Source organism: Eschscholzia californica, unplaced genomic scaffold (assembly GCF_041429995.1).
Source record: "Eschscholzia californica isolate CP2 unplaced genomic scaffold, dmEscCali1.0.p SCAF_2, whole genome shotgun sequence".
NCBI lineage: Eukaryota > Viridiplantae > Streptophyta > Magnoliopsida > Ranunculales > Papaveraceae > Eschscholzia > Eschscholzia californica.
Window position 1 is genome coordinate 37,066,699 of NW_028238309.1, and position 72,089 is coordinate 37,138,787.

General features: G+C 36.8%; 3 protein-coding genes and 1 pseudogene across 4 annotated transcripts; 2 read left to right on the top strand and 2 right to left on the bottom strand.

The window, feature by feature from the left end:
* Positions 1-7,989: 7,989 nt before the first annotated feature.
* On the bottom strand, positions 7,990-13,613 carry ECT8 (evolutionarily conserved C-terminal region 8). Its single transcript, XM_086658872.1, has 9 exons — positions 12,826-13,613; positions 11,850-11,908; positions 11,527-11,689; positions 11,364-11,440; positions 10,415-10,858; positions 9,777-10,316; positions 9,467-9,679; positions 9,058-9,213; positions 7,990-8,709 (listed from the first exon to the last, which is right to left on the bottom strand). Exons 1-9 carry the CDS (start codon positions 12,851-12,853, stop codon positions 8,608-8,610), a joined length of 1,782 nt encoding a protein of 593 aa, XP_086514998.1. The 5' UTR covers positions 12,854-13,613; the 3' UTR covers positions 7,990-8,607.
* A 13,074-nt stretch (positions 13,614-26,687) lies between these two features.
* On the top strand, positions 26,688-32,894 carry MCM6 (minichromosome maintenance (MCM2/3/5) family protein). 2 transcript variants are annotated; one of them, XM_086658977.1, is made up of 18 exons: positions 26,688-27,047; positions 27,133-27,285; positions 27,363-27,488; positions 27,582-27,744; positions 27,836-28,029; positions 28,134-28,323; positions 28,420-28,497; positions 29,139-29,368; positions 29,463-29,577; positions 30,141-30,215; positions 30,296-30,436; positions 30,610-30,813; positions 30,898-31,059; positions 31,142-31,197; positions 31,279-31,427; positions 31,503-31,628; positions 32,215-32,345; positions 32,451-32,894. In XM_086658977.1, the coding sequence occupies exons 1-18, from the start codon at positions 26,968-26,970 to the stop codon at positions 32,577-32,579; spliced, it is 2,502 nt and encodes an 833-aa protein (XP_086515103.1). In that variant the 5' UTR covers positions 26,688-26,967; the 3' UTR covers positions 32,580-32,894. The 2 variants fall into 2 exon arrangements, with proteins under 2 accessions (XP_086515103.1, XP_086515104.1); XM_086658978.1 differs by having other exon boundaries at positions 26,768-27,047; positions 31,506-31,628.
* A 16,063-nt stretch (positions 32,895-48,957) lies between these two features.
* MAP18 (microtubule-associated protein 18) lies at positions 48,958-49,836 on the top strand. Its single transcript, XM_086658901.1, has 2 exons — positions 48,958-49,117; positions 49,220-49,836. Exon 2 carries the CDS (start codon positions 49,244-49,246, stop codon positions 49,592-49,594), a length of 351 nt encoding a protein of 116 aa, XP_086515027.1. The 5' UTR covers positions 48,958-49,117; positions 49,220-49,243; the 3' UTR covers positions 49,595-49,836.
* A 318-nt stretch (positions 49,837-50,154) lies between these two features.
* LOC147557673 (putative CCR4-associated factor 1 homolog 7 pseudogene) lies at positions 50,155-58,207 on the bottom strand (annotated as a pseudogene).
* Positions 58,208-72,089: the final 13,882 nt, after the last annotated feature.

Genomic DNA, 72,089 nt, shown 5'->3' on the forward strand with positions numbered 1-72,089 from the left:
CACTTTTAATAACATCTCAATTTAAAATATAAAGTTCTTTATTGATTCTCCATAATACTTAGTACAGAGATGATGTTAAAAACTAGAAAAACGCTTAATCTAGATTAGTGTCTAAATAGACTTCGATCCCTTTCAGCATCCTTAGCAGTCGAGGCTTCTGCTTCCTATTGGATCTTGTCTTCCTTAGTCAAATACTCAGTTCCCAGCTGCACTTGTACATTCACAATGATAGGGAAATTTTAGGTATCATATACCAAAGTTTGGGAATTTCACAGTATTTGATAAGTTAACTGTTTATACCTGAATTGGAAGCCACTGTTCCATTCTTCTTGTCCTCCAAGAATTTGGGGCAGTTTCTTTTCCAGTGGCCCTTGCCATCACAGTAGAAACATTTGGTGTCAGGAGGAGGACCTTTGTCTTTAGGTTTGGGAACTCGTTTGCCTTTACCTTTTGACACGGTTTTCTTCTTCTGTTTTCCACCTTTCTTGAACCCTTTGTCCTTTTGTACCATAAGAACGTCCTTCTTAGTCTCCACTATAGCGACGTCCTTTTCGGCTGTTAGAAGCATAGAATGAAGTTCCTCTAACGTTTTATCCCATCCATTCATGTTGTAGTTCATCTTAAACTGATTAAAACCACTATGGAGGGAGTGAAGGATAGTGTCGGTAGCCTTCTGTTGGCTATAATGGAAACCTAGTTTAGCCAGCTTGCCCATGAGCCTGATCATTTGACGAACATGAGGCCCAATTGGTTTTCCCTTTTCAAGGCGCATGTCCATAATTGCTTTAAAGGTTTCAAACCTCTCCAATCTCGACTGTTTCTGGAACATTTCCCGAAGTTGTCGTATCATGGAGTAAGCATCCATGTCTATGAACTGCTCTTGCAGAGTCGGTTCCATGGTTGCTAGCATTAAGCAAGGTACAGGCTCTGCCTTTTTTCGCACACTCCTTTCTTCATCTATCTCTTCTTTAGTCGAATTATCATCCAATACAGGAATTGGAGTTTCAAGTACATGTTGCTTTCCTTCCATCCTGAGAACTATTCACAGGTTCCTCTCCCAGTCAAGGAAGTTGTGCTCATTCAGCTTCTCCTTGTCGAGAAGTGAGTGGAAGTTGAAAATATCTTTTGTCATCTTTGAACTACATAAAAGAAATGGCAAAGTTTTAAAACTCGTTATCATTTTGAAAAACTTAGTTTTCCCACATTATTCAATAAAAATCGTCCCCGATTGAATAAGTCATTCCAAGAGCCCAGTTCTTGGGAGTAAAGCGGATGAAGGCCCTACCCTTTGACTCCGTCGTTCCGGATGAGTGAACTACTTCACTGATCATACCTTATGACTCTTGGTTGATAGATTTCATTAATGAATGACTAATCTATCCTTTTGCCTCGAGTATCCAAGACTTTCTTGCTGATCTCGTTGAGTAGAACCATTTAGACGTGTAGGCCTCTTCTATAGACCTACCCGCATTGTCCCAAGGTAGAGGTACTCTGCGAAGGCCGACCCACCTTCCTCGAACAGGGGCGCAACGAGTGTCTTAATCTGGATAGGCCGACTCAAGATTACGTTTTGGGGACTTTTACGCTAGTCTAGCATTTGTTATAGTGAACTATTTAGCCTAACTAACATCCATGACATAAAGCGTAAATAAGTAAGTAATTGCGCGCGAGAAAGTAAATCAAGCAGACATGGATCCTAGTATGGCCCTAACCTAGAAGATGTAATCTCCTTGGTTTTCTTCTGGTTTCGCCTTTTGGTTCATCTTAGATCGCCATCTTTAAACTTCCATTGATTTCTCCCACTCGCCTTTGGATTTCATCCTCGAGTTTCTTCAATGGACTCGAGGATGAAATCCAAAGGCGAGTGGGAGAAATCAATAGAGGTTCAAAGATGGCGATCTAAGACGAACCAAAAGGCGAAACAAGAAGAAAACCAAGGAGATTAGATCTTCAAGGTTAGGGGCCATACTAGGATCCATGTCTGCTTGATTTACTTTCTCGCACGCATTTACTTACTTATTTACGCTTTATGTCATGGATGTTAGTTAGGCTAAATAGTTCACTATAACAGACGCCAAACTAGCGTAAAAGTCCCCAAAACGTAATCTCGAGTAATCGCCTATCCAGATTAAGACACTCGTTGCGCCCTTGTTCGAGGAAGGTGGGTCGGCCTTCGCAGAGTACCTCCTCTACCTTGGGACAATGCGGGTAGGTCTATAGAAGAGGCCTACACGTCTAAATGGTTCTACTCAACGAGATCAGCAAGAAAGTCTTGGATACTCGAGGCAAAAGGATAGATTAGTCATTCATTAATGAAATCTATCAACCAAGAGTCATAAGGTATGATCAGTGAAGTAGTTCACTCACCCGGAACGACGGAGTCAAAGGGTAGGGCCTTCGTCCGCTTTACTCCGAAGAACTGGGCTCTTGGAATGACTTATTCAATCGAGGACGATTTTTATTGAATAATGTGGGAAAACTAAGTTTTTCAAAATGATAACGTGTTTTAAAACTTTGCCATTTCTTTTATGTAGTTCAAAGATGACAAAAGATATTTTCAACTTCCACTCACTTCTCGACAAGGAGAAGCTGAATGAGCACAACTTCCTTGACTGGGAGAGGAACCTGTGAATAGTTCTCAGGATGGAAGGAAAGCAACATGTACTTGAAACTCCAATTCCTGTATTGGATGATAATTCGACTAAAGAAGAGATAGATGAAGAAAGGAGTGTGCGAAAAAAGGCAGAGCCTGTACCTTGCTTAATGCTAGCAACCATGGAACCGACTCTGCAAGAGCAGTTCATAGACATGGATGCTTACTCCATGATACGACAACTTCGGGAAATGTTCCAGAAACAGTCGAGATTGGAGAGGTTTGAAACCTTTAAAGCAATTATGGACATGCGCCTTGAAAAGGGAAAACCAGTTGGGCCTCATGTTCGTCAAATGATCAGGCTCATGGGCAAGCTGGCTAAACTAGGTTTCCATTATAGCCAACAGAAGGCTACCGACACTATCCTTCACTCCCTCCATAGTGGTTTTAATCAGTTTAAGATGAACTACAACATGAATGGATGGGATAAAACGTTAGAGGAACTTCATTCTATGCTTCTAACAGCCGAAAAGGACGTCGCTATAGTGGAGACTAAAAAGGACGTTCTTATGGTACAAAAGGACAAAGGGTTCAAAAAAGGTAGAAAACAGAAGAAGAAAACTGCGTCAAAAGGTAAAGGCAAACGAGTTGCCAAACCTAAAGACAAAGGTCCTTCTCCTGACACCAAATGTTTCTACTGTGATGGCAAGGGTCACTGGAACAGAAACTGCCCTAAATTCTTGGAAGACAAGAAGAATGGAACAGTGGCTTCTAATTCAGGTATAAACAGTTAACTTATCAAAGACTGTAAAATTCCCAAACTTTGGTATATGATACCTAAAATTGCCCTATCATTGTGAATGTACAGGTGCAGCTGGGAACTGAGTATTTGCCTAAGGAAGACAAGATCCAAGAGGAAGCAGAAGCCTCGACTGCTAAGGATGCTGAAAGGGATCGAAGTCTACTTTAGGCACTAATCTAGATTAAGCATTTTTCTAGTTTTTTAACATCATCTCTGTACCAAGTATTATGGAGAATCAATAAAGAACTTTATTTCTAAATTGTAAGGTTTAAGAAAGAAGAACAAGGAGACAAAAAAATTGATATATTTTTTTTTACCATTTTTAAATTTAATTTTGAATCCCTATAAATATTTATTTATTTATTTTAATCTTTAAAAGCAATGTCCCTTTACCAAATTAGAAAAGGGACCTAAAATATGAAAAAGTTGATTTTTGAGAAGGTCCCAATACTATTTAACCATGTCCCTTTACCAAAGACCAAAAGATAATAAACTAGTCTAGAGTGATAAAGTAATCTAGAGAGATGAAGTGAATGTATAGATAATGATTACCTCACCTCCCTCCCTCTTTCTCCATGTAAAATAGTAGTTTTTTTTTGTTAAACTAAAACAGTAGGTTATATTGTTTACAACTACATCAAGTCTTGTTCCCTTCATCTTAGCAAAAAAAGAAGTCATGTTTCCTTCAGTGCCATGCGGCTTTCCCAGCCAGTGTTTTAGAAGTCCGATACTTAACTATAGCAATCAAAACATAATGAGACCAAAATTAGGAGTAATTAATAAGAAAGGGAAGGGTCTTAGGGGGGTTGAAACACAAACTCTAATATGTTATGTTAATATTGGAAGAATAAAGTCTATGAAAATCAACATAAGTTAGGTATTTAATTACCATTGTAAAAGAGAGGTTATATTATATTCGAATTGATTGCTTATTTGTTTCTTACTTATTTAGTATGAGAATACTGTTATGATCAATGTGGATATAAATGTTGTCCACTTTCAATTTGTTTTGATTAGATGAATTCAGAGAAAAAAAATTTATATGAAATGGAATTCAACTGAGAATGAGTTTCTACTTCAACTTGTTGTTGAAGCCGTGAATAACGGTAAAGATGGTTTGCTTTCAAAAAACTACTATGAACAAGGTTTTATTACAACTCTAAATCAAAAATGCAACGAGAATAAAACATGGGAACATGTAAATAGTAAAATTAAGAAATAAAAAAGCAAGTATAAACAAATTAGAGAATTAATGGCTTCCTGCTCCGGGTTTGGTTGGGATGAGAGTACCGGTAAGATCCCCTTTCCACAAGAAGTTTGGGATGAATACTTTAAGTTAAATAACAAATTTACTTCATAAATAGAATAATAGTTACTCTGTAACAAGGGAAAGATTTGATAGATTCAAATTTTGTACAAGCATGAACTTCAATAAAGTGTTGAAGGCATTGACTTTATTAGCTCCAAAGTTAACGGCGAAAACTCAAACAATCACCTCATTGAAGATCCTAACAGATGATTGCTTTAATCCTTACTTTCTAGTAATAAATTTTTTTTTATTTATAACTAAAATCAATTTATTTTTTATTTGTATTCAACTACATTAATCATTTTATGTATGAAAAACAGAATTGTTTTGGAGCAATTGACGGTACATATATTCCAGCTATGGTACCAATAAGAAATTCAATTGCATATCGTAATAGAAAAGGAATTGTATCACAAAATGTTTTGACAGCGTGCACCTTTGATTTGCAATTTATATATGTTCGTAGTGGGTGGGAAGATTCAGCAAATGATGCACGAGTACTAAAAGATGCTTTAGAGGGTAACGTTGGATTTGAAATTCCCCGAGGTAAAGTAGTTATATTCTTATCAAGTTTTTTTGATATATTTAACTGGTATATGGAAATATAAATTACATCTCGATAATTTATGTTGTAGCTAAATTTTACTTGGCAGATGCCGGATATCCTAATCGTCCTCAATTTTTAACACCATATCGAGGTGTTAGATACCATTTAAGAGAGTTTGGGAGTACTCGACGTCCAGAAACTAAGAAGAATTATTTAATCATTGTCATTCTTCGTTAAGAATTGCGATTGAAAGAATATTCGGTATATTTAAAGCTAGATTCAAAATTTTCAAAACTGCTCCGCCATTTCCATTTAAATCACAAGCACAGTTAGTTTTAGCATGTGCAGGATTGTACAACTTTATTCGAAGAGAATGTAGTTCAGACGAATTTGCTCCAAAGGAAGAAGAAATCGATGAGTGTGTCCTGGATGAAGATTATGATGAAGAATTACAAACTCAAAAGCAACAAAGACAACAAGCTGGTGATTGGAGAGATAGTATTGCTGAAAGAATGTGGAACGACAGAGTCGTCTAGTTATGTCGAATATATGACTATTTTTCTTTCTTTTGTCGAATTTTAGTAGTTGTTATCGTATTTTACGGACTCAAAACGCAGAATTGATTTTATCTTCTATTGCATCTCGTATTTACTTTAGAATAATGTGATATATATAAGTAGATCTGATTTTTTTTTCTATGTCTCATTTTTACATTGGATATATATATATAGAGAGAGGAGAGGAAAAAAAACTACACTTCCACTTTTTCTATCTTTTCGTTTACATAACAGTAAGCAACTACTAATATTTAAAATAATACATTTTCGTTTTAATCCCAACTATTTATTTGGACGGCCAAGATTTAATACGAAACCTTTAAAAATCTAACAAGAAGATCTAGATCTTCAAGTTTTATTAAAAAGATTCTGAAACTTTAATAGTCTAGGACTTTAATAGTCTAGGACTTTAATGTCCCAGGCTTTTAAAGTTTTAAACATTAAATAAGGGCCGGAACTCTTAAAGGTTTTGAGATCTTTGGGGGTCCGGAACAAAAAAAAGTCTTAACGAATCACAAGCCCTAAAAGACCATCATAAGGATCCTCGAAGTCAATCTATAATACATTTATTTTATTTATTATCCTATAAATTAATTATATTGAGATTAAAGGGGTACAAGCCACTAGACCAAAAGCTCATTACTATTGATCTTTCAACAGTGATAAAATTGATTATTAATCCAGTCACACAGAAACGCATCCCCCATGTTTAAGCAGAATTTCATTGTGCTTCACTTATTTATCCGTTGGCTCACATTTAACTCAGACAGATGTAAAATAATTATTTTCCTCTTTTTCTTTTTTTTTTTTTAATCGAGAGGTATTTTTTCCTTAACTAACACAAAGTTCAAATCGAATTTAAAACGATCCAAATTCATATAAAAACTGTTGTTTAAAAGCCCAAAATAACTCTTTATATTAATAGGCGGGACCTGGGAGTTCAAAGCCAAAAAAAAATGTGTAGGTCGGAGTGTCAGATTAAGGGAAGCCAAAATAACATCACAGCCATATCTACTTCACAAGAATTAGAGGGTGTTTGATTTTTTTTTTAGCACGTATGAGTGATATCACTTAGTAAGTAAATATCACTTACTGAGTGGTACCATTTTTTTTTTCTTTTTTTTTTTTTTTTTGAGTAATATCATACTTTCATATAAGTGAACAATCAAGAAGTTACATGGTAGATAATGTTATTTCTCTCCTCAACTTCATGAGAGTGACATAAGATAAGCTCCTAAAAACTTTCTAATGTAAAGTGCCTACATGAAGAGACAGAAATTGACAAGACAGACACAAACAAAAGAGCCTAAAGGCTGAGAATGAAAAGAACCTAAAGACCGAGAATGAAAAGACCCTAAAAGTCCACAATAACATAACTAAGACTGAAGTACCCCAGCCGAGAGAGCCGCCTCCGCCATTACTAGGAAGTCGCCGCCACCACTGAGGGACCGCCATTATTGTCCAAAGTGGATAGAAATACTAAATAATTTCTCTCTTGTACTTGTCTCCGTACCACCACTACCGCCATGGACCACAAGACCAAAAACACCACCTGTGCTAGCCACCGCAGACCACACCTCCACCACAAACCGCCAAAATCTCACCACCACCACCTTTAACCACAACCCTCTTCGTCACCACCACACCACCACCACCACCCACCGCCGTCATTAAACATCACCACGGAACCCTCCACCACACCACCATCAAGAAACCCTAAAATCTTGTTGCACCACCGCATCAACACCACCACCATCATACCATCACCGTCACCAACACCACCACAGAACCTATACCACCATAACGAAACCCACCACCAGATCCTACCGTAAGCCCCAATCGCACCACCACCACCACCAGCACTTGTTTAGGTATTAGTAATTGTAAAACTTGTTTAGGTCTTTTATGTCATTTTAGCACTTAGAAAAGTAGGTGCAAATAAATAAACTTCACGTTGGAACTTACTTTTTTGCACTTACTTTTTATTTTTTTTTTTTTTTTTTTTGAGATACTTTTTTGCACTTACTTTGATACCACTTATAAGTGATTTTCACTTATTAAGTGAAAAATCAAACGGCCCAAAATTGACGGTCCACACTTTACTTAATAAGTGCAAAAATCAAACACCCTATTAGACTTCACATAAAAGTAGAACAATCTAATACAACAATACATTGTCAATGAAGAGAGAAAATCAGATCCATCTTCTTTTACACTATAATGCTTTGTTATACAATTTTCTTAACTGAACCCCACTTCCAATATTCCCACCCACATTTCCCCATTCTTACAAAACACATTCAACAATTTTGGTCACAACAGGACAGACTCCCACCACTAACACCACAAAACAAACACAATTACAACAAGACCCACACTAAACCCAGTCATTAAAACTATGCACAACTTACAATCTCTCCAACAAAATACTGAAATTCAAAACAAAATAAAGTGAAGAAAAAGAACAGGGACGAAAAAAACAGTGTTATAGAATTTGGCATCGTCAATGATGGTCACTTTTGCTGCTGCTATTTCCAAATAAGCAGCTTCCCTTTTTCCTAATAATACACAACTTTGTAGGATCTAATCGATTATCGTCTTCTTCTATCTATCAAACAGGATAAATCTTAGTTGCAACATACCCATTGCCAGCCGGTAGATGGAACTTTTTCAACCAGTTTATGTTTTTTTTCACTTTTTTTTTCATTCTGGCAGCATCAGGTCACACGCATAAAATGTATGAAATTCCTCGTGCCGTTCATCTGGGCTATGTGCTCTGTTCTTCTCAAGCTCTGCCTTTCAGCTTTTTGTGTTGTCTCCCTTGTCAATTTCTTCGGTTTTGGAAGCAGACAACTTAACCGACTGGAGACTAGTTGTTACTTGCTCAACTTCATTTGGTTTCTGCAGATGAACAACACTTAGTTATAACTCGACAAGATAGCAGATAAATATTGACTTTTTCATGTTACAAGAAAAAACTTGAAACAACATCATCATCATTGGATAAGAATATTTGACGAGAAGTAATTGTACATGAATGCCCTAATTTGTAACTTATATTGTTCGTCTCAAACTTTAAGTAAGGTCATCAGATACGTATCCAGGAAACAAATTCACCAAACATAAGCTAATACTGGAAATCAACTAATATATCTTGTAATGGTTCTTTTTTCTAGCTACAATTTGGGGAAGCACTTAGGTGGACATTTGAACATTGAAATAGAAACAGTACAAGTAGGGGAGCCGAACCTGTACATGAACTAGATGTGGTGTAGAGGGTTTTATCCTTTTCTCTTGCATTGCCTTTTGACGGCTTTCATAGAATGCAAAATCATCCAATATAGATGTCTTCGATAAGTAGTTCTTAAAGATATTCAACATTTCAATACCTTGAGAAAACTTCACCTGAATAAGAAAGAAAACACAATTTCAACAAATAGAAAAGCTAATTGTGCAATGGTACTCCTATGATCATTAGAGTTTTATTCATAGTCTTACTAAATGCCAGAATAGCACTTTTGTACATTTAATTGTATCATTAAGATTTCCTCATTTTATAATACGTGGTCAGGAAGATACCACGTCAGCTTCTGGTCAAACTCTGAGTAAGACTCCAAGGGAGAGAATCATTTCTATTGTGCAATTTGGTGGCACATACCTCTTGTGTATCCCTGCTGTTTGTAACAGGTTTGTTGTCGTTATTCTCAAGAATTATATGGCGAAAATGAGGATTTGGAACATCCTTGATGATATGCCACTTTACAGGGAAAAAACCGTTCCACTTGTCCTGTTGCCAAAAGTCCATACTCTTATTGAAATCTACTCGGCCGATCATCTCCGCTACTCCACAGAACTGACCACTTGCATTTACCTAAACCAAACAGAACATAATCGATCAATAAACTATAAGTACTCTATCAGCTTGCTATTTCTTGCAAAACCAAACTAATTTTGACTCTCAGACTTACTGAAAAGAAAAGGAACACTGGGCAGGTGCTATCTTTCTGAGACGTTCTATTATGTGCATCTTGATATGCACTATCGAGCCTTTTATTCCCGTTTGGAGTACTTGCCCAGACATTATACTTTATACTCTTATGAATGTCATCTTCACTGTACGATTTTATAACAAAAAATAATGCGTCATCATATTTGGTTGGGAAATCGGGAAGATTATATTGATCCCTCCTGGTTACAGAGGTTGAACTTTCATTATTATCATTAACCACGGACAGAGGTCCTGCTGAATCAACTGCAGATGGTGTTGTTCTTGGACCACGGTTCTGTTCATTAAGCAAATCAAAATCAGTAATCCCATTTGCTTTACCCTTCGTTTTAACCTTTTCTAAACCACTCCATCCTCGTGAATTGGCTTTGTAATTAACAGTACTGCTGTTTGGATAGAGCAAACCACTTTTACTCTGATTAGAGCTGGGAAGTTTTGTATTGGGGAGGACACCGTTGGCAAGAACAGCAGTTGATTGATAATCAGCACCATGCTGGGAAAGCTGGAGATAGACACAGAAATCAGTAAGCCAGTCTTGGTCACAATCTCGATGTGGGCCTTTGATTTCAAAAATATATTTTACAGTTTTTAAACATATACCTTATTAACATGCTTCAATTCATTAACATAGCCTGGGACTGATGAGACATCCAAAGCCGGCAAAGATCCTTTAGTTCCAACTTTACTAGACTTCGCGGATTGGACGGGTTTTACAGATGCAAGGGTATGATTTGGTACGGTGTAATTAGATCTGGATCCAGGGATTGTTACAGCTCCACCATACCCATCTCCATGAACCCCTTCTGCAACGGAAAGAGATGGATCCCAAAGGTATGATGGCATCATATCTGGTCCATAAGGAAGCTGGGATGAGAAATATCCAGGTGAAGCAACAGAATGTGGAGACATAGGGCTTAGTAAGAATTGCTGCTGCCCCATATATTGTCCATCTATGCCAAATGTAGCTGCAGGCAAGTATGGGTTGTAAGGAACATAACCAGATGGCATATAATACATAAGTGATCCATTATCCGCTTGCATGGCCTGCAAAGAAATAAAAATTGTCATTGTACCTTTCCCAATTCTGAAACTGCCTTTTCTTTCAGAAAATAGAATTTTAGGTTCACTTTAGGATTTCTTCTCCCTTATCTGCTGCTAAGTGGGTAAAAGTTAATTTGATCCTGTTAACCCTAAATTCAATGAAAGCCCACTATTTATGTGATTTCAGTGGGTCAACTTAAAAGACAAATTGAAACCCAATTAATATTTTTCTAAGTAGGTCAAGCCAACTTTAAGTAAAGACCAGAAATTTGTTTAACTTGCTACTTTCGTAACACGAGAACCAACTAATACTGGGAACCCAAATAGTAAATTGTACAAAAGGTATCCTTGGTTTTGCCATTATTAGGCTTCACTCTAATATGGTACCCGGTATGGTCAATTATACTGTTGTTAACATTACACAAATGTCAAGAAATTAATCTGACGGACATATACGGTCAATAGATCTTAATTAGCTGAATTCATGAGATTTGATTAATCAACTTACGGGATACTGAATGTCTACACCATCAGTACTGAGGTAGTATGCCTGATCATCCCATTCTCCAACAGAACCTTCATAACCTGAAAGCAAGATTTCTTCAGATAAATAATGACCAAGAGTAAAAAATTAAGAAGCAGAATAATTGAATATCTTAATCAAACCTAACCTGGATAACAGTATCCGTAATAGCTGCAGGCTGGAGAATACATGCCTTGTTCCACCATTGAAGACTCTTGATCAACATCGCTTTCCTTCAGACTAGTAGTTGCATCTCCCGAAGACGAAATACATGATGTTGCATCAGACAAACTTGTATCTTTCGAGGCAGCCTACAAAACAACATTGAATTTCATATTTAGTTTATTATCTTTGAATACACCCACATACAACATAAATTATTACCTTATGTACATATATATATTCAGAAAAACAAGATTGAAGAGGAAACCATACAGAAACAGTCAGATGACTCTTATCAAGTTATAATACCTTGGAACCCCCATGCTTGGCAGAAGGAACAACTTTCTGATTCATCTTTTCTTCTACAGCTGGAATTCACGATTAAGTCAAGGATTCAAACCCAAAATCCTAGCAGCCAATCTATTTTAGTCCATTAATCAGTTTAAACAAAATCATATATTAAAATTCATTCATAATTTCATATATCAAAACTACTAAAAGATCTATCGAGCAGGCTAGATTTGAGAAGCCATAACAAGATTTCTTCAAGGAAAAAATATTGAAAACAAAAAAGAAAAAGAACTCTTGCTAGCAGATTATATTTACAAAATTTCCGGAGAAGAAAAACAGATCGGGTGCGAAGAATAGAATCTAATTGTTATTCACATGATGTATATATACATATACATACATAGATATAAATTAATCCCATATCATAAAATGGATTTATTTCGTCAAAGTTCAATCATCGAAAAAAAACTATTAAGCACTAGCAATAAATGATTGGTACTAACATTTCATAATCACATCATTAAGTTTTGAGTTATATATAGTAAAATCTAGAATTACCCGTGAAGATATTTGCTTTGACTACCCTATTTGAATGAATTCACAAACAGATCTGGAAAATTCATAGCTTTTAAGTTTCAAAACCCTTTTCAACAGAAAGATGTAACAATCAATTCGACAATAAAAACTACAAATTTGTATCCATGAAATATGGAACCGATTTCAAAACTCAGTCTTGAACCGGAGTTAATTCATTTGAAGTCAAATCCGATAAACCGAAGAAAAACAAACATGAATTTCAATCAAAAATTGATGAATCGGTTGGAAACAATCAATCCTGAACCAGAATCGGTCCATCAAATTGAACCAAACTGAAGTCAAATCAAATAATCGAAGGTGAAAAAACATGAGTTTAGATCAAAATCGAACCATGATTAAAAAATATGTATAAAAAAACAACTAAATAATATTATCAATCTCGGACAATAAAGGATACGTTTCTCAAGCTGTGGTTTTCCGGCCATAGGATCACACCAGAAATCACCACAAAAAAACCCTTGATTTCCTCGCTCCAGTTCGATCGACGATTAAGTATAGATCTCTCGAGATTCCAAAAACAACAAACAAACACTTTCTAGGCAAAAACAGCCTTCAATAAATCAAAACAAAATTAGATTCAGAAAAATTATGAACAGATCTGCCGATGAACAGGTAAAGATGAACGGAATAAGCTGTTTCCGATGATCAGAATAACAACCGGAAAACAGCTCCGATAACCGGGAAAAGAACGGAGAGAATTAGTTACGGAAACGATTTTTCAGAGCGTAAAAAACGGATCAGAGAAAACGTAAAGGAGGAAAAAAAAAAAGAATGGATTGAGGATGATGATGATGATGGTGATTGAGGAGAGAAGAAAAATAGGAGGGCCGGCGAGAAAAATAGGGAGAAAAGAAAAGGAGAAGAAGGAAACACGTTGTAAAACCATAAACTATAAAAGTCAAGCAAAAAAGGGACGGTTGTGACTCTTCCACGTCATTTTATAAGCTAAAGATTCTACGGCCTTTAAAGTTCCTCTTTTTTTTTTTTTTTTTTTGCTAATTCAAACACTATCTCATAGTTCAATTTTCTTTTTCTAAATTCCCTAAGCACTTCACAAATTGTTGTAGCAAATCTATTGGTGGCTACGTAGGGCGATTACTCTCGCTCAACGATCCCAATCGCAAAACTACTAGTGTCCACTAGTCCGACTACTCTGCCACGTCAAGTCTCGCCCCATCAAAAGTGGAATAGGCATGCTTGAGCTCCATGTCAGTCCTCATTAGGTTGTCGTCTGACTGGACCGAAAGTAACATGTTAATGGCTTGGCAAGACAAAGACCTGTGCAAAAGTTGTTTGGGCCTCTACAAAGGTTGAAATGAGGGAGTCGAAATGGCTCAATTTTTTTTTAGTTAAAGGATCGAAATGGCTTTAGCTGATGGCTAAATCACGATGCATATAGCTGATGGCTAAATCACGATTCATATATTTATGTTGTAATGAGAGTTAATAACCACAACATTTTGGACCCAATCTTAGGTTTCATTTAAGTATTCTTTAGATAAATTACGAACTCCGGATTTGTGGATGTTTACTTTGGCATATATGAATATACACGGAAAAGAACAATTTGATTTGGTTGACAATTGCCGGTAGGTCTCAAGAAAATGTTTGAAGTTAAAAAAAAATTAAAGGAAAGATGGTTATGGATTTGAGAAAACCTTAGGATAGTTTCTAACTCCTAATTGAACTTTCCCTATGAGTATTTACTCTATTTGTTTTATTGATTTCTACTTGTTATATAAGTGTAAGATAAAAAGTATCTTATGGTGGTTTTTTTTGTTCATAATGATTAGGAATTAGAAATAAATAGAAAAAGAATTTACTTTATTTCCCATATATAGAGGGTTGGTTGAATGGTTGAACTGTATAGAATTATAGAAGTATAAACAATCTAACTTATGTATTTCTAAAATAAGATTATCTTCTAAAGTTGTACTAATAAAGGTAAGTTGTTTAATGGAAACCTTATATACTTCAAGTGTTAATCGTTACTTAAAGTTTTAGTCGTATATCAAACTGTAAACCCCCTTATCTAGTTACGTGATTACATCATATGGTGATATAAACAATCATTTTTAATGCCCATCACCACGTACCATCTATATCAGAAAACACACAGGTTGTGATTATGATAAAATTTAGTTGATTAGGGTAAACTAAATGTCCTTCATGCTTACTAAGAAAAATAAAACTCTTTTTCGTCTTCCTCTCACATGAAGGTGTCATAGACAAAACAAAAATATTCGGAATAAGAAGTATGTCTCAATATTAATTTGAATTTATTTTATGTAGAATAGAGAATGATAAGAAGAATATAGTACTTTTACTTTTTCTTACCAAACGACACCTAATTTTATGGTGTCTATATTACAAACCGGAAGTGCTACGCATGTTGATTTGTTACTAAAATCGAGAATATATGATAATTGATTCATTACCATATATTCTGAATATCCTTGCTCACAAAACACCAATATATTATCACATTATATGTTACTAGATTTATTTTTCTCAATTAAGGATATCACTAACCTATAAAAGAATTGTAATTTCTCAATAGAAACATAATACAAAAACCAAACTTTTCTTCTTCCTTTTTTCTCCTCCTCCTTTCATTTGTGTTTAAACATGGTATCCGAGTCAAGTTTACTATGAGAAAAAAGAACAGAAAAAAATCCTCTAAAACATAGATCCATGGTGTTATTCAAAGAGAAAAAAATAATCTCAAATCCTAACTCTTTCCTATATCAAAACCAAACTAGATTGTGCTCTTTTTTTCCAAGACCATAATATCAATCAAATGCCTTGCAAAGAAATATTCAAGAAAAAAAAAGGGGAGACATAAAGAAGATATTGTTCAACTTGTTGCAGAGTTATCCCTTACCATCTTCAGAGTTCAACCAAGAGTTTGTTTGTGTTTCTTTTTTCTTTCTCCATTGTACTTCCTTTAGTAATTTTTCTTTCTATTCTTCATTTAATTGTATATCCATCATATATAAGAAAAAAAAAGGAGGAAAAAAATGGAGGCAAAAAAAAGGGGAAAAAAAGTCGAAAATGAGTGACTCTCATATTCCAGTTGTTATTAAGCCAGAAGGTGTTTTTAATATTGGTATTCTACTTACTGAAACAAATTATGATATCTAGTCACAACGGATGGAAATGCATATTGCTGAACGAGAAAATTTGACTTAAATCATGGGTACCACTACACAACCTACCCAATCTGATAAAGGTTATGATAAGTGGTATGTTGAAAATCAAAAAGTGAAATGTTGACTTTAGATGTCAATGTCTCTTGATGTCATGAAACGTTATCTTCGTATACCTACTGCACGAGAAATTTGGAAAACCCTCTCTACTGATTTTTTTATGGTAATGATGAAATGCAGGTTTATTTACTTCATCAACAACCATTCTCTGCTAAACAAGGTCTAGATCCCTCTCTGTCTATTATGGCAAACTCACAGAAATCTTTAGAGAACTGGATCATCGTGATAAAGTGGTCATGAAAGATCTAGACGATGTAACAACATACCACAAATCCATTGAACGGGTTCGGGTTCATATTCGGAATATGATATTGTGCAATTATGTTTCTTGTTCAATGCAGGTAAGATTCTAGTCTCCACCAACTTTTTACTAAACGATCCACTTTTATCCCTCTAATTGTATCCTACCGCATCTACCAAGAGTTTCAACAAAAAGTTGGACTCTTTCCGCAGTCAAAACTCTATATGTTGTTTTTCCTTTCTTTTCACCATCTTCATTCGAAGGATCCGATGTTGTTTTTCTTTTCTTTGCACCCTCTTTATTCGAAGTATCCAATGTTGTCATAGTCACGGTCTCACCAACTCACTAAAATTGTAATGATATTCAGACATACAAGAATAGACACAGAAGATAATGAAAAACAATTAAACGTGAATGATAATACATGAATAAACACAAAGATTTCATATTAAGACTATGTATAAGAAACCGACATTCATTACAATAGAGCATGAAAAGAAGAGGAGGCTGCTCCAGGAAACTCATAAGATATTTTGGTGGTAAATGCCGATAAGATCTAAGCATGGTTTAGATTTTGATATATTTCAGCTGAAATTGTCTAAATATTTTGGTTTCAATGGGTCACCAAAACTAATTTCAACCTAGTTTCATTTGGTGATTATCAAAGTGGAATAACTATCCTTAGGGCGTTGCAGTCTATGGAATTTAGGATTTGTTTACCATCAAAACTCATATAAGGCTAAAACGATGGTGCCATTACCCTACCATAACAACATAAACAACCACGAGATTGGTTGTATGAGAAAGAAGTACTACAATCACTCGCACCTTACTCAAAAAGCATTATGACATGATCTATGCACCAAACTCTGCATCTTAAGAGAAGCATTTCACAATCTGATTATGAAGGGTTAGGCAGAGAGCACCAAAAATAATATTAAACAAAGTAATACTCTTAAGTTAACCATCAAAGCAATTGGTTTCTTCATAACAAAATTATACAAGAGAGATGGTACAATCCAAACAAGAAATGTGTGTGAACCCAAAGATTTTCTCTTTCTAGAACATAGTAAATTCAAACAAAAAATAAACAAAATCACAATAAACAATCCAACTTCACGTCAACATAAACCCAAAATTCATGGTAGAACAAGAAAGATTACAACCTAAATTTGAAGAACTAACCTCACGGCGACACCTCTAGGTTTGGACGGGATGAGCTGATCATTTCCTCCTTCCTTGTTAACCCTAGAAGATGGAGCAACAAATGTCAAGTGAAAATGTCTCTTGTTTTTGTAAAGAAGAGAGAAATTTGGAGCAACAAATGTCAGGAAAGACATATTTGGCTCCAAATTTGTTCCAAATCCTTTATAAAATCCACCAAACTATGAAGTCTACCAAAGTTCGCGAACATTTTGTCTATAATAGAATGGCACTAACATTCGGGGATTTGTAAATGTCTAGATTTGAATGTCTCAGACATTCATAGACTCTCAAATGTCTGGATTTGAATGCCTTGGATTTTCGGAAACTCTCAAATGTGTGGGTTTGAATGTCGAAGACAATTATAGACTTCCAAATGTCAACGGAAGTCACAATCCTAGGGGTGTTCGTTGGTTCGGTATCCGGTATTTTGGTGTCATCCGTTACCAAACCACTCATGGTTTGGTTAGTGATTTTTCAAACCGTTACCAAACCGGTCAGAGTTTGGTTCGGTTACTAACCAAACCATCATAAACGGTTTGGATATTAATGGATACCAAACCATCCATAAAACGCAATTTGTTCTCTATGAAAATCGGCGAATCGAGTTACTTTCTTCATACATTGACGTATAAAATCAAGACAACACTCTTGAAAAACCTGGAGAAACAATCAAACTAACATAATGCATCGAGAAAACATTTGAAATATGAAAGACATGTGCAGGTCCCTCGCCGAAATATTATATAGTAGCTAGTAACATTGATGATACATGAATTGTTTTAATCTAATACTAGCTAGTAACATTATATTGTAGTAGTGTTGTTGTTTTGTATGGGTAGTAGTTATTCTTATTTATAGCAACTAGATGAAAGATATGTATTCGTATGAAGTTATAGAGATATGATAGATGTATTTTAACAAAAATTATGTAAATATATAATTATATATATTAATTGAACTTGACTGGTTCGGTTTGGTTTTAATGGTTCCTAAAAAGTGCATCCACTTACCGAACCAAACAAGTTGGTTTTTGGAAATCTACAACCGTACCAAACCACTCGTTGTTTGGTTTGGTTTGAAAACCGACTGGACCGGTTTGGATTGGTTTGGTTTGATTGGTTCGGTCTATTTTTGCACACCCCTACACAATCCATTATCACCCCCCTTTATATCATTTACATAAGGGTTATTTCCCTAATGGCCCCCTACTTTGTGATCAGCTTCCTGCCTAGCCCCCTACTTTACGAGAAATGCCCATATGGCCCCCTCCCGTTATAACACCGTTACTCTCTCTCTTCCATTTCTTTTCTCTCTCCTCCAACATGTTTTCTCTCTCTGCCACCTCGTTAAAACCTGCCAACTCATCATCTTCTCCGGGAAGGTCGCCGGCCGACCAATTTTTCGGCCGGCGACCTTTAAACCTAAAAAAAAAAAAAAATTCATCTCTCCTCTCTCTCTCTCTCTAAAAAAAAATATTTTTTTTTTCACCTCCCTCTCTCTCTCTAAACTCCGGCTAAGGGGGTTACCCTTCGCCGGAGGACCTTTAAGGTCTGCCGGAACAGACCATGAAGGTCTGTTCCGGCAGACCTTGATCTGCTCGGGCAGACCTTGATCTGCTCGGGCAGACCTTGATCTGCTCGGGCAGACCTTAAAGGTCCTCCGGCGAAGGGTAACCCCCTTCGCCGGAGTTTAGAGAGAGAGAGGGAGGTGAAATTTTTTTTTTTTTTTTTAGGTTTAAAGGTCGCCGGCCGGAAATTGGTCGGCCGGCGACCTTCCCGGAGAAGATGATGAGTTGGTAGGTTTTAACGAGGTGGAAGAGAGAGAAAACATGTTGGAGGAGAGAGAAAAGAAATGGAAGAGAGAGAGAGTAACGGTGTTATAACGGGAGGGGGCCATATGGGCATTTCTTGTAAAGTAGGGGGCTAGGCAGGAAACTGGTCACAAAGTAGGGGGCCATTAGGGAAATAACCCTTTACATGATCCAAATTGATTTCTAACCAAGTGATTTTTATGCATACAAGTTGTATGATCAAATGTGTATTTAAAACTCTTCCAATATAAAGTACTTTAGGAATTTAAAAATTTTATTCTTTTCATACTATTTTAAATATATTGCAAGAGTGGTGGCAAATGGATGTGTTTCCAGAGCTTGAATGAGCAAGTTAGAGTTGAATATGACTCAGACATGTGGTATGTTGGGAGGTATGCTTCCAGAGCCTGAATGACAAGTTCAAGAGATGATTCTCTGATTTCATGATAGTTGGTATCTATGCTCCAAGAGTGGGAAGAAGAGTTTAGTTATTCTTGCACTGTGGCATGTGGTATGTTGGAGTGTGTATGAAGAGCTACATCGAGAGCAAGATTTCCAAGAGAAGACTTTCAGAGTGAGATGCATTCAGATAGTGTGGTCTTTGAAGCTATGATGCGGAATAGGATCTTTGTCAAGGGATGCATGGTTGATAAGGCGACGATAGTTCCGATGGAAGGACAAGGTCGTGTGCACGGAGCTATAGTGGTAGTTATATTTGGGTCCTATGTTCTTGTGATATGAAGAACATATACCAAGATGAGATGATCGTATTGGCACAAGGAGTCATGTGCAAGCTCAGGATAAGAGTTTAGTGTGACTTGGTGCACAAGAAGGTACCATATATGCTTGAGTCCTTAAGGGATAAGGACAAGTGCGGAGATGAGATGAATCGAGAATGACACGGTAAGTCGTGTCTAAGCTTGCTGCAACGCTCAGTAAGACTTGGTGCGCATTGGGTACATCACATGTTGGAGTCCTTGGAGAGGAATGACTTATGCCAGAATTTGAGTTAGGTTATGCATTAGTTGTCGTATGCAAGTGATGGGCCTAGAAAGGTTACCTTAAATAGGTCTACACCCGCAAGTGCACGGGTGTCAAGTTGTAATATTTCCGGAAAGACCGGTTCGTTCCTCAGAGACTAAGTGAAACCTATTCTAAACTTAGAACTAGCATATACGAATTTTGCTTTTGAAATTGTGATGAGAAGATAAAATAACAAACTGAATTAAAATAATGAAAAGATAATTAATGAGAGACACTTATGAAGATAAATCCTAGAGTTCAAAATCCACTTTAAACATTCATAAATAACATCAACCCCCTTTCTATCATGATTTTCTAACTTTATAACTCAACATTTAGAAAAACAACATTATCTAAACATCGGAAAATTAAACCTTTTAAACAAATATATCCGAGATGAACTACGCTAAATGTAAATCCTAAATAATCATATCTCAACTATCGCCTATCAAACGACAAGTATAAATCATCAAAGGAATTTAATCCTAAGTATGACCTATCAAGCTATAAGCATAAACGATGAAGTTACTATTATTATTCGGTGGAATCAAATTAAGCCTAGTTAAACAATAAAGCGCATCAATGAGAATCACGAAAAGAAAATGAAGAAACTATTTATTTAGGCTTCCCTACTCATACTTTGCATACACATAATCATAATCAATATACATGGACAAGAAAATAAAGAAGAAAGGAGATCTTATCACCAAGTTCCTCTTGATTGCAGCCTAAGTTACCAAAGATGATATATATGATGAAGTGATGAAGATTAATCTCTCTCACAAAGACTAACTATCTTGCTTTATTGACCTTCTGTAAAGTGTTAACAAGCTAGTAAGAAATACACATTATGGTGAAAGTTGATCTCTCCCTCTCTCTCTCTATCTCTCTACAGAGGTTCTCTTTAAATAATATAAGAAAAGAAGAAAGCAAAGAATGATAGTTCTCACACTCACTCTCTCTACAATTCTCTCTGATTTAAGCTCTCTCTCTCTCTCTCACTAAAATTAATCTTTGTTTCAGTTCCAGCTCTTCTTCTCTCTCACTCAAATATATCCTTGAAGCTCTGAGAGAGAAGAAGAGCTCCCTGTTCAGTTGCTGTTAGAGACCAAAGAGAAGATCCCACTGGTTATGCCTTGTCTCTGCATTTATAGAGAGGGAAAATCCAGTCGAGCAGCTCCTCCATTTTATCTGATCTCATTTTCCAGAATACCCACGAAATCCTCATCAATCTCTCTCAAATCATCCAGTTGTGATTTACTCTCTGTCCTTCAAATCGCTTTCTCTATTGTGTGAATATCTTCAATCTTCTTCCTGACTTCTAAATATCTAATTACCTTCTTCAGCCGAATCTCTCTCGATTTCTCTCTTTCCAACTTCCTCTTTAATTTCTGTCTTCATCTAACACATGAAGATATCCAGCTAACTATCATTAATCCCTCCTGAAAATAGTAATAGGAATGGCTCTTCATCTCTGTTTTCTTTTATTTTAAAGAAAGAAATCTCTCTCTATTACATATATACCCAGTTGAAGATCAATCTCTCTCTTTCTCAAAAATATCCACCACCACTAAGGCATTCAATCTCTATTTCTTTCCTTTCTTCAATAATCCCTCTCTTTAGAATGATACCATCAACTACTAGGAAATAAAAGGATTTTCTTCCTTTTCAATCGATCTCCATTATATTGAGAAAATATTTCTCAATCTCCATCTCTGTTAAGATTGTAGAGAGAGAAGATATTCTTCTTTCTTTCTCTCTTCCAACCGAGCTTTCTCTCCAATCATCTCTGTATGTACTCTCTAAAATAATCTCAATCTTCACTTTCTCTCTCAATATTCTCTATCTACTGTATAGTAATATATTTCATTTTCTCTAAATAGGTATGAGGGAATAGAGATGAGAAGATTTCAACGCCCAATCAAAACATTACCAGCCAATCACGTGGGATCCAATGCTTGGTTCTCAAGTGAGGTGATAAGCTACATTGCGTCCCAACAGAAGAAGATGCAGCATGTTGCCACTATGACGGATCAAGAAAGGTGGGAGCGTCAGCTGTTAGATCGAGTACGTGCGCGGAAATGAAGGTGTGGGATACTCGGGACCACTGTATTAACTTGCGCCTGCAAGCACTGTAGCGCAATTCCTTAAGAATCCCGTGATTGTTAGCTGGCAATAGGGGCAGATAGTGTGTAGCCGAAGCAGCTTTGTTACCGTGTCTTGCATTCTAAATCGTCTGATCCCGTACTCAAGTCTTGTAGACCCATTCGATCTTAAGGGCTATTGTAATAAATTATTTCAGGCCGCACCAAATTTCTAGCTGGTCTAAATTCCCGAATGACTCTTAATCCGCCCACCAATGTACCGAAATTTTGCGTTGTCGTCAGATTGAACCACGCCACCCAACTGGATCAATGCCACGTGTCCAGAAGGATTTGATTTTTACTGAAACTTTGACTTGCACTCTTTTGCTCATCCGGACTCCGATTCGACTTCCGTTTTTGCCACTGGATTCGTCTCGGACTCTAATTTCATCCGAGCATCAACATTGGTTAAAATACCAGAACCGCTAAATGACCAAACTACCCTTTTGTGCGTTTTTCTCTTGTTTTTTAACCATTTCCCGGGCTCAATTGCATAGAAACCACCTAAGTAAGAGAAACATGCAAATCATCAGAGTAACCGCTCGAAAGTGACTAACTAACCTGAGTTATGAGAATCAGATGGGACATTTTCATGTCACATCAGCAAGCTTTGGTGCAGAGTTCAGTATTGGCATGATCATATATGTTGAGTCTTTTAGAATGGATATGGTATGGAGTGTACCAAGATGGTAAGTAGAGTCAGGTTGGATCTGATGGTAAGCTAGTTTGAGGAACCTTGTTGGATTGGCAACTAAGAATTGAGCTATGTTGATCCAAGTGGTAACTTGAGTGTTGGAGCAGGGTACGGAAACAAGGTATTGAAGGATACTCTCTGATGCTTAAGCCGAAGGTAGCACAAAGTGATATGTGATGTTGTGAGTTCAAGCTTCTATGAAAGACAGGGGTAAAGAGTAAGATAGATGGACAATGGACATTGTTGGGCAAGTTGGTGCTAGATCAGTTGTGTTTCGGTTGTATGGTGCACGATGGAGTTCGACACGGTATGGTGTGAGCACATTTGAGTTCCAAAGAGAATGAACTCACTTGAGATGAGAAATGGACGTGCTCACACAGTGGTGTTTGGTATGTTGCATGAGTGTTATAGGTTGCGACCAACATCGAAGCTTTTGGAGATATTGGTGTGATATCTAGAAGACAGACTCACGAGATCAAGTACAGAACTGATAATAGTTGGAACCGAGTTCACGCCGTCATGTATTATGAGGGTCGTTGTATCTGAAGTGAATTGGCCCATGTTTGAGTTATGCATTGAAGGTAAGTTGGAATTGAGTTCAAGCCTAAAGTTTGCAACGAGTATGTGGTAATTGAGAGGAGTCTGCTCACGTTATAGGATTTCAGGATGGTGTGTCGTGGTGACATTAAGCATTGTTCAAGTCTGGGGATAGTTGGGACTGAGTTCCTATCGTCAAAAACATATTAAGACATCAAGTCTGCAAGAGTTGAGTAGTAAGCCATATGGTGCTGCATGAGATGTGTTGGAACTTATGCAGTGGTACGTTCAAATGTGTTTGCGAGCAACACGAGTCTACCAAGATGCTCAAGTTAGAGAGCGTCGCCAAATGATTTAGTGGCAAGTGTGTGTCTTGATATAGTCGATGGACGTTCCCAAGAGTATGCCATGAGTGGATGGTTTGGTGCCATGTTGATATCGCGAGGAGAAGTTACCTTACTCGCTCAGAGAAGTATTTAGGATGCGTCGTACTTAAGCCCAACAGTTGCATACAGTCACATGAGTTTCTTGTAAAAAATTCAGATCAAGATTGACAGGTTGGAAGAGACGATTCATCTCACAGGCTGGTAGAACTACCGTTATCAAGGCTGCACAAGGGATCATCAATCAACTCGAAAGAATCGAAACAAACTTTTGGTGGAATCAGGAGGAAGGTGAACATAAGATGTACTTCTTCCCTTGGGGACTTATTCAGAAGCCAAAAGAACTAGGGGGTTGGGCATCAGACCTCTAGAGAAGGTAAACAAGTCTCTCGTGGCCAAATTGGCCCGGAGACTACTCTAAAAACCTATATATGGACGTAGATTATTATTGCTAAATATTACAGAGCATCGTCCTTCTGGACTGAAACAAAAAAAAGAAATGCATCTCCTTATGGAATTCTCTCATGGAAGTAAAGGAAGACCTCAAAAAATAAAGCTGCTGGCGGGTAGGATATGGAGCTTCTATCAACATCATAGAGGCCCCTTGGATTCCCAATCTTCTAGACTTCAGACTCCAGTGTCTCTCCCAACTTCTTGAAAATATACACAAGGTCTTGGATTTGATTAATGATCTAAATCTCTCATGGAATGTATCACTTCTACAACAAAATGTTTCACACAGATACTGTGGAAGCTATTCTTCGAATACCACTATCTGAATATATTACCATGGATAGACTGCTATGGTTACCAACCATAACAGGGGCTTTTACACCCAAGTCGTATTTCAAAGAGATTAATCCGGTCAACAGAAGTGTGAGGACCAATGGTTCTTATACTTGGTCTAAGTTATGGAAAATCTCTTATATTAAACCTAAAGTGTTGCAATTCATACGGAAGTTAGTTAATGGTAGGTTACCTGTTCTATCATCCATTGCTAGAGGTAATGCTCAAATCTGCACCACATGTCCCCTTTGCCAACATGGAGGAAACCACAGGACACTTATTCCATTCCTGTCACAGATTTCTTGAACTTTGGACGATAGCTTAGAGTATTGACACATGCAATTTGGAAGTGGATACAGAAACATTAATACAATCTCTGATAAATCAAGCTAATACAAATCCATCTAGGGTAAAGTTTTATTTCTACCTCTTATGTTTTTTCTAGAAAGATCGGAATAAGACACACTTCAACCAAGAACATATCCACATCCAAGGTGTTATCATTAGGGCTCTGACGATTGGACTTCGGTCAGATCCCTTTACCATTGGTAATGCAACTTTTGATCCTTGCTGGATCTCACCTCCACTAGACATGATAAAGGTTAACTGTGAGGGGCTTTTGGTCCTAATGGGGCGGCGACGGAGGTGGTATTTAGAAACCTCGATGGAGTTATTTTTTCAGGAAGGAACAAGGGTTCATTCTGGATCGACATTGATGAGTGAGGTGGAGGCGTTACTGTTGCCTTGTAAGAAGGCTGTGGAACTAGGGTTGCAACGAGTATTTATAGAAGGTGACTGCAGTGTGTTGATTGAGGTTGTGTTGGACGACGAGGATTCCATCCCTTGGAGGATTAAATCAATGGTGATGGAAATCAAAACCATGTGTCACGTTTTAAAGCTATTACTGTCCATTCCCACGTGCAGACGATACGGTAGCTCACTCAATCACCCAATCAGTTTTTAACCCTCCTTGAGGAAGGTTATATTTTGGCCCTCAGTTCTTCGAGGCCTTTCGCTGTGCATCCTTAACTTTATTTGTACTGACATATTAGCCTTTTGGCATCTATATGAAGTTAATCTTTCCAAAAAAAAAACAAGGTATACAAAAGAACATTTATGGTAAGCTTACAAAAAAAGTAAAGAATACTTATGGTAGTTTATTTTGAATATTTTAGTATAATTTCAATGAACTTGAATATTTAATTATAATTTAATTAAACGAAATTATTAGTTTGTGTAAGTATTAACGGAAAATTAAGAACACAAAAATACTTCATTAAAAAAAAAACCTAACATGAAATTAAAATGTAAAATAAGATCTAACATGAAACAAAAAAGTTAAAAAAGACCAAAAAGAAGAAAAATAAGGGACTCAACCATCCCACCATTTGGTAGGGATGAACAGTGACGCACCAAATTTGGCTTGTCTCTGTTCAGAGAATTGGAAAACTATAAAATTAATCAAATCAGAGACAATTGTATCTAACGGCTAATCTAGCAATCAAGAATGCATATTATTTAGGCTATATGGCAAACCTTCTTCTTTGGCCTAGAGTAGTCCATTTAATTCTTAACCCATCTTAGGTTTGGGATTAAGTTTGGGCTTGGGCTTAGGCTTAGAGCAAGTCCAATGTGAGGGATCGGGCTCCCAATTTTGAGAGCCCTTGATTTTTTTAACTTCAATGTCGGCTCTCAAAAGAGGCTCCAAAATCTAAATTATGTACGTGTGTGATGCGCATGTGTGGAATTTCAATTTCTATTTTTAACTATAAATTATTAGTTCCAAATATAAAATTTAACTTTGATATTATTTGAGAGAGATAATTTCAAAAAGATAAACAATAAAAGAGAATAAGTTAAAAAAAGGTAGCTCAAAACAATTAAACAAGATTAAAAAAAATCAATTGCAATTTTTTTTTTTTTTTAAATATAAGTGGCGAGGATCCTCATTTTGGTGGATCCACCCCATTTGTTACTGTTGGAGTTACCCAACGATAACATTTGCGGCTGGGAGCCCCTCAGCCTTCCCATTTGAGAGCCTGAGAGGGTGGGGCTTCCAGCTCCACCGGGAGACCAGCTCCGGGGCTCTCGGGTTGGAGCAACCTAAGCCTGGACTGCGGCTCCCAAACTTGAATTTGGGGGTCACAGCCCATGCACATTGGAGTTGCTCTTAGACTTGGGCTTGGGCTTATGCTTATGCTTGGTCTAGGGCTAGATGAAGGAGTGGACTCTCTGCCCAACTTCCTGCCTCTAACGCGGGTTAGTCCGAGAAGCCAACCTGTCCCTCTTATGGGCGTGCTCATGTAGTTTGGCGGGAAATTGTTCGCTTTGCTAGTTTTCCCGCCCAAAACGGAGTTAGGGTTTAGTACCGAACACAGTCTCTCTCCATTTTCATTCCTTGGACTTCAGAAACCAAAGAGGAACTGAAGAGGAGAAAACGTGAAAAATGAACGCATCTAGTGGATTTTACGTCGACGATAGAGCCGGTGGTCAAGTAGAGATACATTTCTTAAACTTCCTCCAGAGGTCTTCTTTCTCTAAAATGAAATTTTCCGATCACTTTCCATTTTCGTTTGTTGGATTCTTGACTTTAGGGTTTGTTTTTGTTTAGCTTCAAGGTTGATCAAGCCGCAGGTGAGCCATTTTATGTATCAGAGGTCGAAGCCATGAAGTCGAGGGACTCAACGACGATGTTCATTGATTATTCTCACGTTATGTCCCAACCAGAAGCTCTTCAGAAAGCAATATCAGAGGAGTATTTGAGGTAATATCATAAACAGAAAACCCTAATTCCCCTTTACTTGAAAAAAACTGAAAAATCTGATTTTTTGTTTTTGGTAGATTTGAGTCGTTTTTGAGGAATGCGTGCAAGACATTCGTAACGAATCAGAGACCAACCTTCATTTCTGATGATAACCCTAACAAAGACGTAAACATTGCTTTCTTTAACATCCCTATTGTAAAGAGGTAAGATGAAAAACCCTAATTTATCAATTTGATAAACCCTAAGGGGGTTCTTTTTCAACGAGGGGTTATTGACTTTCTATGTTGAAATTTTAGGTTGAGGGACTTGACAACTGCTGAAATTGGAAAATTAGTTTCGTTGACTGGTGTTGTTACTCGAACTAGTGAGGTTCGGCCGGAGCTTCTCCGTGGCACTTTTAAGTGTTTGGAGTGTGCTGGTGTTATAAAGAATGTTGAACAACAATTTAAGTACACAGAGGTGATTCTTACTCTTCTTTTTTCTTGTGATCTTTTGTGGTATTTCAGCTTCTAGACTTCGGTTTGAAAATATTGTTACGTCTTATTACCAGCCACTTATTTGTGTAAACGCCACTTGTAACAATCGATCGAACTGGGTTTTGATTCGACAAGAGAGTGTATTTACGGATTGGCAAAGGGTCCGAATGCAGGAGACCTCAAAAGAAATACCAGCTGGTTCCCTCCCTCGGTCATTGGATGTTATCCTCCGTCATGAAATGGTTGAGCAAGCCAGGGCTGGGGATACGTAAGTTTTTTATTCTTGGGCTCTTATATCTTCAGCCACTTTTTTATGGAGATTTTTTTTTCTTGATATCTAATGATAGGATTTTACTGTTATTGCTACTCCAGGGTCATTTTTACTGGTACTTTGGTTGTAATACCGGATATATCGGCTCTAGCTTCACCAGGGGAGAGAGCAGAATGCCGACGAGAAGCTCCACAGCGCTCTGTCAGTGGTCATGAAGGTGTCAGGGGTCTTAAGGCATTGGGAGTGAGGGATCTCTCTTATCGACTTGCTTTCATTGCCAATTCTGTGCAGGTTTACGCTCGTCTTCCCTTGTTCGTACTTATGTTTTCTGTTGCTATTTGATGGGTCTTTCAACTTTTGTACTTCGCGACGATATTTTGTTTTCAGGTTTGTGATGGAAAAAAGGATAATGACATTAGGAATAGGAAGAAAGATGCTGACGGTGAAGACAATCAGCAATTTACGGTGAGATAATTGGTTTACCGCAATAATACAGACTGAAGAATCCTATTCCTTTCATTCTCTTTGTCACAATTGTTGACCCTTCAAATCGAACTTATAAATTATATACTTCACGTATTTAGTGTCTTCATTTTAACAGTTTCTCTACTTAATCAGTGGGTAAAAGTTTTAGAATTCGCTAATTTAGAACTCTTTACTCATCATCTGTTCCAATTGTTGTATTGTTTATGTACTTCTGTCATCCATCACTTGGGTCAAGATACTAGAAGGTAATTACAAGGGAAAGAGCAGTGGATAAAATGGAACATAGGCAATGAATGCCATGAGCAAAACATGAAAAATTACAATGAGAAGAAATATAGTAATGTAATATGTGCATCGTGATTTGTGGGAGTTAGACGTATCTTTAACAATGCGTAAACTATTGGGTGCACACGGTGATCTATCATACACCATTTTGTCCTTAGGAAAGGATCAACCCTACCTCAGGAATGAATTAATCTCTGCTTAGTGTGTTGTGGTAATTGAACATGCCTTTTGATAATGGAGATCGTTTGTCCGATCAGTCATCTATCATCTTTTGCCCAAATTATTTTCAAAAAGATTCATGATTTTTAATTAATTTGTACTATATCTTGTGGCAGAACGAAGAGCTGGATGAAATTCAGACAATGAGGAACACCCCCGATTTCTTCAATAAACTTGTCGATAGCATCGCACCAACTGTTTTTGGTCACCAAGAAATAAAGCGAGCTATCCTTCTTATGCTATTGGGCGGAGTCCACAAGTTTACTCATGAAGGGATTAACCTGAGAGGGGACATCAATGTTTGCATAGTTGGAGATCCTAGTTGTGCAAAGTCCCAATTCCTCAAGTATTACAGTTTGCACACCTAACAGTTATACCTATTAAATGTATAAAATTTATTTCTTGTTGTCTTACCTAGAAACTCGTTTTGCTCTTTACAGGTATACCACGAACCTAGTTGCACGATCTGTCTACACTTCTGGAAAATCCTCCTCTGCTGCAGGTCTGACGGCCACAGTCGCCAAAGAACCAGAAACTGGGGAATTCTGTATTGAGGTATGCTCTTACTGATTCTTATCGGAGTTTCTGTTCTGTAACTAAGATCTAATAAGTCTGGATCATTGTTGGAGACTACAAGCTGATCTCAGTATAAGCCAATTTCTCCGTACAAATCTATAAGCTCGACTAGTTGAATGATATTAGTTAAGATTTAAAGCTTTTTGGAGATATAATGTTTAGGGATATGCGCATCTATTTTATATGCATCATAAACATACTGATTATATAACGGACACCCAAAAAAAGTAGCGTACCAAAGGGGTATGCCGTAAACCCTACTGTACCGAATGCTCGCGTGGTAACATACCACTACTCTCACTGCATACCTAGGAGCGATCTGCATACCAGATAAAATTGGACAGGACTCTGAATCGTTTGTATTTAACGTATTTGAGAAATAGCTGAAAAATAATCGCCAAGAGGAAGTTCATACTCAAAGTAGAAGTGCATCTTTCTCATTTGATCTTTGCAAATGTTTTCCTTGTATCTATCTCCTCATGCTCAAGTTTCTGGTTCTTGCAACTTTAGGCTCATTGATGACTTTATTTGCACCATTTCAGGCGGGTGCTCTAATGCTTGCTGACAATGGTGTATGTTGCATAGATGAGTTTGATAAAATGGATGTTCGAGACCAGGTAATGTTTTAGATTTCAGGCATTGATTACATTCATATTTTGCTATTATTTAGCTACAAACTGATATAGTTGCACTCAAGGTTGCCATTCACGAAGCTATGGAACAGCAAACGATAAGTATTACGAAAGCGGGAATACAAGCAACTTTAAATGCCAGAACATCAATTTTAGCTGCTGCCAATCCCACTGGTGGTCGTTACGATAAGTCAAAACCACTCAAGGTAGGGTTTCTTTTCAGACTCTTCATATTTCTTATTTTAATCTTTTCTGATATTGGTTGTGCATGCTTTTTTGCATCCCAATACAGAATGTCAGAAACCTTCATTAAAGAGATTATTGTCAATCATTTAAAATTGGGTTTTGAAACACGTTACCACCATGCTCTTCTTTTCAGTATAATGTGGCCCTTCCTCCTGCTATCCTATCAAGGTTTGATCTTGTGTATGTTATGATCGACGAGCCGGACGACCAAACAGATTATCATATTGCACACCACATTGTTCGAGTTCATCAGAAGCACGAAGAAGCGCTTTCTCCTGCGTTCACCACTGCCCAACTTAAGCGCTACATTGCATATGCCAAGACTTTAAAACCAAAGGTTTGTCCTGGCAATCTTTATAGCAAAAACTTTTCAATGCTATTAAAATATCTCAACGTCTTAACTGAGATTCAATGCATACAGCTAACAGAAGACGCTAGAAAGTTGCTGGTTGAATCTTATGTTGCTCTTAGAAGAGGTGACACAGCTCCAGGGGGAAGAGTTGCTTACAGAATGACAGTTAGGCAGCTCGAGGCATTAATCAGGTTATCAGAAGCCATTGCCCGAAGTTATTTGGAATTGCAGGTATGTCATTTTATAAAACATATCTCGTTTATAACTTCTATGTTCACCTTTACTCATGAGACTTGTGTTTACTCGCTTACAGGTCCATCCACGTCACGTTCGTGTGGCCGTGAGACTACTTAAGACATCTATAATCCAGTAGGAAGCTTCACTGAATCTCTAAATAAGCTGCTATTAATTTTCTCTATATTTTATAATGGCTTCTCTACTATCCTGCAGTGTTGAATCGAGTGAAATCGATTTGTCCGACTTTCAAGATGCAAATGCTGATAATGGTGGTCAAGATGGTGGTGCTGAAAATAGAGCTTCTGATCATGACGATGGTCATGCAAGTAATGATGCGGCAACGGCTGCTTCTTCAAATCCTGGTATGACCTAATGACCAACATGAGATAATACGTTTTCACATTTTCTTATTGGTGATAATGAATATTTTGGTACAGAAGGCGGAGAAGCGTCTGGGAGTCGTCAAGGGAGGAAACTAGTGATAACGGACGAGTACTTTCAGAGGGTTACCCAATCCCTTATTTTACGTCTTAGACAACATGAAGAAGCTGTAACTCAAGATGGTAAATCATCTTAAGTTTCCTCTTTATTTCAGTAAAAAAAAGTCTAGTTAGCTCTATATAATTTAACCGAATATCTTCATGAACTTGCCTGTTGTAATACTAGGAATGGTTGACTAAGCCTGGCTCTTAGGCTGGCATACTCTTAAGCTGCTCTAAATTCTTCACATGCTCACCTCTGGTTTATATACGATCCTATAATTCTTAAACCCAATTCTCGGTAATACGATGAACAGCAACACATCTTGACCCAACTAATTTTGGGATCTCACATTTCCACTAGTTACTGTGATCTGCAAACGTCAGGGTAAAAACAGGCCTCCGGATTAGCCCCAGATTTGTTTTTCTACTCTTTCCATGCAAATCTTGTAATTCTAAAGAAACATAAAATGGTAATTGTTCAGATATACATACACGTTAACAAAATTAACCGAAAAGTCGTCCCCTGTGTACATTTCATCACCTTGCCTCTTAGGCTGTGGAAATTATAGTAAAAATTGCTAACTTCGATCGATTTTTTAGAATGGGCTTGAAGAATTTTTAGCTTAACGCAAAACTTAGTCTGGTCTCTACCTGATTCATCTTACAGGGACTGGATTGGCAGGAATGAGGCAAAAGGATTTGATCCAGTGGTATGTAACTCAACAGAACGAAAAATCAGCATACAGTTCCTTGGAAGAAGCAGCGAAAGAGGTCGATCAAATCAAAGCTATTATAGAGGTAAACGAAGTAGCTATATTATAATTTGTAAAGATCAGTTTAAACTTCATACTGAAAGAGAACCTTGTAATTCTATCTAATTTGATGAGTTTGATGTAATACCAGAGTTTGATACGAAGGGAAGGACATTTGATTGTTTTGGACGAGGGAAGTGCTGATGCAGAGGGTGAAGAGGAAATATCGCCGAGAGACAGAAGGATTTTAGCTGTGGCTCCTAACTATGTCATTGACTGAACCAAACCATATTATGGCGTGGAAGAAATTATTCTGCAATGTATTCTTATAAATCATTAACTTGTGACTTCAGAAGACATTCTTTCCTCACGATTTTAAGCGTTTTTTAATCTCGAAAATCATCTTCTGAAGTTCTTAGGGAATGAACTAAAAGAATATCCTTACAAGAAAGCCTAGGCCATGAGTTGAATTGGTTCCATCTCTTAGGACCCTCTGGTTATATTTGTAAAAGAAATGTTTCTTTTCCCCTTGTAATCTTACTCTGAGTTCGTCTTAGAAGCTATTTTTATAAATTCTCAACGGTTTAAAATCAAAGGTACAAATTATGTCGTGGATGCATTGAATTAGACTTTGAACCTTCTCTTTTCTCAAAATAATGAGTTGGGTTTAACCCTTGTTTTGACCCAGGTGATTACATGCGTCTATCACCTTCGTCTTCCATTCATATCTATCTTCGTACTTATTTTTAGATCGAGTTGATAATTTAAAAAGAATTAAAGCGAAAAGAAAAACAATGTCTGAGCAGAAAGAAAATCCACTGCAGACAAGTCACTCTTTCTCAAATTTCAGGTGGGAGCTCACACCTCAGTTTGTCGTGTCAATTGCTTATAAAACTCCAATTCTGTTTTGGTTGAAAGCCTTTGATGACGTTTACAGAGTACAAAACCAAAAGTTTTAATGATTTTTAGTTGAAGTGGTGGTATTTTGACTATGATAGTGATATCTCTCAATAAGAAATACAAGCAAATAATACAAAATGAGCCATTTTTGTATCAACACCTATTAAGGCTACCTCTTGATTGCACTTGCCATATCATGAATTCTCAATAACAATCTACATAACAAGAGAGTAGGGTATTTTTTTCAAATATGTTCTTCTCTTGAATGACTGTAATGACTGTGATTACACTTTTCAAACTTCTGTCCAAGGATTAAGGTTATACTTTCCAAATTTATCTTTACATAAAATTACGCAAAAATATCTCCCTATATGTCCGACATGTATGGGTTATACTCTCGTTATATTAAAGTAAAACGGACCAACCGATGAGACACTTATGAGTTATGAAGTTGAAGAGATTTTGAAAGTAAGATCGTGTTAAGGATCTCTCCTCGTATGTAACGTAACACCATGTCAAATAGATATATTTTTGACCATTCTACGACAATATGTCTTAAAGTTCTTGAGCCTCAAGCAATAGTACCGTGACCTGCACTTTTGGATTGCTCTTGTGGTATGATGGAGACTTGTGGGATTTATGCAACAATATCCTGGATAAGGGAGAGATGAAAGCTTATTGTCACTTTCCAAATTGATGTATCTTTTCCATATTTAAAAAAAATATATATGACTTAAAATTAATTAGATTAGATTAGATTAATTGTAAGACTAATTAAGCAGATCCTTAATTTGATAAACAGATTAATTAGATAAACTGGATTATGACTCTTCCAAGTTACACCATTTTTTTCTTTAAAAAAAAAGTCGTTTTTCCCCAACCATAAAAGAGTTCTCTTCTAAAACGTTTCACTACGTCATCAATACAAAATAATTGAGTTTGGAATACTACATATCTATTCTTTCCTGCCGTCAGATGCTCATGGAGATTCAAGAACATAAGATCTAAGAGTCTTTAAGTGTATTTAGTTTGGTTGAGTAATCGCCAAGAGACAAACATCCTCATCTTTTCTTGATTAAGATCCCTAAGCAAAACTAGGTCACCCGTAGTTGAAAATTCTAACTACTGGTGTCTATTTTTCCTATATGATTCTCATCCTGACGAAAACGATGAAACAAACACATATTTGTATCACGAAAGAACCCGTAAATAAACCATCATAAATTAGCATAGAAAATATTTATATGTTGAAAGAATAAGTTTCTTGAAGAACAATATTAGATTACTTCTCAACTTAATTGAATGTTTCAATTACAGTGATCTCTTTATATAGAAGAGGTTTAGAGAGAGAGAGAGATAATCGATCTTAACTACCACTTAACTAATACTAACTAACAGTTAAAAACTAATCAGCATAACACTATTCGCAGACCCTCCTGGCTGCCTCCTATCGATAACTTGGGCGCTTCGCTTTAAGCACAGGGGTGCGTATAACAGTACGGCCGGTAAATCAGTTAGGCTGGCCTTCTCCATCCTCAAGGTGTTCGACGAAATGCTTAGAGAGTTGATCACTCTTACAGCCCCCCTCAAACTCATGATCCGAAGAAGTAAGCATCATGAGTTTGCTTCGTATGAAGTCAAACTGTGAGAAGACAAGTCCCTTGGTAAATATATCAGCCAGATTCTCTTCAGACGAGACGAACTTAATACTCAAAGAAGAATTCATCACCAAGTCTCGGATAAAATGGTAGTCTATCTCGATATGTTTAGTCCTAGCATGGAAGACCGGATTAGAAGCCAAAAACTTGGCACCCATATTATCACATGACAGACTAAGAGGAGTAGCAATCGAAACTCCAAGCTCTTCTAACAAGTAGGATAACCATAATAACTCTGAAGTTGCAAGTGAAAGAGCACGATATTCTGCCTCAGTTGAGGACCTAGACACAGTGGCTTGCTTCTTAGAAGACCAAGACACCAAGGACGAACCCAAGAACACACAATAGCCACTTGTGGACCTCCTAGTATCTGGACATCCTGCCCAGTCAGAATCAGAAAAGCCTTGTAGAATAGACACATCTCCTGAATTAAGTAAAATTCCTGCTCCAATAGTTCCTTTCAAGTATCTCAACACCTTCTTAAGGAGAATCAAGTGAGCAGTCCTGGGTTCATGCATGAATTGAGACAAATAATTGACACTAAAGGTCAAATCAGGTCTGGTCATGGTGGCATATTGTAACCCACCAACTATACTTCTGTAGAAAACAGGATTATCTATAAGATCACCATCAACTTTAGAGAGTCTCTTTCCTGATGAAATAGGAACCAGGCTAGGCTTGGAATCAGAAAGACCAGACTTGTCTAATAACTCAAGAGTGTACTTAGTTTGAGTAAGTAGCAAAGAGGATGGAGTTCTCTGAACTTCAATACCCAAAAAATAATTTATGTTGCCAAGTCTCTTCATAGCAAATTCACCAGCTAAAGCAGCAAATAACTGGTCCAAAAGTGAAGTGGAAGTACCAGTAAGGATGATATCATCCACATAGAGAAGAAGAATCATCATTTGGCCAGAAGAGATGAACACAAACATTGAAGTATCAGAAGTACTCCTGGTAAAGCCCCAATTTTGAAGATAAGTGGAGAACCTTGTGAACCAAGCTCTTGGAGCTTGTTTCAGGCCATACAGGGCCTTATGAAGATGACACACATGGGTTGGAGATTGAGGATTAATAAAACCTGGTGGCTGTTTCATGTAAACAGTTTCAGAAAGATGCCCATGGAGGAAGGCATTTGACACATCAAGCTGTTGAATTGGCCAATGATGAGAAATTGCCAAAGTTAATATTACCCTAATGGTTTGAATCTTCACCACTGGGCTAAAGGTCTCCTCATAGTCGATTCCTTCTTGTTGGGAGTAGCCTTGAGCTACAAGCCTTGCCTTGTACCTTTCAACAGACCCATTGGAGTTGTATTTAACCTTAAAGACCCACTTACAACCAAGTATATTCATGTTTGAAGCTTTGGGTATGAGAGACCAAGTGTTATTTCTCAATAAAGCCTGAAATTCATCTTCCATTGCTTGCTTCCAATTTGAATCTTTAATAGCACTTTTATAACCTTTAGGTTCTGGAATAGAATGGAGTGGACCCTTATGAACAGGAGCAAGAGCATGAGGAACAGAAAAATGAGCCACATGATCTGGGATGGATTTGGGTTTAGTAATGCCACTTTTAAGCCTTGTCTGCATAGGATGAGAGTTAGATTCGATAGGGTTAGGATTGATTTCACTAAGAACTTCTTCTTGAGTAGAATTAGATAGGATAGGATTGTGTGAAGAATGAAGAGAAGGATCATGAGATTCTGAAGTAGAAGGAGAGGATGGAAATACTTGATCATCTAGGGAGTATGTAGAATGATAAGATGGACTTGTTATATGTATATTAGAGGGAAGTGAAGGAAGCTCAAAAATTTGATAAGTAGAGGTGGTAGTGTTGTCTGACTTAAGTGACTTCTTCATTGTAGCATAAGGAAATGTGAATTCATCAAAAATAACATGTCTTGAGACATATTCCTTTCCTGTCTCAATGTCAAGACATTTATATCCCTTATGTGTAGGGCTATACCCTATGAATACACACTTAGATGATTTGGGACTCAACTTATCACTCTTAATATTTCCTAAGTATGGATAGCAAAGTGATCCAAATACTTTGATCATGTCATAAGCAGGTATCTTATCAAAAAGTAGTTCATAAGGAGTTTTATAGGAGAGAAGCTTACTTGGGGTTCTGTTTATGATATAAGTGGCAGCTGCATAGGCATGAAACCAAAATTCTTTGGGCATGGAGGCTTGAAACAGTAATGTGTTACCCACAGAGGTAATTTGTCTATTTTTTCTTTCAGCCCTACCATTTTGTTCAGGGGTGTATGGACAGGAGCTTCTGAAGACAATTCCACACTTAGTGAGATGAGCATGGAACTCTCCTTTGCTAAGTTCTGGTGCTCCATCACTTTGAAAATACTTTATTGGAAGTGAAAAGAGCCTTTCATTTTGTGTTTGAAAATGCTCAAAGCACTTTAAGCTTTCTGACCTAACCTTCATAGGATATATCCAAAAGAAACGACTGTAGTCATCAAGGAAGAGAATGTAGTACCTCACTCCTGTCTTTGTAGTGACTGGGGCTGGTCCCCAAATGTCACAGTGTATTAGTTGAAGAGGAGCTGATGATGAGCTACTAGATGTGTGAAAAGGAAGTCTCTGGCTCTTCCCTAATTGACAGGATGAGCACACATCCTTAAAATTTTTGGATGTAATCTTGATTTTATTTTCTCTCTCTAAGAGCATAATTAGCTCTTGAGAAGCATGTCCCAATCTGTTATGCCAAGTCTCAGCTGTCCCTCTTGCTAAACAAGCTATTTCATTTTCTTCCTTTGGTGAAACATAAGGATCCATTTGAAAATCAATGCTATAGAGATTATTCACCATTGGTCCTTCTCCTAAGATATCTTTAGACCATAGGTCTCTAATTTGAAATCCCCAAGGAAGGAATTCCACACTACAGAAGTTCTCTTTAGTGAACTTTGAGATGGATAAGAGATTCTTCTGTATTTGTGGAACATGAAGTACTTTCTTAAGATGGAAAGTGTTTGGACCAGTAGCTAAGTTTGCTTGGCCTGTGCTGACTATGTTTAAACACTTGCCATCCCCAATCATAACACCATTAGTACCTTGATAAGGAGTAATAGATTGCAAATTCTCTTGAGTATGTGTCATGTGGCTGGTTGCTCCTGTATCAGCTATCCAATTTTTATCTTTTGTACTCAAGGTCAAATAACTCTTCTCATCTTTCAAGTACTCAATCTCTTGTTCAGCCACAAAATGGGCTTGTTCCTCTTCTTCTTCTTGTAGATTTGAGCTATCTTCCTCTTCTTCTTCTTCTTCATCAATCTCTTGAAGATGAAGATTAGCAAAGTTTCTGGTTGCTGATCTTGAATTCTCAGAGGAGAAATCTTTGAATCTTAACCTACATTGTCTAGCAGTATGTCCCCACTTGTAACATATTCCACAAGGGACTGTAGTGAAATCAAAAAAAGCACTTCTTGGCTGAGAAGGAGCCCTCATATTCGACCTAAAGGATGGTTTTTGACCATTTTCAAAACTTTGGGTCTGGTTTGTAAACCTCATAGGTGATGATCTAGTGCTACTTCTGTTTTGAAATTTCTTAACAAGATATAATTCACTTGGGTCCTCATGTGTTTCTTGCTCCTTCAACCATTGTTCATGGTGAATTAACCTGCTTCTTAATTCTCCAAAACTAAAAACACCATCTCTATTCTGAATAGTAACAACAAATTGAGAGTATTCTCTCCCTAGGCCTTGAAGAGCTATCCTAGTTAACTCAGAATCACTCACTTTATCATTAACTGCTACAAGAGAGTCAGCCAAATTTTTAATCTTGCTTAAGAACTCAGCAATAGAAGAAGACCCTTTCTTTAAATTTTGGAGTTTATTTCTTAGAGAAGATTTTTGGGCTTCAAATTCTTGAAGAAAAACCATTTCCAAATAACACCAAATTTCTCTTGAGGTTTTTAAACCTAAAATGTCAGAAGCAATTGAATGGGTGATGGTTGCTTTTATGCAAGACTTAACGAAACTATCTACTTTCCTCCATTGAAGATAGGCTGGATTTACTACCTCTCTTCCTTCCTCTACAATTAGCTGAGAGGGTTCACTCATGGTGCCATCAATGTAGCACATTAGGTCGTTTCCAATCAGGGCATTCTCTACCTGATCTTTCCAAACCAGAAAGTTTGTTCCATCTAATCTAGCCGATATTAAATTTGTAAGATTCGGATTATAGGTTACCTGGTTTTGATTTGGATTCATCTTTCAATGGTTGAAGTTTGATTTCTTTAATGGTTGAAGAAGAAGACTGTATCTCTGATTCCTTGATGACAGAAGATCAGCTTCCTTTGTTGTTTCTTGATTTCAATCTTTCTTGAAAATCGATTTCTAGGGTTTCTTTATGGCTCTGATACCATGAAAGAATAAGTTTCTTGAAGAACAATATTAGATTACTTCTCAACTTAATTGAATGTTTCAATTACAGTGATCTCTTTATATAGAAGAGGTTTAGAGAGAGAGAGAGATAATCGATCTTAACTACCACTTAACTAATACTAACTAACAGTTAAAAACTAATCAGCATAACACTATTCGCAGACCCTCCTGGCTGCCTCCTATCGATAACTTGGGCGCTTCGCTTTAAGCACAGGGGTGCGTATAACAGTACGGCCGGTAAATCAGTTAGGCTGGCCTTCTCCATCCTCAAGGTGTTCGACGAAATGCTTAGAGAGTTGATCACTCTTACATATGTAAATATTTTTTTTGCTTCATTCAAGTATGTAAGACAATTTGCAAATCTACTTCGAGATTGGTATAGGAAATTTTATCACAAGCGAATAGATTTATTTATTTGAGCTATAATTTAACATGTGATCTTATAATAAAACCAAAACGGACAACTTGTAAGTGATCTTCATTTGATATTTTCTACTACCTTTTAGTGTTAAAATTAGAATGAAATTCCATGTTCCACAATGAAGCAATCAATCAAAATTGCATTTGAATAATAAATCCAGGTATGTGTTAGTGTATGTATGATAATAATAATAGGAGCCTTGACCTTGACGGCTTAGTTCCAAAAACACCAGCTAGGCCACGTGAGAAAGTTGGTTAGATAGAAAAACCTAGGGTTACCTCTATGATCAATCATTGATTCAATTTGGACAGTTCAAATATTGAAAAAAATGTACCCTCCTTCCTTTCTTCCCCAAGAAAGATTTTGTCCTGTTTCCACCTATATTACACATTCATCCAGGACTCATTGGGACCCCATGTTCTTACCCTACACATACACATATACGTTGTGGTTGTTGTTGTTGTTGTGTTGTATTGATGAGTTTGTGATCCAACCTGTCTTCCTATTGTATACCTGTCTTTTTGTCTTTGTTTTACAAGGTCTCAACCTTAATTTGGTTCTCCCACTTAACAAGGGCTTACTCCAATTTTGCTCCCCATTTATACCACCTAAAAGTTTGACTCATATGTTTGCCCATTCAAAATTTTGACCACCTAATTGTGCAAACAGGCCAAACATCGGCCCGGTTAGCGAAATCAAGGCTAGGTTTTTTAGCCATAGCTATAGACAACTAAGATAGAAGTCTCGAGTCTAGAGCAAGTTCACGACCAAAGAAAGCCAAAGCATCTCTTCAGATACTCCACCAGAAGAAGTTTAAAAAAGCGAAGATCATTTTGTGCCAGACTCCACTCACAACTTTTTAGCTTAATGTGAACAGACCCTGATTAGTCCTTTTTACACATTGCGACAGAGATAGTAAAGAAAAAAGAGAAACAAAGGAATTTGTAAAAAAAATTAAAGAACAAAGGGTAGAAAAAGAAATTAACAAAGAATGAAGTGTTAAAATTAAGTGAATGAAAGCACACTTGGGGGGCTAAAATTTTGAGTTCAACATATTTGTGGTTCAAACTTTTCCGTCGATCAAAAAGTAGGTCCAAAATGAAATTAACCCTAATTTGATGCTCATTTTATCTACCATGGACTCTGTTTATCTCATCTAATCACTTGATTATTCCACTATTGATTTGTCTACCCTATTTGGAAAAGGAGCATCTCTTAAGAGAAAGTTCTTGTACATTAGTTCTTCTTTGGATTAATTCCATTTTAACCCTCTAAAGATGACCAGCTCACTACAATGGCCCTCTAAAAATGATCAACTTCCAAATTGACCCCCTAAACTCTATTGCCGTCAATTTTTCCATCCATATTAGTGACTTCATAATGTAAATACCAGCTTTGCTCTTTTGTTTTTTTAGTTTCTCCCACCCACTAAATTTCTTTTCTCTCTCTTATTAATTTATTTTTTCCCTTCATCATCTTCATCAACTTGTACTACTATTTTCACTAGAAGATGTTTTATTGAAAAAAAAATATTAGTTTTGAGAAAAAACTCACATTTCTCTTCTTCCTCTTATCTTCTCTAAGCTTTTCTCCATTCTTTAGTTTTCTCTTTATTAGGAAAAATCATCTTGAAATTTCTTCTCTTGAGAGAGGGTTTTGAATTAACCCAAAATGGAATAAATTTGTATTGAGAGAGGGTTTTGAGTTGGTTTAGAATTTGAACTTTTATGACATATTGAGTCATTTTTGGGGAAACTTAATGTTTTAAGGGAGGAAATTTTTTTGTGTTGAAATTTAAGGGAGGGATTTTAGAAAGTGAAAAGTTAATTCTTACTGTCTTGAGAGAAGAAATTTCAAGATGATTTCCTAATTGATAGAAAAACTATAAGATAATCAAATAAGAGAAATCTTGAATTTTTTCCTCAAAAATATTTTTTTTTAATTGAATATCTTCTAGCAAACTCTCAATAGGAAATTTTGAAGATCATGATGGAGGTAATTTTTTTTGAAAATGTTGGAGAATGAAGAAAAAATTAATTAGAGAGAGAAATATTGGAATGATGGTGATGAAAATGAAAGTAGTTGTACAAAATGATGAAGAGCGAGAATAAATTAATAAAATAGAGAACAAAAATTAATGGGTGGGAGAAACTAAGAAAAGCAAAAGGGTAAAGGTGAGGTTTACATTGTTAAGTCACTAATGTGGATGAAAAAGTTGACAACAATAGAGGTTAGGGGGCCAATTTGGAAGCTGGTCATCTTTAGGGGGCCATTTTGGTGAGCTGGTCATCTTTAGGAGGCTAAAACAGAATTAACCCTTCCTCTTTTATCTATATGCAATTTCTCATAGGATCCTATTTGAAAATAATTTGATCCCTAAGGCACAACTAAATACTATACAATAAATTGGACCGAAGATCCAAATTTAATTTTTTTTTTAGTTAAAAAGACAAGTTAAATTTTTTTGTTAAAAACTCAATTTTTGTATTTCTTTTGTTAAAAACCCAAATATTTGTATTTTGTTTGGTTAAAATCCAATATTATTTGCAAAGGTGTTGCAAGGGGTTGCAAATATATTGTAAGGTGTTGCAATGCGCTCCATAACTATTGCAAACCAATTGTAAAGTTGTCGCAAGACGTTGCAAAGCTGTAGCAAAGTGTTGCAAATTAAAAATGTACTCAGGGAGCTGAAGACCAAAAAAAATTGACTGATCCTTTTTAACCAAAGTCCAAATTTTTTAGAGAGTTTTGACAAATTTCCGTTTATTTTATGCTTACTTGTTACAATTCTAACAGTACGAAATTCAAAATGATTAAAATTTTGGGATGGTGATAAAATTGAAGTATTTATCCATTATAAACATATTAAAATGTGTAACTTCCACTGCGGGATGGTGTTTATTTTTCTTTTTAGTGTTTAAAACTAAATATTGTGAGTCTGATTTATTCGAAAGGAAATTTTGTCAAAACTCCTATAAATGTTTGTTTTGATGACCTAATTTTTTTAGTCTTCGGCTCCCTATGTATTTTTGTAATTTGTAACAGGTTTGCAACGGGTTGACAAAAGTTAAAAAAGGTATTGAGTTTTAACTAAACAAAACATAAATTTTAGATTTTTATCAAAATAAAGTACAATATTTGATTTTTGACCAAACAAAATATGACTTATCCTTTTAACTTTTTAAAAAAATAAATTTGGGTCTTCCCTAAAATAAACACCCTGGTATCACTAACCTGGTCTTAGGTAATGGAGAAGGCTGGAGGAGGTTTTTTGAGGAGAGAGAGAGAGAGAGAGACTAACATGCAGGAAGGATTCCTTCCTTCTCCAACTCCTTTCTACCTTTTCACTCCAAACCCTAATTTCTCACCTAAAAGTCAATTTTCCTTTCACTGTAGTTATTAAATCCACAAGAAAATCATAGGCGTACACTGATATCCACCTGAAAACCCATCTAAGCAAATCTCGGTGTTTTCCCCAAGGCATCAATACTAGAGAGACTCAAACTCATAAAGGTTCTCGCCTAGCATAAGCATCTCCCCCATAGACAATAGCAATACTTACAAATAGTATCAGGTAAGTTACTTTCGTTTACTCTTCCAATTTAAGTTTAGTTATATATCCTCTTCCCCTTCCTTCTTGCATGGCCTGATTCAATTGGGCGGCCATCTTTTCTCACCTTTGCACGCGTCAGAGATGTCATTCTATAGATCCTTTGCCCCTTCTCCTGTCATTCTCTTGCTAGTTCCCGAGGAGAGGAACAAATCTCCCACCAATAGAACTTCTGCAATCACCCACCCATTGTCTTAAGTATCCACTGTTGATCTTCTCCCTCATCATTAGACCTGTAGTAGATCCTATTCTCCATGTAGGTTCATACTAATCTTAACCTTTATTTAATCCGAGTTATTGTAACTTTTGAGGAGTATTTCTTCTCTACCCTCTCCCATCTTTCCCTTCTGAGTTACATGCCGAGAGAAGTCTTCAACGAAGTAGTCTCCTCTCTTGCTAGCAAAATGGCAGTCTACCTAAACCTTTCAGAGTATGGACAACTCACCATCTCCTATCCAAAAGCCTCGGCAGTCGTAGATTTTCAGGATTTCTCGTTATGGTTTCTTGCTAGGATCTGCCGCCCTTACTTTATAAAAGAGCAAATTCTTCAGGGACTGTGATCTGATTCCTTACCCAGAAATGCTCAAATACTTTTGTGGTGAAACCTATTAACTCTTTCATGTATAAGGCTATCAATTTTGGTAGACCGTGGATGATCAAAGGTATGTTAATGGTTATGAAGAAGGTTGATTTTCAGCTCCCCCTTGACTTTTCTGATCTGTTCTTCGCACCCCTTTGGTGCTCTTTGTACAAACTCCCTCCAGCTATTCAAAATAGGGAAGATATGGAACTGATATTTGCATGCATGGGTTCGATTATTCAGATTTTCCTTAAAATTTTTGGATCGGCTCGTACCCCTAATATAACTGTCCAATTCATGTACGATGTTCGTACCCCTCTGCTGGCTTCAATTAATCCTATTTTTATTGATGGAGGTAACCCCATTAATTTTAGTTACAGAAAGTATCTTAAGGCTCTTTGTCGCATTATGGATCATCCATTCACCTTGCGTGCCCCTCCTATTGATCCCATGGAGACTTCTTCGATTAACAATCTGGTGATTGTTCAGTCTGTACACCCTGCTCCCAATATAAACAAGCAGACAACCCCCCCCCCCCCCATCTCATTTTAAATCCTAATGGTAAACGAAAGGAATGACAACCTCTAGTTCAGGTAAAATTAGAGAAGATGGATGATTATCCACCATTCATATCTAAGAAGCATAAGGAGACTATTTTAGGCTCCAAGTTGATCGTGGGGGAGGCTTCTTCTTCTTGGCTTCATGCTGCTGAACAAACACTCACAGGTCAACCTGCCAAATCTATTTGGTCGTCGGTCACAGGGAGCTCAGGACTCACTCCTAATCTTTCGCCCCTTCCTCACCTTGATGAATCTCTGACTTCGTACTTCAATCCTATTATGATATATGAAGGTAATGAAGTTGACTACCGCCCTATGTGAAACAATAGTTTATTTCTGGTGTAATTAGCTAATTGTTTACTTTCTTTTATATTTTATGTTTTGTTTGTTTTTGGGCTATTAGCTGGTTTGTTTCTTTAGTTGAGACTTTTGTTGTTGCTCTGGTTAAGAGTTGTTAACAGTTTGTTGATCCCTTTTGGGTCTGTTTTGTGGTTTGGTATAGCTCCAGTTCTATGTTATTGTTCTTAGCCTCTAGGTCATATATTAGTTCTTGCTTCAATTTTAATCTTGTACTCTGTTTTTAGTTTCTTCCTTGTTGGACTGTTTTAGCTTGTACTGAGTATCTGGTACAGAACCATGACGCATAACCGCGACATTTCCATTCTCTCTTGGAATGTCCAAGGTTGTGGTAATTTTATCACTCACAAGCACTTGCATAATATGATTAAAATCCATCATCCCGACATTGTCTTCTTAGCCGAGACAAAGAATGTTTCGAACAAACTTCACCAATTCCTTAGATTACATAAGGACTATGATTCTATCACTGTCGACCTCATAAACAAATCGGGAGGCCTTGCTCTTTACTGGAATAAAATCTTAGATGTCAACATCATTTATTCCGATGCTAATATCATTCATACTAAATGCTCCCCTAGTAATAACTTGGAATTCTACGCTACCAGTTTTTATGGGCACCCGTATAACACGCATAAGAAGCTTAGACCTTGGAAAAAGTTACACTCGTTGGCCCAAGGCTTAGACCAACCTTAGGTAGTCATTAGGGACCTTAACATCATCTTTCACCTGTCGGAAAAGTCTGGTGGCATTCCTGGTCTTCCTTCGATCACTCACGGAATCCATAATATCATTAATAGTATGAATCTCTCGGACCTGGGTTATTCGGGTAACCCTTTCACTTAGACCAATAGAAAATTTAATGGTAATCTCATTCAGGAAAGACTTGATAGAACCTTAGCAAACCCGGATTGGATTACCACCTTCCCTAACTCTATGGTTAATCATCTTGAAGGTGTGGGATCGGACCACTCTCCTATTTTGTTATCTACAAATCCTATACATAATCCTATTAAGAAGCCCTTCAAATTCCTTCGTACCTGGATGTCACATCCTGACTGCCATAATTTCATAGCTAAAACCCCGCATACTCTGAATAGTCAAACCCCGCTTCCTCCTATCCAGTACAAGCTTAATAATCTGGGCAGGAATCTGGGTAAGTGGAGTAAGAAGGTGTTTGGTAATATAGAAGTCCAAATTAAGGAAACTTCCAATACTCCTTCAAAACCCCAAGAACTAGTATCAGTACGATCATCTGAACTCTGAGTTAGACATCCTCTATCACCAACAAGAAAGTGTCAGGAAAGAAAACTCCAGGAATGACTTTATTGAACTAGGTGACAAAAACACCAAATACTTCCACTCTACAACCATTTTCCGAAACAGACAGAATAAAATTCACTCTATAAAGAACACGCATGGAGAGTGGATATCTGAGGATCCAGCGATTGCTAAAATCTTTTCTGATCATCTTATCAATATTGTCACCCCCCTTAAACCGCAAATGGAGGACACTTTTATAAATCTTTTTAACCTTATCATTACGGCTGATCAAAATAACACCCTCACAGCCACCCCTTCTCAAGAAGAAATTGACAAGGCCATTAAGAACCTTAGAGCAGAAGCTTCCCCCAGACCGGATGGCTATCCCCCTTTTTCTTCCACTCCAACTAGGATACTGGCCCTCAATATTACTAATATGGTTTGATCCTTCTTCACCTCCGCTACTCTGCCTCCTCATACTAATCATACCCATATCTGCTTGATTCTTAAAACCGACACCCTTCAGACACCTGCGGACTTCCGCCTTATTAGTCTGCTGAATACCACCTATAAGATCATCTCTAAAATTTTGGCTGAGCGTCTCAAACCCCTTCTTCACCTCATTATCTCGCCCTTCCAATCCGCCTTTGTGCCTAACAGACAAATATCAGACTACATAATCATAGCTCAGGAGCTCATTCACTCTTATCGACATACTAAAGGTTCCAATAGCTATTTCCCACTTAAACTCAATATGTCCAAGGCTTTTGATTGTGTCGAGTGGACATTCCTAGCGGCTGTTATGAGTAAGCTCGGTTTCTCCAACCACTGGATCAATATGATCATGGCCTGCATCTCCACCTCCACTATGGTGGTTCTTATTAATGGTCGACCAGAAACTCCAAAATATAACCCCTCTTTCGTTTGGGAGGTTCATAATGGTCGTTCAATCAACATATGGACTGATAACTGGATTCCTTCCCTCCTGACCCCTATTCTAAACCATACTAACTCGGACCTTTTGACTGTTAATCAATTTATTAATAACAACACTTGAAATGAAAGTCTTATAACCTCTACGCTGGGTTCAGAAGCATTTCGCCTCATCTCTGAAGGTCCAGATAAGTTAATTTGGCCCCTCACTAATTCGGCTAAGTATGATGTGAAGTCTAGTTACAATCATCTCATCAATGGTCACCTTAACTCCAACAGAATTGTCGTTCCATGGAAGTTCATTTGGTCTATTCCTACCATACCCCGTATCAGTCTCTTTCTTTGGAAATGTTGCACTAATAGTCTTCCCGTCCGTCAATTAATTGGTAAGTATATTGGCAATATTACCACATGTAGTTACTGCGGATCCCTTGAAACTTTAGAACACACATTACTTCACTGTTACTTTGCTCGCAATATTTGGTTTCACTCTAATATTATTACCTCTAACATTGACTCGGTTTATAACTGGATTTCCTCTTGGAACGATATGAACTTTAAGGTTAGTGAACATCAAAGAACTCTGTATGCAATTACCTTATGGCATATTTGGAAAACGAGGTGCTCTCTTTCCTTCCAGAGAGAACCTCCCTCTCTCAAACAGGTAATCAACCAAATATTAATTTCTTCCAGGAATAATAATATAATTAATTATTCTACCGACATAATTAGGCCAACCAAACCTCCTACTCTATGGCACCCACCTCAGAAACCCTTTACCAAACTTAATACTGACGTCTCATTCACTGATATCAAAGACCCGACAAGAATTAGTATATTATTTCATAACGATAATGCGGAATTTCTATATGCTCACACTTCCATCATTAATACTAGAAATGTAGAAGAAGGTGAAATACTAGCAATTGTAGAAGGTATTAATTGGGCGATTACTCACAACGTGGGATTTTTGCTTATAGAAAGTGATTATCAATCGATCATCAGACACCTCATCGACGCCAATAATCCCATCCATTGACACTCCAGAGCACACGTTCCGAGAATCAAGAAATTGCTAGAGAATTTAAAGATGTTGTGTTTTCGCATATTCCCCGTGACGCTAATGTAATAGTTGACACTCTTGCTAAATGGGCTAGGATCTCTAATAGTAGCAGTAATTGGGAGGTTGCTCCCAATTTTATTCGACACTTGTACTGTAATAACTCTGTTATTGTTTAATCTATTTCCCTTACAACAAAAAAGAACTTGTTCTTGGGACCAAGAGGTTTAGAATTATTTCTATCTTGGTCTTCACTCGTGATTAACTTTTTAAAATGGTCCCATATCTTGTCCAACTTATGATTTACCCCCTAAATCAACCCCATTAAATTACCATATAATATTTTTCTCACTTTAAATATTTTCCTCCCATCGTAAGTTCTTTTCTTATGTCACATCTTCTGTTACCAAAGCCAAATCGTAATTTAGTAGAAACAAAAGATAAAAGAGAGAAAAATCATAGTTTGAGAAGAGAGAAAAGAAAGTTTTTTTTCGCTGTTGTGGTCAGAGATGCCACCAGCCCTCTTTCTTTTCTAATTATCTCGTTTTCTCTCGCTACATTAAGACCTAACAATTATAAAGTTAACAAAGCATTACGCTTTGGGACTAAGAAATCATGACGGGAGGGTGAATTTAACAGTGACGAAGAAATTTTACAGGGATCCTCGACGAAGAAGTGATATAAGGAGCCAAAATAGAATTTGTCAAAATATAAAAGATAAGTTAGTGAGTTTGCCATTGTATGGTGGCAAAACTGAATTAAACTATGGAACAATCGGTTTATACTCTAATTAGTGGGGGATAAGTAATGACAGGTCAAACGTTGAATAAATAGGTGGGGCCATGAGTGGTATTTAATGTAAATAGTAGTGATAATTAAGGGTATTTAGTAAAGAAGAAGTTCTATATCATCCAGCCACGCTCTTCTATTCTAAAGCCTGTACAGTTTTGTAGGTGGACAAAAGAGTTGGCAAACACATTTCAGTTGAGAACGACTTCATTTCTATCTCTCACTCCTAACCAACCCAAACCCTAGAGAGAGAAACAATCAATCACCTCTTCTTCAATTTCTTTGTAAGTTTATTTTTTTCTTTATAACTTTTAATTGTTTCCAAGTTTCTTTCATTTTCATCATCAACCTCATCTTCAATTAATCTCTAATTTGTTTGATTACAGGTATTAATTAATATATTTGAGATCATGGGTTATTGGAAATCAAAGGTTCTTCCAAAGCTCAAGAAGGTTTTTGACCTAAAGGGGAAGAAATCTGAACCAGCTCCTCCTCCGGCTGAAACTGATGCCACCGCCGCCGCCGTCACTGAAGAACCAGTAGTAGAAAAGAAAGATAAAGAAATCGTGGTTGAACCATCGGAGACAACTACAACAGAAATAGTAGAAAAGGTTGAAGAATCTGTTGCTCCATCAGTACCAGAAGCGGTTGTTGAAGTGGCGGTGGCTGTGGTGGAGGAGATAGTGAAACCGGAGGTTGAATCGACACCGGTTGTTACTGAACCGGTGAAGACCGAACCACCAGCTCCTGAGAAGAAATGATTGGCTGATGGATGGATGGATGATTAAGTTAATCATCATGCATGGTCATGTATGTTGTTAATTTGTATTTTGTTGCCCAAATACTTATATTTTTTTTTTAATTTCTTCTTCTGATCTGATGCCTTGTATTTATGTTTCTTGATTATCTGTTTTGTCTAAATTGTTGATTTGTTTGTATTGTTTTGTTTGTGTGCATAAATTTGAACTTCTTCATCAATTAAAATTGTTATAATATTATTGTATTTATCTGTTAATTTATTTATTTTTTGCTTTAATTATTGGATTTATGAAGTCATTTCTGTAATTTGGGCAGTTTCTTCTCTATTATTCTGTTTTTCAATATTTTAAAAGATGTGGATTATACCTCCTTACATGTTTACATGTCTATTTACATTGATTTTATTTATGTAGGCATGACTTTTTCATTGATTTCATATGGAAAATAAATTTCTTAAGGAATTCACATTTTTGTGTATATTCTCGGAAGCATAATTTTTAACTCAAAAATTAACGTGATCAAATATTGCCCCTGATCTTCAGTTTCTGAATCACTTTAACCGTCACAACCTCGTACAAGTACCATTCCTCCCTTCTCTTATCTGGCTGTGAAAAGTTACCCAAAGCACATATTCATTCAAAACAATACCAGATGACAATAAAAGCTCACCAAATTGACAAACATCACTACCCATTTCATTGTTCTTCTCAATATCAATCCCACTTTCTCTTAACCATTCAATCTAATCATTTGCAAATACACCCCTAATAATGGTAAGGGAAGTTTTATAAGGCCTCCCAAATTTTGTTAAAAGGCCTCCCCATGAACCATTTTACTTGCTAAATTATCACTAAGGGGAGGTCTTTTAACAAAAATGAGGGGGCCCTATAAAATCTCCCTAATGGTAATAATAATAAGATTCGGGAAATAATTGACTAAAGATTTTGGATGAGATTGGACTTGATTCTTTCCGATATATTGTATATACTATAACCTACCTTATGTATTTTCTTTCCTCTCTTATGTATTTTCTTTTTCCTCTCTTGTGTATAGCTATCTATGTCAATTACATATTTATGTAAACTATTAACAATATAAATATACAAGAGAGGTTATTGGTTTTCCACACACAAAACCTATTCATATTCTTTTAACCACAAGTTGGCAGATCTCATTTTTCATCTGAAAAAGTTAGCAATAATTGGATTGGCTTCAACATATCAACGTCTGTTTTAGGGTTTGGTAATGGCATTCTGAGCTTTATTTGAAATTCCCGATTGGACGAAGAACAATTACTGGGAATTCAGTATCCATCGCTACATAAGGGTAGTCATCAACAATTTGCCGAATCAAATTGAATTCACTTTCTAGATTATGACACCAAACATCTTTGATTTCAATCGAATCGCCTTTAGATAGAATCGTCGAAACCCTGGAACTAGATAAAATAAGCAAATCCCAATCCCTTAAACACGTAACTAGTCGTATTTCACGTAGAAATGAAAAAACCCTAACCCAAACTAAGCTCTCGATAAAAAACCCTAGAAAGAACCAAATTTAAGAGAAGAAAACAGTGAGGAATGATGACTGAGAGAGCAACAACGAGGAATCGAGAGAGATAGATAGTAAGTAAGAGAGAGAGAGGATGAGAGAAGATGAAGATTAGGGGCAATGTTTGGTCAAGTAAATTGTTCGACTTAAAAAAAAGTATACCTCCTAAGTCAATGTTTATTGATTAAGTCTTTATGACAGAGATTTTTATTTATTCCCTAAAATCGTGGCCATTTCAAAATCTTTTTAAGAGAAATATACATAACCATTATATATCTGTCTATAGAGTAAATTTGTTATTCTAGTATGTTTAAAGAAATGGAATCATCAATAACTTCCAAATCTCTAAATTAGGAATCTTCAATGGTAAACTTTATATACAAACTTCCAAAACTCATCCACCACCTATTAGTGTAGTGGTTGGACACTCACTCCGCAAAACGAAAGTCCCAAGTTCGATCCCATGAGAGTGCAAATCCAGAAATTATTGACTTGGGTATAAACAAAGTACAGTTAGATTACTTGGACTTTAGATCTCTTAGGTTGGCCTTTAAGGGCAGATGTATATGGCCTTTAGGGCTCAAATCCGACTATTATAGTCTCATTCTATTTGTGAATCTTGAGATATCTCTATTATAGTCTTATTCTATTTGTGAATCTTGATGTATCTTTGTATTGTATCTTCATGATGTATGAATGCTATCTAATGATGACTCTTGTAGACCATTTCCCCAAAAAAGAAAACTCCAAAACCTTTTAACAGATCTTCAATGGCAAATTTTATGTACATTAATTTGTTATTTTATTCGCCAAATTGTTATTTTTTACTTACTTAAATTATGTTTACTTTCGTAAACTCACGTTTCGAATACATACACAAGATCTTTGTCTTCATCACCACCTCCGGCTACCACCACAATAACCGCAATGTTTTTCTCTTGCCTTCATCTTCATGAGACTACCACCATCCCAAACGGTCCTTTTTCAAATCTTTTGCCACTTTTTTTCATCATTTTCATCCCCATCTTCACATATTAGTTTCTCTAGTCTATTTATTTATCTACGAGGACCTCTGTCCAATAATAAGCATATATGTTTTTCATGAAAAAAATTGCTTCATTTAAGATGAGGATTCAATCCCCCTCTTAGTGAAAGGGATTCTAGCAAAAAAATCCTTATCTTTGCCGGAACTCAAAGAGAGTTTGAGGGAGAGATAGAGAGGACAAGAGAAAAGATGAGCGAGAAAAATGGTGTGGTGATGGTGGTGTTGGGTTTTGGTGTCACCTAGTGTTGTAAGAATAATCTCAGACATCTAGTACGTCTAACACTAGTTTCCAGGATCATATGAAAGAACTAAAGATGAACTAGAATGGGAAGAAGAATACCTTATTCGCTTTCCTCGAACTCAGATTCCGACTTCTTTTCGGAAGATAAAAAGCTTCAAAGTGAAGCTCCTCTACTTGAGACACCGAGTAAGTTGACTTGAACTCCCTTCCTTTAGTCAACTAGGACCTTATTGACTGTTGAGATGAAGAACTCCTTTTTCTTGACTAGATAGATAAAATGAGAGCTTTTTCTCTAAAATCCCTCCCTCCACTTGATGTCTGAGAGATTGATTTTCTCTTGAGAAAATTCCACACGTTTTTTGTTTTCTAATTAGTCCTTATATAGAGAAACCCTAATTAGAATCATATTCAAACTAGGACTATATATGGAGCACAAAAAAGATAAGGTCGGAAACCTTTTTTGACTAGGATTCCTAGATGAAACTAATTCCCATCTAGGGTTTCCCCTTTACATGTGGTCGGCCAGATCAGCCCATTAGGGGGCTTGGTCTGACCGGCCCACAACTCCAGCCGGCCATCACATGGCCGACCCCTTTAACGTGTCCCACGCCTTCTCTTTCGGGCCAAGTTATTTCTATCTTTGTCCGGCCTCTTCCGAACCTTTTTGGCTTGTTTAAGTTGGATCTAATCCAATTATTTTCCAAGTTCCCTCTAGTCAATTCACCAGTTCAAGCCACCACTCTTTGGTGTAACCCGTTATAGGATCTGGTCTATTTTAGCCGCGAGTCATTGAAGTGATTCGACGATCGTAGTTGGCTTCTAGCTAAGCATTACGATCCCTAATTAGACCGGACTAGATCTTTCGTCTAAAGTCACCGTAATCCTATTCGACAAATTGAGCGCATTATCATCTTGGTCGAAGGACACTCATTTGGAAGGACATCTCCTTCAGACCGAAAGGATATATCCTCCAGTCTCCCACTTGTACTTAGAACAAGTGCAATTCTCGATTCCCATGTCACTTCATATTTCATCTGATACGTCACACCTTTTAGACTTTCTTGATCTGGAGAACAACTGTCAAAACAAATGATTAACCATTAATCCATTTGAGCACTCCCATGCATTTTCAGTCGTTACGCCTCAAGTGTCCTTGAGATACTAATCGTAATTTTAGTTAGGAGGACATATTCCATTCTTATACTCCCACTTAGCTTCATGTCTATCATGCCTTACCCGACCTTCGCCTTTATAACCTCCTTTTACGACACAACGTTTAACGGGACCAAAGTTTGGCATTCCCTACATAAGATGAGTGGTGCACTCATGTTTTGAGGAATCTTTCCAATTGTCAATGAGAGTTCCGACGTTAAATATTTTTTTGGAAGCTCTCACTGGTGGTTTTCTAGTGTACCATACACCCATACAGTTGACTTGAATACACAATATTCTTATAGCCCAAGAAACAACGATATCTGTCAATCTCTCATGCTAGTCTTCATGAGTCATTATTGTCCACTCTAATGACCTGGACTAGGGACAAAATAATGAAATCGTTTCACGTTCACTTAGTAGGGTTTCATTTATTAGATCACGTATCTAATAATCCTACTTGGAACATTCCATTACTTTAGATTGCCGTTTTAAACACTAAACCGAAATTTATAAGACAAAATAAACTATTTTATTTCAGGTAACTAGAATTTGTAAAAATGAGCTCCCATGTATACTCTTTTACGCACTCAGTCTTACAAGTCTAGGTCATTCTAGTATGATCCTAATGTCTCAGATTATATCTCGACACATTTGTTCTTAGGTGACAATTTTGTTATGGATCTGGTCCATCAATTACTTTGCTTATTGATGGGCCTAGAAAGTTTCCTTAATAGGTCTACACCCGCAAGTGCACGGGTGTCAAGTTGTAATTTTTCCGGTAAGACCGGTTCGTTCCTCAGAGACTAAGTGAAACCTATTCTAAGACTTGAAAATAAATCGGTTTTCTTTGAAAAGTGATTTTGGTGATAAAAGAATACTGAAACAATACAAATGAAATTCAAATGGGGGACAACCTAGAGTTTCAGAATCCACCTTAAAGTATCATAATTGATTTTATCTCCTCTTAACATGATTCTCTAACTTTATAACTCAACGTTTAGAAAAATAACATTACCCAAACATCGGAACATATAACATTATAAGCAAACATATTCAAGATGTACTATCCCAATTTCAAGTCCTAAATAATTATATCCCAACTATCGCCTATCAAATTACAAGCATAAATCATCAAAGAATCTTACTTCTAAGTATGACCTATCAAGCTATAAGCATAAACGATGAAGCTACTATCATTATTCTATGAAATCGAATGGGTATAGTTAGATAATAATGAGCACTTAACTACAAACATGACAAGAAGAAAAAAAAACGACTAAACTATTTATTCATGTTCAAAGCTTCATCTTCACTCTAGAGAAACAAACTTAGCTATTCGTGTCCATTAAAGAGATCATAAAGAGTTTCATTATATGAGTTAAGATCAAAAGAAGAGTAAGAGAAATATCACAAAAATGATGATGCTGCCAGTTGCTCCTCAATGTTAACGTATGTGATAGAGTGTGATGAGTTCGTATCAAGTCCCTCTCACAAAGACTCAAAGAAACACATATTCTTTATCTCTCTCTCACACACACAAACTTTAAACTTCTTTTAACAGAAAAATAATATGAAAGAATAATTCCTCTGTGATGTTTATAATGCATATGGAAGAAGAACAACTCATAAAACTCTATCTCTCTCTCTCTCTCTCTCTCTCTCTCTATATACAAACACTCTTTGTTTCTTTTTCTGAAATTAGAAAACATGAAATGTAGAATAAAGAAGATGATACAATAAGTTTTGTTTCTCTGTTCTTCTTCTTCTCTCTCTCACTAATATTTCTTTAAAGCTCTTGAGAAGATGAAGAACAGAGCTCTATTTCAATTCTAGTTCAGCCCCTGTTTCTCCCAAAGAGAAGATGATATTCTCTCCTGTTCTATGGCCTTTATATAACAGCAGCTTCAATTTCTCTCTAAATGTTTCTGTATTCAGAGAAATCCCATCAATCTCCCGAATCTCCTTCGATCTCTCTCTCTAGAAAATATAATTGAATCCTCCAAATTTCCAGCTCTCCCTCTTCAATCTTCTCTTTAAATTTCTGTTTCTAGAGAGAGAAGAATATCTGTAGAATCCTTCTTTCCATTCTCTCTATGATTTTCAGAGGATAGAGATGAGGGAAAGAGAAAGTTACCGTGGTTGTATCAATTCCCAGCTCTTTATACTGTTATTTTATGTGGAAGATAAAATCAATCAAATCCCTTTCTCTCTCTAGGATTCGATTTCTCAATCTCCAGCTATGAACCAAATCATCTCTCTAACTTCCCATTTCTAACAGCAAGAAATCTCAATCGAATCTGCCATTGACGCAGCTTTATTTCCTCTCTCTAGAATTTCAAATCTTGCCTTCTATTCTCTCTTTCCTTTTATCAACGGAATCTGCTCTTTCCTTCTTGATTCTGAAATATTATCTCCATAAAATCTCCTCTCCTTCCCTCTTTATTTTAATTTCTTATCCCTGCCTGGTTATAAGAAGAAAATGATAAGATTAAGAAGACAAATACTAGTCTTTAATTACCACCAATCGTGGGTTGGCATGTTGGCTGTCCACACGTTATTGTTTTGACCCAATTAAATAAGAAAGGTATGGTGCTTCACAGTAGAGAAATTAAGTTGCAATGCCACCCCAAATGCTGCCACGTGTTTACTTAATGACTTGGTCAAATGATTTTGACTTCAACTTTGACTTGGACTGTCTCCCTGATCCGGACTCCGATTCCACTTCCGCTTTCGCCGATAGATTCGTATTGGACTCTACTTTCACATGAACACTAATATTTACCAGAATACCCTTGTCATTAAAATGACCAAAATGCCCCTCAAGTATGTCTTTATCACGATGTTTTTGCATCGAACTCCGTAAATGAGACCTGAGAAAAGAGAATCAAACAAATCATCAGAGTAACCGCTCGAACCGGACTAACTAACCCGAGTTAAGAGATTCAAATGAAGCATTTTCATGTCACATCACTTATTATCATTTAACCGAAGGACATTTCCATCAGTTTCTTTGACAATATTTGTACTTCCTAAGTTCTAATTATTTTCTTTACTTAGTAGAGTTTGCAACAACTCTCAGCCTGAAACTCTTTTCATCTGGTTGTCCTTCCTTTTGGAAGATTGCATTTTATAACTTGCTTCAACTTTTATTGCTTTCTCTGATTTTCTCCTAGATGCTCCCAGCGTCTTAGGCATTTCTCTTATAACATTCCAAAGTCCCTACTTTGAAATTTTGGGTGGATACATCTCATACTCCAAGCATGCAAGATGTCAGGGTATACATTGATCATGACTTTCATGATCGATCTTATGTGCAAAACACAAGTATCTTTCTCATGTGTGATATGAGAGTTGGGTAGAATCTCTCTCTTAGAGCAATTCTCATTAGATCTCTTCAAGACTTTTTTGATTGTGTCTTATTATCTACTTTATGAGAGTTGGGTAGAATCTCTCATGTGTGATATGAGAGTTGGGTAGAATATCTCTCTCAGAGCAATTCTCATTAGATCTTTTCAAGACTTTTTTGAACGAGTCTTATAATATACTTTATCTATTGTTATAGACTTTGATGCCTAAATGTATTTTACCCTTAACGGATGTCCTTTATTGTGTCAGCTCCTTCCTTGTTTCAACATCCTAAATGTTGTTCTCAATTTCTTAGTATGTCCCATACATACAGGACGGAAAACAACCCCAATTGCTTCTAGTTACTCCCACTTGCCTTCTTGTAAAACAAGATTCCTCTTCATTCTTTTAGGAATTCAAACCTTTTAAATTGCTTTTGAATGTCAGATACCGTCTCCTCTTTGTAGGCATTATTTCATCGACCTTCAATGAAATTTTGCTTACTTTACTAGTCATGTGCGTCAGTAGTCTCTCAGATGTTGATCATCATTTACTAGTTTTATCTTTATGGATTTTTATGATAAGAACAAGAATTTTATGCATAGTCTTTTACTATGGATGAATAACCTTGGTCCTTCATAAGTTTCTGGAAATCTCGATGTTTGCATCCTTGTTTGTTTTCCTTTGAAAATCTAATTGTATTTTACATGCATGATCCTACTTAGCAATTGGACCAAGTTCTAAACTTGATTTTCAAACAAGAATCCCACTTCTGATCATATGGCTCTCAGCTAATATTTAGAATCTGGTTCCGTTATAGCTTTTGTGTGGGTCCTCTAAGAATCATATGGGGTATTGTAGACAATTTCTCATCAAATGAGACGTATCACCACAATAGAAACAATTGCTATTAGTAAGGGTATCTCTAGACTTAGCAACCCATTTGCCTCTTCTTTTTCCAGATCGTCTCTTTCTCCGACCGCATCCTGAATCGACACCCTTTTAACCACTAAAAATTTCTTCCTTAGTCTTAGGTGGCCTGATTTTACTTTCAGCTACTTCCAGTATTGTGAGTATACATTACAAGGAAACATTTCCAAACTTTTTATCAAAGTTTGATATTACTTCTTCCAAACCATCATGAAGAGAAAACAAAATCATGTCGGTTGCCATAGAGGCTTCCATAGGAGCTCTCATCCATTCCATGTCTTTAAAGAGGTCAATCATTTCTAAAACATGAGGACGGACATGCTGTCCTATTTCAAGTTGTATTTCCATTACAGTGCTAGAGATTCAATATCTCTCCACTCGACATTCTACTCAGAACAAATTCCTTAGTTGTCGAATGATAGTGTGTGCATCCAGGTCTATGAACCTTTCTTGTTATCCCCTTCCTATGTCTGTAACTGGTCCCGACTTCCTTCGGATAATGTTGGCTTGTTCGCGTTCCTCTTTAGATGAGATTTATGGAAATACCGGGATTGGTGTGTCTAATTCTTCTCCGGAGGTCGACAATGAAGGCGATAAACTCAGAACCGGAGGTCGTGCCTGGAATACCGAGGTGATTTTCGCTCAGGATGGGAGTGTGGAGCTGCCGGGGTAGACTTCTACGTCGGGGACATGGATGGTCACAAAGGTGTCTTGGGTTTGGACTTCCTTTAAGTGTCTAAGGCAACCGTGATACCACACTTGAATATTTTGCAGGTTCTAGACGAGAAGTCCCCATCTGTGGTGCCAGTGGAGCGCACTAAGGAAAGCAAAATCGGATTGGTTTCCTCACTTCAACTAAGTGAAGGGAAAAGGAGGCATGCTTATAAGAAGCCAAAGCCAACTTTATGTGGCACGCAGGTTGGAAAGGACCAACCAGACACTAGTGCGTTGGAGGGCACTAGTAAGGAGCCAACATATGAAGAGAGAAAGCCTAAGTGTCGGAAAGCTCGAGATGCGGGACATGTGCAAGGCAAGGATGCACAAAGGACGGAAGGAGCATCACAAACCAAAGATGCACGTAGGGTCAAAGGCAAAGGTGGAGGCGAATCTTGAAGGAGTATAAAAGTGGCCAAGGACAAAGCGTGGGAGCAGAGTCATGTTGCTGCGGAGGCTGCAATCAAGTTCGCGACGAGGATGTCTGCAACATAAGTGGGGGAGAATGTCACGACTTGAGACCCAAAATGCAACAGCTTATGGGGTCGGACAACACCTACCTAAGCCCAACCTAAAGAAGCTTTCTAGAGATGGATGAAGACATTTTAGATGGAACTCTCTAGAATATTATGGAACCAAGAGTTATCAAGAGATTTCCTTAGAATTCTCTACATTGTTCCTAGCCGTTAGATCGTTGCCATGTGGTGCGATTGTGACCGTCGATTTTGTAAGGCAACTAGTATAAATATGGGATCACCCCCTCATTTGTAAGCATTCAAGTTAGGAATCAAGCAATAGAGTGTAGAGTTTGAGTGACTTGAGAAGTGTGCCCACACTTGTAAACTTTGAGTTCATAATCAATCAAGCATAAGTTTTTTGTAATAGTCTTGAGCATTCTTGGAGCTTGCCTTTCTTGGAGCACTCTTAGTGTTAGAACTTGCCTATTAGTCAAAGCTTACATAGGCATATTAGAGTGAAGGCTTGACCTTGTGCTTAGAAAGAAGCTAACACAAGTGCCGCACGGTGAAAAGTTTAAGCCCAGTTTTTACCCCGTGACAGTTAGTATCAGAGCCACGTCGGAATAATGTCGAGTGAGATTGAGAACATGCCACAAGAGGTTTCCAGAGAAGGAGTTCCCTCAGATGAGAGAGGATTGTCTTGAGTAGATGGGCCTTCTAATATAAGCGAGCCTGTAAATTTATTTGGTGCATTTGAATGCAACTTTAAAGAGGTATAATTAATGAACACATCATAGAGAATATTATAGTGGAGTTGATGATGCGAAGAGTAGTTCATGAGAAACATTGTTTCATGAAATACAACATGTCTAGATGTGATGATCTTCTTCGTAGAGATGTCGTATATTCGATACCCTTTTTTATTATGTGGATATCCCACAAATATGTCGGGTTTTGTACGTGGATCCATCTTTGTTTTGATGGAAGTATTTTGTGAATAACAAAGACAACCAAATACTCGAAGGCGGTGAAGAGATGGTGCAGGTCCTATTAACATCTCATGAGGAGAAAACACCTTCAAAATCAGAGATGGGAGTTAATTAATCAAATAGACGGTGGTGAGAACAGATTCACCCCAAAAGTCTAATGGAAGATGAGCTTGGATTCGTAAATCTCTTGCTACATCAAAGATATGTCGATGTTTGCGTTCAACAACTCCATTTTGTTGGGCTGTTTAAGGGCAACTCTTTTGATGGATGATGCCTTTTGATTTGAACCAATTTTGAAGATTATGGGAAAGATATTCGGTTCTATTATCGGAATTGAAAGTTTAAATGGTTGGAAATATAATTGGACCATTTTCAGAATTAAGTTCCTCAATCCTAGAATTGAGTTGGGTAATCTTTAAATTATTAAAAGTAACGATGTACCTAAATGTGTCGGATTTGGACATCATTAAGAAAGTCCAAGTACATCGTGAAAAACCATAAACTAGTGTTAGGAAGTTTCGACATCCTGAGTGAGAAGGGGTTGAGAATGGTCCCCATAAATCGCATGTACTAATTGAAAGGTGTCAAAATAGCAGAGATATATCAAAATAGCAGAGATTGAGAGAATTATAGTGTTAAAACTCAATTCCATTCATCTAAGTTCCATTACACAAGCTTTCCCTATTTATAGACTAACCAGTTGTTAATCTAGTGAGAGAAAATGGTTAGTTAGAAAAGTTTGTAATTAACAACAAACTTTTCTCTAACTAACTTTGTTAACTGCCTACTTAGCTACTTCATGCTATAGGCACTCCATTAGTTCTATTGTCTTCTTTTATTACACTTTGTCTACATCACCTCCTTCAATCACTCATATACACTAACATGCCCCTCAAGATAATGGAGCCGAAACCAGTGAAGAGCTTTGGGAGAGGGTCATTAGCTTGCTTCGTAATGGAATGAAAAGGGCCTTGGGAAGGCCTTTAGTGAGAATATCAGCAGGCTGCTCCAAGGTTGGAATGTGTCGGATTTGAAGCTTTTCTCGCACAAAATGATAGTCCACTTCTATGTGTTTCGTTCGGGCATGGCAAATCGGATTAGCAGCAATGTTCTTGGCACCTAAATTATCACAATATATCACCATTGGAGGACAAATTGGATGATGCAGCTCCTGAAGAATGTAAGAAATCCAAAGTAACTCGGCAGCAGCAAGTGAGAGGGCCTTGTACTTTGCTTCGTTAGACGACTTAGCCACTGTAGGTTATTTCTTAGACCCCCAAGCTACAAGTGAATGACCAAGAACAACACAAAACCCAATGGTGGATCTCCTAGTATCAGGGCACCCAGCCCAATCCGAGTCGGAATACCCCACTAGTTGAGAAACATCTCCTTTGGTAATGGTTACACCAGAGTCACTTGTTCCCTTTACATACCTTAGAATCTTCTTCACTAGTTGAAAATGAGAAGACCTAGGTGTTTGCATGAATTGGGCTGCATAATTGATAGCAAAAGATATGTCTGGTCTTGTCATAGTAAGGTACTGAAGACTCCCAACAAGACATCTATAAGGAGCTGGATCAAATAGCACAGTACCATCCATTTTCGAGATTCTATTGCCCCCTGAAACTGGAGTATTACTTGTTTTGCATTCCAACATATCAGCCTTCTGAAGTAATTCCAAAGCATACTTTTTCTGAGTTAATAGCAGCTTAGAAGATTCATTTTTGGAGACCTCAATACCAAGAAAGAAATGCAATGATCCCAACTCTTTCATAGCAAATTCAGACTTAAGAGTAGAGATTAAAACCTTTAAATCATGTGAATTGCTACCAGTGAGAACAATATCATCAACATAGAGTAATATAACTTGAATGGAAGAAGCAGTGTACTTGATAAACAAGGAGTGATCAGTAGCACTTTTCTGAAAACCCAAAGTGAGAAGAAAAGACCCAAACCTGTTAAACCAGGCCCGTGGTGCTTGTTTAAGACCATAAAGGCTTTTGTGGAGTTTACACACATATGAAGGGCAGGTATCATCAACAAAACCAGTTGGTCGTGACATAAAAACTTCCTCTTCTAAGATTCCATGAAGGAATGCATTAGACACATCAAGTTGTAAAATATCCCAAGTGTTGGAAACTGTCAATTTCAACACAATTCTTATAGTAGTAGCCTTAACCACAGGACTAAATGTCTCAGTGTAGTCTAAACCATCCTTTTGATGGAAACCCTTAGCTACCAGCCTTGCTTTATACCTCTCCACAGAACCATCAGCCTTATATTTCACTTTGAAGACCCATTTACATCCCAAAATATTCATTGAAGATGTACTCGAAACTAAAGACCATGTGTTATTCTTAATCAAGGCTTGATATTCTTCAAGCATAGCCTTGCACCACTTAGGATCTACTGCAGCTTGTTTGTAAGTGCTAGGTTCTGGGATATGCTGTAATAGTGTCAGAAAAGCTCTTGGTAGGGGATGATAGCTGCTGTAATTTACATATTGATCTAGTAGCCTCTTTGGTTTAACAATACCATCTTTCAATCTTGTTCTCATTGGATGTGTTGGCCTTATAGGGGAAGCAACAGATGCTATAGGAGACATATTTGATAATAATGGAGATGAAATAGCTTGTGGTGTTGATTCTGTACAAGTTGTAGTAAGAGGAGATATACCAAAATCAATGGAATGAGATAACACAAGATTTTGGGAAGAAGAAGCAGCTGCATTTGGGACAGAAGAAGATGAATATGGGAAAACATCTTCATCAGATATAACACTTCTAGAGATATATATCTTCTCATTCTCCATGTCAAGGCACTTATAACCTTTATGGTTAGAACTATAGCCCAAGAAGACACACATAGAAGACTCAGGACTGAGTTTTTCAGGTCTTGTGTGTGCTAGATGAGGATAACATAGACATCCAAACATCTTCAAGAAAGAGTAATCTGGCTCCTTGCAAAAAAGTTGCTCATAGGGTGATTTGCATTTAAGAAGTTTTGTAGGCAACCTATTGATGATGAAAACAACAGTGGAATAGGCCTCAAACCAATAGGATTTAGGTATATGAGATTGAAATAGCAATGTGATCCCAACTTCAGTGATCTGCCTATTTCTTCTTTCAGCCCTACCATTCTGTTGTGGTGTATAAGGGCAAGAGCTTCTGAAAAGAATACCACTCTGATCTAGAAAAGATTTAAAATCCCCTTTTGCCAACTCTAAAGCACCATCACTTTGAAAATATTTGATGGTGGTAGAGAATAAGTTTTCAGAGGTAGCTTTGAAATGTTTGAAACATTGTAAGCTGTCTGATTTACGCTTTAATGGATATATCCAAAGGTATCTACTATAATCGTCAAGAAACAAAATGTAGTACCTTTCACCATTCTTGGTTGAAGTGGGAGCTGGACCCCAAATGTCTGAGTGAATAAGATATAATGGAGCTTCTGTATAACTTTCTGAATTAGAAAATGGAAGGCACTTACTCTTGGCCAAGTGACAATAATGACAAAGACCTCTTTGTGGTTTGAACTCCAAAGGAATAGACTTATTCCTAGTGAGTATGTGCAAAACAGAATCAGAGGTATGTCCCAATCTATTATGCCATGTAGCTGAAGATGCAGTAACTTGAGTCATATAGGCCTCATGAGAGATATCAACTTCAAACTTGATAGGATATAAGTCATTAATAACCAGACCTTCATTTAAAACTTGATCAGACCAAATATCTAAGATTTTGTAAACCCATGGTGAAAACTGAACCAAGCATTGATTATCTCTAGTGAACTTAGAGATAGATAACAGATTTCTTTTGATATTTGGAACAATAAGCACATTCTTAAGATCAAAGTTATGAAGAGGAGTTATAAGTTTAGTATCACCTGAGCCTGAAATGGGGATACAATTTCCACTCCCAACCATTATTGAATCGGCACCAATGTGAGACCTTTTTTTTGTATCGAAGATTGATCATTTGTCATATGGCTTGTTGCTCAGGTGTCTTCCAGCCAAACTTTAGGAGCTGGCTTTATAGTCATTTCAGTAACCATGTGTGCCTCTTCATTCTCAGACTCTTCTTGAAAATAGCCAAACTGAGCATCATAAGCTTCTTCATCATTAATTTTGTCATCTTTGTTTATGTTTGAGGTCTCACCTTCTTCATATAGGTGTAGACCTGCAAAATTTGGTTTAGCTTGATTGCTATCTCATCTATTTGAGTAGAAATTTGTAGTGTTGTTGTTTATATTGCTATTGCTGTTATAAGATCTATTTGATTCATCTGGTGCATATCTAAATCGACATTTGGAAGCTGAATGTCCCCATTTTCTGCATATACCACAAGGAATACTTGTGAAATCGAAGTCAATTGCTTTCTCTCCGGTCTGTATTGGTCTGCTATTTTGGCTATGTTGACCACTTTGGTTATTATAATGCTGTCTATTTGAACTGTGTTGTTCATGATGTGAGAAATTTCTCTGTTGATTTGGTTGAAAGGTTTTTGATGTTTTTGGATTCATTTGATTGAAGTTGTATTGTTGATATTGTTGTCTTGAAGGAGTTCTTTTAACATAATAAGCTGAATCAATTGTATCTTCTATATCTTGAGCTTTCAGCCATTGTTCATGATGTATGAGTCGAGTTCTTAGTTCAGGAAAAGTCATCCTCGAATCTCTTTGATGAGTAGCAATCACAAACTGCCTATACTCCTTACCTAAACCTTTTAAAGCTATTCTGCACAACTCTTTTTCAGAAATTTTATCATTAACAGCCATTAGAGCATCTGCTAGTGTTTTAATCTTTCTCAAATACTCACTCACTGATGATTCTCCTTTCTTTGTGTTTTGAAGTTGATCTCTTAGTGTAGAGATCTTAGCTTCGTATTCCTCAATGTACATCATCTCTAGGAACTTCCAGATCTCCCTAGCTGTAGTTAACCCTAGAACATCTGAAGATATTGATCTTGTGAAAGTAAATTTCAAGCAGGATTTTACAAAACTGTCTGCCTTTCTCCAGGTGATGTATAAAGGATTCAAAACCTCTGGATTCGCCTCATCTATGAACTTTTTTGGGGCTTGAATCGAACCATCGACATAACCTAAGAGATCTGTGCTCAAAAGTATGGATTCTAGTTGATCCTTCCAAAGTAAATAATTGGCACCATCTAATTTCTCAGAAATAAAACTGGAGATATTTGAAATTGATATGTTTGTATTTGAACTGAAACTAGGTGATGAAGAAGTGTAGATGAATCCATTATTGATAGTAAAAGATTGAGAGAGAAAGTTTACTTACTTGATTTCGGAAAAAAAACCAAGTTTAGAACCAATAGATTGAAGATCGAAAACCAGATCTGAGGATACAATCACTTCAGTGACAAGAGCAGAGAGAGATGAAGAATTAGGTGTTCTCCAAGCTCTGATACCATGTCAAAATAGCAGAGATATATCAAAATAGCAGAGATTGAGAGAATTATAGATTTAAAACTCAATTCCATTCATCTAAGTTGCATTACACAAGCTTTCCCTATTTATAGACTAACCAGTTGTTAATCTAGTGAGAGAACATGGTTAGTTAGAAAAGTTTATAATTAACAACAAACTTTTCTCTAACTAACTTTGTTAACTGCCTACTTAGCTACTTCATGCTATAGGCACTCCATTAGTTCTATTGTCTTCTTTTATTACACTTTGTTTACATCACCTCCTTCAATCACTCATATACACTGACAAAAGGGTCTAGAAGACCTAAATGTACTATGTGGGAAAGATAAGCGAGGTTATTTAGATTGGGGGCATACATCACATGGAGTTTCTGAATTTGAAATAGACTTGATAAAAGGTATTTTATTCATAATAAATTTTAATCTCTCAAAACAAGGATGGCCTAATCGCCAACGTCAAATATCAAAACTATTCTGACTAGAATTTAAAAAAACATCAAATTAATGGAATTTAAGAAACTATCTCCTAAGTGAAGGAAGTAAGGCTCATCTTGAATTCTACCACTCGTATTACCTTTGACTTCTCCTCGCCTTGATAAAAGACGCAAGAGGATGAATTAAAATTTACATTGCATGGAAGCTTTGTAGTAATTTCAGAATCGAAATTAAATTAAATTTAAAAGACGGGATATGGAATACATCCTTGATATTTAAGTCTTTATTAAAATATATAGATCCAATATGAATTAATTTGGATCTAAACCCGTGGGGTAGACGTACATAAAGATTTGATGGAGCCAATCTATATGAGTTAAAAGAGGATAAATGGGCAGAAATATGTTTTGCGGCGCTCGAATCTACAACACATGAATTTAAAGTAAGAGACATACCTATGGAGTTGATATAAGGGGTAGAATCATCCATATTCATGTCGGTATGTTGATTATAATGTTGCTTCATGAGACTAACAAGGAAGCTATGTTGCTCTTTAGTCATAGAAAAAGCTCTAACGTCGTCATTGTTGATGGAATTGTTTTGACGATATTGAGGATGTCCCTTCGGAAATCCATGAAGGAAGTAACAATTCTTAACAAGATATGCTAATTGATGGCAATGATAACATTGAAGTCTGGGCCAGTGAGCCACTTGAGAATTTCTCTCGGTTCGGTGGTGAGTTCGATTTCTAAGGGGTGGCCTCAGAATATTCTAACCATCCACTAAAGCCTGACGTAGAGGTGGTGTTCTTCTAAAGTCGTCGATTCATGATGCGAAGATAATCAAAGATTAGCATTTGTTGTGCCTCTTCTTGTTTAGCAAGGTTATGAATTATAGTCAATGGAGGGAATGGTTCCATTTTGACAATTTGGCTCCGAAGAGCCGAGAAATTATCATTAACACCTTGGAGGAATTGCATGGATTGGTCTTGATTCTCTCTTCAATATGTGACTCTCTTTTTACACGTATGCATGAAGAGATTTTGATGTAGGAGTTGAGTGTTCCTTGAAGTGTAGTAAGGTTTGTAAAGTAATCGGAGATGGGTAATCCTTCTTGTTTACAATTAGTAATCGTTCTCTTCACTTGATATATTGCGAGCGCGTTAGTTTGAAAAAAATGCTCATTAAGATGATTCCATATAGTGGAAGCATTATCGTTGTAAAGGGAATCCTTTATTTCAGCGGATATGGAGTATGTAAGCCAAGAATGTACCAAGGCATTACACTTCTCCCATTGAATAAAATCGATTGGATTATTGGGTTGTGGAAGTGATCCATCAACAAAACCAACTTACCTGTTGCTTTAAGAGCTTTCTTCATAACACGAGCCATGATGGAAAGTTGCTTCCATTCAATGGTGGAGTAATAACAATATTAGCGAGTGATTCCGAAAGATGAGCTCATACAGAGGGCTGATTGTCGTCTTAGTACTAACTTCTCTAGATTCGCTAGTCATGATTGATACAAAAAAAATTTATGGCTCTTTATACCATGAGAAATCTTTAGAGTTGAATAGTCTAGAAATGGATAATTTGATAACAAGAATAGACGAAGAAAAATAAATAATTGTAACATTTTATTATTATTTATTATATAAATTTACATCATACATATAATGGATTTTAGATGACCATCGATCATGCCAAGTTGTAGCCCCGAGTCAGGCTTGGCCAACCTGACCATGGGCTTGGTCCATGTCCTCTAATAATTACCTAACAATTATTCGCACTACCCTACGTCATGTGCATATTATTAGAATATTGTCGGAAGATGAATCTTGGAAAATTATACATTTTTCCTCCAAACCGATTATAAAGGAGAAATTGGCCCAATGGCCTTTAACATGGTTTCAGAAATAGCTAGAAATTTACAGATAGATTGTTATTTTTTTTGTGGAAAGATAAGTTGGGGTTACTTCATTTTGTTTGCATCTTAAATGTTGTATATTTGACCAGTGCATAAGCTAAGTGGTGCTAACCCAATTAGCAATGAAGTTCTTACATTGACAAAGGGTGCTTATGTTTCTTAAATTGTGAAACTTACACTTCTCTTATTGCTTCTCAAATGTTCTACAAGTCCCCATCAGATTGTAAAGTTTTGGGGTTTTTTATCACGAAAACAAATGTGTACGCAAAAGATAACTTGAAGAGGATTGTGATAGAGCTCTAGTCACAATTTGTAGCATTTAAATATAAATATCCACTTTTGTGAGTAGAAACCGGATCTGTTTTTGGTCAATTTGGGCAACCAAACGTTGTCCAAATCAAGATCAGGATGGACCATTGGATTCGTCTCGTCGAGCTCTTGAATTTAGACATAAAGTTTGTCAAAATCCGATTTCATATGAATGAGTTATCATTGATTTACTTGGGGAAAAATATACGGATAACTAAACGTGTAGTTTTAGTATTAGTACCGTATTGGAAAAATAAGGAAAGTTTTACTTCCTTATATAGACTTTTCCTTATGTTACTAACAATAGATTGGTTGGGATGATGGGATGCTTGGCGTGGTTTGCACCACGCAAACCACGCATCACGCACGCGCACGCGCGGCGTGGGCGAATGGGCGCTTTAGAGGCGCCCGCACGCACTTTGCACTTCGCACGTGCGCATCGTCGCTAGGAGCGATTGGAGCCATTCGATTTTAAGACCAGAGATTTAATCCGACGGTTGAGATTTAATCAATAAATCTGATATATCCGTGGGGATCTAACGGTAGGCGTTTGTGGCGCTGTATCTAAATAGATCCGTTGAGATCTGATGGTCAAAATTAAATCTGTAACCCAACAGTCAAAGGAAACATCCATTCGTCTATAGGCACCCATACGAAGTGGTGCCAATACCCCTATAAATACCATGAGAATTCAGCAAACAAGATATCAATTTTTTTAGCATTTCCTGGGCATTCATCTTCAAGCATTAGAGTTTAAGAGATCATTGTTCAGAAGTTCATATTACTTACAAAGTTCGTCAGACTATCATAACAAGAGGTACCATCTTTACTTTGATAGGTAATCCGTTTTATCCTGGGAGACATACACCATTACTGTTGGTACTGATATACAGGGTGTAAATTGTCTTAAGGACAGAGGTATCCTCGACTCGGATATTTTACATTTGATTTTTATTTTTTCTCATTTTATTATCACTGTTGTTATCTTAATTATTAGAAGATAACTCTCTCTCTCTGATTTATCAGATAGAAAGATAAACAAAAGTAAGTGTACTCTGTTTTGTGAAACAGAAAGATTAAGAACTATTCTCTTAAAAGAGAAACACGAAATTCAACAATCTTAAGACAATTTAAATATAATTAGTTTTCTAGTTCTTAAAATATTAACTTACTTTGTTTCTTTGTTAAGAGAGAGAGAAAATGGCAACAAACATTGAAACAGTTCGTGTCAATGCTTCATCCTCGAACCATGCTGAGAAACCAGAAAAGTTCAAGGGGATTGATTTCAAACGTTGGCAGCAGAAGATGCTGTTTTATTTAACCACTCTCGGGTTGGTTAAATATCTTTCTGAAGAAAAACCTATCCTAAATGAGGATGGTGACATTCAGAATGTGTCTGCCGTGGAGGCATGGAAGCATAGTGATTTTCTCTGTAAGAACTATATCTTGAATTCTCTTGATGATAGTCTTTATAATATTTATTATATTATAGAAACATCTAAAGAATTATGGAATACCCTCATCAACAAATATAAGACAGAGACAGCGGGTATGAAAAAATTCATTGTTGGAAGATTCTTGGACTATAAAATGACTGATTCCAAACCAGTTATGTTACAAGTACAAGAACTCCAAATGTTGTTACAGGAGTTAAAGGCCGAAAACATGATTACTAATGAGGCCTTTCAAGTTCGTGCTATGATAGAAAAACTCCCTCTAGGTTGGAAGGATTTCAAAAACTATCTTAGACACAAAAACAAAGATATGGGTCTTGAAGACCTAATCCTCAAATTAAGGATTGAGGAAGATAGTCGAAGTGCCGAAAGGAGAAATGAAAAAGTCTCCAATGTTAATGTGGTTGAAACAAAACCAAACAAGGCTAATAAAAGAAAAAGGTCAACCAAATCAAATGGTAAGGCCAAAAGGAAGAAAAATGCTAATGGTTGTTTTACTTGTGGAAAACCAGGGCACTTTGCAAAGGACTGCTGGTCCTCTAAACCAGGCAGTAAACCAAATAAAGTGAAGAATCAAACTTCACTTATTGAAGATTCAGAACTTCAGAATTTATGTGCTCTTGTTACTAACAATGAAGATATGGTCGTTGATGTGGTTCAGAAATTTGAAAATATGAACCTATGTGCTGTTGTCTCTGAAGTTAATCTCATTGGTAACATGAGAGAATGGTGGGTAGATACAGGGTCTACTCGTCATATTTGTTCTGATCGAAGCATGTTCTCTACTTATAAAGAAGCAGATAATGAAGAGAACCTGTTTATGGGTAATGACTCAACCGCCAAAGTCCAAGGCAAAGGAAAGGTGGTGTTAAAGTTTACTTCTGGAAAAGAAGTAACCTTGAATGATGTGTACCATGCTCCAGATGTAAGGAAGAATCTAGTATCCGGATCTCTCCTTAGTAAAAATGGGTTTAAACTTGTATTTGTGGCAGATAACTTTGTACTGTCCAAAAATAATATGTATGTGGGAAAGGGATACTTGTCAGGGGGTCTATTCAAACTAAATGTAACCACTGTAATGCCTAAGGCATCAAATATTAATAATAATAAAGCTATGAGTTCTGCTTATATTGTTGAATCTTCTTTTGAAATTTGGCATAAGAGATTAGGACATGTGAACTTAAATTCCATAAAGAAATTAATGAATATGGATTTATTACCCAAATTTGAAATTGAATCCAGAAAGAAGTGCCCCACATGTGTAGAGTCAAAAATGACTAAGCCTTCTTTCAAAACAGTTGAAAGAAACACAGAACCTTTAGATTTAATTCACACTGATATTTGTGATTTAAAAATGGTTCAAACAAGAGGAGGAAAGAAATATTTCATCACTTTCATAGATGATTCCACAAGATTCTGTTATCTGTACTTATTAAGAAGTAAAGATGAAGCAATTGAAAAATTTGAGCTTTATAAAGCAGAAGTGGAAAATCAACTTAATAAAAAGATTAAGGCAATTAGAAGTGATAGAGGAGGAGAATATGAATCTCCTTTTGCTGAAATATGTGCAAAGAATGGAATCATTCATCAAACAACCGCTCCTTACACCCCTCAACAAAATGGGATTGCAGAGCGTAAAAATAGAACTTTGAAAGAAATGATGAATGCAATGTTGTTGAGTTCTGGTTTACCTCAGAACTTGTGGGGGGAGGCTATCTTAACAGCCAACCACTTATTAAACAAGTTACCCCATAGGAAAACAGGAAACATTCCTTACGAGTTGTGGAAAGGAAGAAAACCATCTTTTAAGTACACAAAAGTGTGGGGGTGCCTTGCTAAGGTACTAGTTCCCCCTCCTAAGAAGGTTAAGATAGGACCTAAAACTGTAGATTGTATTTACTTAGGACCAGCAATTAACAGTAGTGCCTATCGTTTCCTAGTTTACAAATCAGATATAACAGATATCCATGTAAACACTATTATGGAATCTAGAGATGCAGAGTTTTTTGAGCATATCTTTCCATATAAACAAAACCAGGAAATACAATCTGAAACTAAGAAAAGAGACCGAGATCAAAGTGATCACATTTCAGAACCATCTAAAGAAGATGACATAGAAATCAAGGATCACGAAATTGAACCTCGAAAGAGTAAAAGGGTAAAGGTACAAAAGACCTTTGGTCCTGATTTTGTCACTTTCATGATTGAAGGAGAACCTCAAACATTTATGGAAGCTATGACTACTCCGGAAGCTCCATTTTGGAAAGAAGCTATAAACAGTGAGATAGAATCCATCATGCAAAACCATACTTGGGAGCTAGTGGATCTTCCAGCTGGTTGTAAGCCTTTAGGATGTAAATGGATTTTTAAGAAGAAATTAAAACCAGATGGATCTATCGAAAAGTATAAGGCACGACTCGTCGCACAAGGATTCAGACAAAAGGAAGGATTAGATTATTTTGATACTTATTCTCCTGTTAGTCGAATCACCTCCATAAGAGT

Bases quoted from the DNA above. Each gene is read 5' to 3' on its own strand.
- ECT8 (XM_086658872.1), bottom strand. From the start codon at position 12,853: ATGGCCGGAAAACCACAGCTTGAGAAAC. The intron at 11,909-12,825 runs GTATCCTTTATT...CGTGAATTCCAG, and splicing joins AAAACCACAGCTTGAGAAAC to CTGTAGAAGAAAAGATGAAT. The intron at 11,690-11,849 runs GTATTATAACTT...GTTGTTTTGTAG, and splicing joins CCAAGCATGGGGGTTCCAAG to GCTGCCTCGAAAGATACAAG.
- MCM6 (XM_086658977.1), top strand. From the start codon at position 26,968: ATGAACGCATCTAGTGGATTTTACGTCGACGATAGAGCCGGTGGTCAA. The intron at 27,745-27,835 runs GTGATTCTTACT...TCTTATTACCAG, and splicing joins AACAATTTAAGTACACAGAG to CCACTTATTTGTGTAAACGC. The intron at 31,198-31,278 runs GTAGGAAGCTTC...ACTATCCTGCAG, and splicing joins CTTAAGACATCTATAATCCA to TGTTGAATCGAGTGAAATCG.
- MAP18 (XM_086658901.1), top strand. From the start codon at position 49,244: ATGGGTTATTGGAAATCAAAGGTTCTTCCAAAGCTCAAGAAGGTTTTT.